Source organism: Enhydra lutris, unplaced genomic scaffold, assembly GCF_002288905.1.
Source record: "Enhydra lutris kenyoni isolate GAN:26980312 unplaced genomic scaffold, ASM228890v2 scaffoldscaffold43, whole genome shotgun sequence".
Lineage (NCBI taxonomy): Eukaryota > Metazoa > Chordata > Mammalia > Carnivora > Mustelidae > Enhydra > Enhydra lutris.
In genome coordinates, this window is record NW_019154127.1 from 461,448 (window position 1) to 533,536 (window position 72,089).

A 72,089-nucleotide genomic window follows, 5' to 3' on the forward strand; every position below is an offset into this window, starting at 1 on the left:
ACGGCAAGCCACAGGGTGAGGAAAAAAGTGACAAGGTCTTCCTAGAACTCATTAAGGAAATAAAGACAATCCAATAGGAAGTGGCAAGACTCAAACAAGACCTCATATATCAGAATTTTGAAACAGTTGATACGTTTATGAAAAGGGGTTTAACATCATGGAACTGCAAATTAAAACCACAGGGAAATATTACATACTACCAGAATGGAAAAACTGAGAATTGATGATGCCAAGAGTTTTGGTAGACATGAAACATGAACTCTCATGTACCAAGAGCAGGAAGGTAAACTCAATAACCGTTTTGTAAAGTTTTTGGGTATTATCTACCAAGGCTGAACCTCTGGATATCCTTTAACCTAGCAATCTCACTCCTAGTTTTCTATCTAATACAAACGTGTGGGTAAGTTCACCAGAAAACATTTGCAGGTATGTTCACAGCAACTTTATTCATAGCAGCCCCAAACTGGAAATAATCCACATGCCGACAAGCAGTAAAAGGGATATATACATTGTGGTTCATTCTTCAGCAATGGAATATGCATATGTTGCTACTCCTAAAAACAGAAATGAATTTTGCAAAAATAATGCAGAGCTAAAGAAGCCAGATACAAGATCATAGACTGTGTAATTCCACTTATATAAAAGTTCACAAAACAGGCAAAACTAATTTTCTGCGTGAGGTTTTAGAACAGTGGTTATCTTTTGGGGAAATGGGTAATTATTGAGAGACAATATCAGGGAGTCATCTGGGGGAATGGAAAAATTCTATACATTGATTTAGATGGTGGTTAAACAGGTACATTTTCACTTTGTTAAAATTTTTATGTTGTCCACTTGTGATTTGTGCCTTTTCTGTTTTTATGTGTTGTTTCAGTAAAAGGTTTATATTTAGATTAAAATTAAAGGACTGATAAAGGCCTGAGGCCATGAGAATAGACCCGGGGGTAGTGGGGGGTGGAAACTACTTGATATTAAGAATGTTTCAGAGGTAAAATCCACAGGCTTTGGTGATTGGTTTTGAGGAAGCTGGAGGTAACAGATGGGGACAAGATATTCTGGAAGAAGGTAGTTGGTTAATGGAGATTGAAGTATCAACAGTGGAGGAATTTGAGGTGAGGACTAAGATGGGGTGATGTGGATAGTATGATAATAAGATGTAAGTACCAAATTAAGAAACTTTGAGAACATGAATATGCCAAGAGATCATTGAAAGTACAGATCTGAAGCTTAGCAGTAGTTTAGGGATGGTGATATTTTTACCATTATCATATGAGATATTTAAGTGATCCATTTTTATGGATTTAATCTTGACTTTATTCTACACTTTAATATATTAAAGTTTATGGGGATGCCTGGGTGGCTCAGTTGGTTAATACTCTGCCTTTAGCTTAGGTCATGATCCTAAGGTCCTGGGATCAAATCCAACATCCAACTCCTTGCTCAGCAGGGAGCCTGCTTCTCCCTCTCCCTGCCACTCCTCCTGCTTGTGCTCTCTCTCTCTGACAAATAAATAAATAAAATATTAAAAAAAATTTTATCTTTCACATTTCTAATTGCTCCTTCCTTATACATAACCTCATATTTTTGAAATGGTTGGGTGGAGGTTTCTTATTTTATCTGACTTCCTGAATAAAAACTCTTTTAATTGTTTTGAATATGATTGTAGGTATTGTCTCCTTATCTTGACAATGTTTATGGTTGTGCAATCCATCCATTCTAAATTTGTTTGGGTTGTACAGTTAAAATCCCTTTTCCTGTGCTTGAGATTTTTTTGACTTTCTTGGATGTGTTTGTTTTTGGTTTTCATCAAATTTGGAAAAATTTCCAGCCATTACATCTTTAATGGTTTTTCTTTCCCTTCCTTTTCTTTAGGATCTCCAATTACATGGATCTTCCGTTGCTGAGGTTGTCCTGCAGTTAAGTGATGTTCTGTTTATTTCCTCTCCCAGTTGTTTATTCCATTTCATTTTGGATTGCTTCTGTTGCTGTGTCCTCAAATTAACTACTTGTTTTTTCTACAGTGTCCAAACTGATGTTAATCCCATCTCACTGATGGAATTTTCATTAAGACATCATGTTTTTTTCCCCTTAGAAGTTGGATTTGGGTAATATTAATAAGCCACATCTCTACTTAAAACGTCTAATTTTTTCTCTATCTTCTTGGACATACAGAATATAGTTACAGTATTGATTTTAATATCCTTGTGTATTAATTCTACATTTGTATCCCTATCAGTTCTGGATATTTTTCTTTTGATTGGTTTTTCTTTTCATTAGGGTTGTCATATTTTCCTGCTTCTTTGTATACCTGGTAATATTTGATTGGATGTCATTCACTGTGAGTTTTACCTGTTGGGTGATGGATATTTTTTATTCTCATAAATATTCTTGAGTTCCATTGAGATGCAGCTGTGAAAACAGTATGATTGTTTCAAGGCTTGCTTTTAAGCTTTGCTAATTGAGACCGGAGCAGCCTTTAGTTTAGGGCCAATTTTGCCCCATTACTGAAGGAGGAAACTTCTGAATATTCCACCCGATACCCCATGGGTGATGAGATTTTTTTTTCCCATTCTGGCTTGTAGAATCTGAACTATTCCCAGTCTTTATGAGCTCCAGTATTGGCTCCCTCTGCTCCTTTTGGGTGGCTCTTACCCTGTCCTCCAGCATTTTCCTCACAGACATGCACTTATTAAACTGAAGACCCAAGGGGGACCCTCTGCAGATTGCTAGAGTCCTCTCTTTATGTAGCTCCCTCTCTTCAGCATTCTGCTCTGTTAATTCCAGACACCTTGGTTTCTCTAGACTAACAGTGTCTGCTCTATCTTCATCTCAACTCAGGTTGACTACCAAGCTCCACCTGGGGTCTCTCATAGGACTCATAGGACTCAGCTTGTGTGTTTCCCCTTGTTCAGCAAGCCCTGACCTATGTTGTCAGAATCCAATGTCTAAAAGCCATTGTTTCGCATTGTTTTCTGATTTTTTTGGCTCTTTCTGGCAGGAGGGTGAATCTTGTCCCTCTTACTCCATCTTGGTCATAAGCAGAAGTCCAGATATCTTTTCCTGCAAACATTTTTTTTTCTCCCTTTCTGCTTTCTTCTAAAAAAAAAGTGTAGAGAGTAACTTGTCTCAACCTTTTCCCATTGACAGTCTCATAAATCTTACCTATTTCTATTTATGAATAGGCAGTAAACAGGCCACACCTGTGTGACTTTCTTCCCTAGGGAACCAAAGAAAGCATGACTTACATTTTTAGTATCTCCTATCATTGAATTCTATCTGTGTGACGGATATTTTTTGAACGAAAGTTTCGTTATAGCCCTCCTTTTTCTTTTTTTAAAAACTGTTCCTCAGCTGTTCCTAATGCCGTCGGATTGAAACACTGAATTTACACGGATGGCTGTTCAGCACCTGTGACCAAGACTACAGATGTTAGCATTGATCAGAGTTGCTTGTGAGTCCTGGCTTACCTACCAAATAACAACATTCCTCGAGCTCTTCCTACCTGGCCAGACACTGTGTTAAGGGTCTTTTTTTTTTTTTTTAAACAAATTTTATTTACTTGACAGTCAGAGATCACAAGTAGGCAGAGGCAGGCAGAGAGAGAGGGGGAAGCAGGCTCCCCGCCAAGCAGAGAGCCCGATGCGGGGCTTGATCCCAGGACCCTGGGATCATGACCTGAGCCGAAGGCAGAGGCTTAACCCACTGAGCCACCCAGGCACTCCTGTGTTAAGGGTCTTTACATGTACTGGCTCACCAAATTTTCAGAAGAACCTTATCTAATACCGAAATTGATAATATTGTGATAGTATGACGATTAGCCCCAGAAGTCAGAGTGCCTGAGTTGAATCTTGGCATTACCCCTATATATCTTTGTATTAATGGGTAAGTTTTTAACTTCTCCAAGCTGTGGATTCTTCATCTATGGAGGGGAGTAAGAGTATTTCCCTCACAGGGCTACTTTAAGGACTACAAAAGAAGAAAAACGTGAAGTATCCAGTGTAGGGATTGCTGCATATACGTACTCAAAAAAGGTGACTAATTGCATGATTTTTCTAGGAAACACTGAGAATAAAAGGGATGTAGCTTTGTAACATTCAGACACTTTTGGGAACTTGATAAGGCAGCCATGAGAATGCATCTCCCAGACCTTCTACTGCAAGGTGCAATTGTAATTGACTGAGGGTCACAGCTGCTAAGCTTTGAAATTCAATGACATCTTTGTTCAAGTCCATGCCTTACATGGGTTGCTACCTGTCAGTAAAGGAGTGCAGTGGGGGATACTGAGGCAGTCCCATTCGCACAGCCACAGGACTCCTACGAGTATCAGAGTAGACTCAAGGCCTTCCTGATGGTTTTGCTGACCCTTCATTAGCCTGTACCCCATTCCTAGGATGCTTCCATGCAACCTTCTCCCCCTCTTGCCTTCGCCTGAAGTTGATTTGTATTGGAGTCTTATGGTTCTGCCAGTCTTTTTTGGCTCCCTCCCTACTTCCTTTCATACAGGCACTCCTCCTAATCAAATGTTTAATCTCATCTCAGTGTCTGCTTTCTGGAGGACCTGGACTAACACACTTGAGTTCTTATTTCGTTTACCCCGGTAATTATGCTAATCACATCTTGCAGAGAGTTTTTCCTGGTGCCAATCTTGGAGAAATGATGATTACCACTGTTCTGAGAAGTTTATGTCTCCATTTCTCCAGAGGTTCCTTTTTCACTTCATCTGATTTCCCATCATATTTTAACACTGAGAGCCCCCTGCCCCTTCTCTGATTTCCTTCCTGCCAGTGATGTTTAGTAGACCAGTCTTTATCTGCCCCTTTTTCTCTCTCTTCTCCTGGAAAACTTGAGTTGCCATCTCTCAACAATATCATTCAGTAGGGTCTGTTTCACATATCTTTGCACTGTCTCAATATTTATTGTAGTCCCACTATGGAGGATGTGCTTGTAGATACCTTTTATAGTCCGGAATGGAAGGCATCTTTATACAACTAAGGGCATTATGCATAACAGAATTTTACCTTTTTGGGGGGAATCCTTCTTATAATTATACATTCTACATTAGCTTCTGTGAATTTAAAGACTAATTTCGTATAATATTGGGCAAATAACTTCTCTGACTCACAAATTCTTTATCATGAAATAGCGGCGGGCATACATGCCTCTTTTGGTTGTTGTGAAGATTACATGAGATAGTATTGATATTTAGCCCTGTGCTCAGCATTCATCAAATGTGGATTTGTTCCTCTACCTAGGTGACACAGAATCTAAGGTAGCTCTTGGTTGTGTCGAGAAGAATTAAATCAAAAACATTCACAGATGAGAAGGAGGCACAGAGAAGTTGGCACAGCAAAGTGCCAAGACAAGATTTGAACTCAGATCTTCTGTCCCCAGAGCCTGCCCTAATTACAGATCATTAATTATAAAATAAGACAAAAATTATCTTTAGTTCTGTCTTAGGTCAGTCTCCGCAGAAGCAGACTTTGAAACAAGGATTCATGTGCACCTGATTTACTTATTATTTATTATTTCTTCCTTAGGGAAGCCAGGAAGGAAATGGAGGAAGAAGGATAGAGAAGGGGAGGAAAAACGAGGCCCTACAGAAAGTAGGCTCCACCTGATCCCACAGGGGAACTTGAAGCAAGGGAGTTGGCTTTTATACCTCTGTGCCCATCAACTAAACACCACCTGGGGCAGATGGATTCACAGCCATTTCTGGATCAGTATACCAAATGAAGTCGTCTAGAGAAGGACTGCAGGTGCTAGTCATGGGGAGCAAAAGCACATGAAAGGTAGAGAGGGGCACAAAAATGTCAAAGGGGTCTGAAGGGCCAGACTGGATTATGGACATTGTCCACTATTCCCCCAACTTACTCCCCGTCAAGCTGTTCCCATGGTTTTCGTTTCACTTTAGAAGATGCTCATCTCAAAGCCCACATACCTCCTCTCTTCTGAAACCTACCATTATGCTAGTTAGTAACTAAGATTTAAATTTAAATTTAACTTAGGCAAAGAGCTCTTGTGTAGTTTCACACTGATAAATGATTTGTATTTGCATTACATTAAGAACAAAACCATAAAATCGGTGGTGCCCATCTTTTTCTTCATGCTCTCTAGGCCCTTCTCAGAATCAGCAAGTTGGGGCTGGGCAAGACCTGATCTCTGCTTTTCCATTGCTTTTAATGTGGTTAGCTTTCTTGAATATTTTTGGCTTCCATAATAATAAAGCTAAAACTTACATAACTTATACTATGTGTTGTTCTAAAGGCTGTCTGCATATTAGCTCATGTAATGTTTACAACGATGCTAGGAATGAATATTAGCATAACCCCCATTTATGGTTGAAGAAACAAGCCAAAATGGGAAAGTAGTAGAACTGGGATTCAGACAGTCTGGCTCTAGAGCCCATGCTTGTCCCCACTATACTGAAGTGCCTCTCCAAGAGGACAAAATTCCTTCCCAAACCAGCCTATGTTAATTTGTGTTCCATCTACTGTCTTATCAATGATTCCCTGTCAACTTGAATTGGACTAAAGTACTCAATTCCAATAAAAACACTTAGCCTCTGGACCTGGTGATTCCGATAGCAGCTTCTAATCTAGGCCATCCCTGGCTTGTCCCATAGTCCCTCCCAGGAGGCCTCCAGAGAGGCCATGTTTGATCATTACAGGTAAAAGTGCTTTAAAAAAAAATTCCCTACAAATCATACTGCAAGAGAGAGTTGACAGACAAATTTTCTAGAAATTTGTGATTAAGTATCACAAATCATACTTCATGAAAAATAAAGGGTATCGCTGCACATTGTGCGATATGAAGGTTTGAACATGCATATAATTCAATGCAATGGGACAATATTGAGCTCCATGGATTCAAGTTTATTTATCTGTATTTATTTGTGGGATCCTCAGGGAAACTGTTTCAGGTAGAGGAAAGGGTTTTTGGTTAAGGAGCCCAAAGCACTGTGTGGCAACCTTTACCAGCTTTAGGCCCCCAAATTCAGCTTCCTCATTTTAGAAATCAGATACTCTGTTTTATCTGCCTTAGAAGGTAGTGTATCAAATGAAACAAAATCTATGAAAATGGCCTGTAAATGATCAAGTATGAAATGCACACATAGCTTTAGCATATTAATGATGATTAAGATAGTTGTATCTGAACCTTTCCTGCTGCTTGTGCTTTTCTATTTGCTGTCCTTAATTTTTCTACTAATACTGATTAATTTATAATTTCTGAGGATCGTCTTTTGCTTTTTTTTGGGGGGGTTAAGATTTTATTTATTTGAGAGAAAGAGAGAGAGTGCACATCTGTGAGTAGGAGTGGGGAGGGGCGGGCGTAGACTCCCACTGAGTGTGGAGCTCCACTGCAGGGGGGCCGTGGGGGGCTGGGTCCAGGACCTGAGATCATGACCTGAGCTGCAGTCAGAGGCTTAAGGGACTGAGCCACCCAGGCATTCCAGCGAGGATCTTATTTTCAATCTCATACTTAGAGATGGGTTTATAGTGAAAATCTTAATGAATAGATAACACTTTCCAAAAGCTGCACTAGCTCTTCACAATAATTCCGAATTAGTCTCAGTTGGTGTCCTACTGCTTAGCGTTCTTGCCTTTCTATTGCCCTTCTTGGCCCCATCTTAAGACCCTTTAAATTCTTAAGACTTCATGGTTCCTATTCTAGATACCCCCTCCCATTTCCCCACGAAGACATATTTGAACCTTATCTGCTGTATTTTTATAAACTTATTCTCTCTAGAGTGATTGTGATTGTCCTTGAGTGTGGCTTACTGTATTCGCCCTTTGACAGAACTTTAATTCTACAGAGAACTTCTGAATATACAAAACTTTCATCCCCAAAAATTAATCTCCAAGGGATTTCAGGCACCAAGTAAAGAAGTAAGAAAGGCGAAGCCTGATTTATCTGGATACGATAACAGAAACATGGACTTTTGTCTATTAAATAGACTGATGGAAATGTCTATGATTATTTTTGCTCCTTTCTACGGCACATCATGTGGTGCTTGCAAATGGCTTTATGCTTGACTTCTCATTGCTGAGGACAAAGAATCAAATTATGTTAGAGCTTGTTTTTAGAAACCCAAGGGGCACATGTAGCTAATTAGAGATATGCCCTCGGTTTCCTTTTCTTGTTTATCCTGAGGGATATATAAAAAAAACATTCCCAATGGTATTTCTTCTGGAAATCTTATATAGCCAGGAGGCAATTTTCTAGTGTTCTAATCAATTTAAATTGATGCTTTCAGAATTCTAAGCTTAATATTAATTCTAAAGCCACCTTTTATTGAGGTAAAATTTTCAAATTATTAGTACAAAGAAGATTTTTTTTTTACTAACTGGAATTCAACATCTCTTCATTCCTATTGCTTCCCCTAAGCCCAACGTGGGTTGGTTGGGATAGATGCGGATTTAACATATATTTCTTTATTTTGGCTGCTTTAAGTGGGTCTGCCTCTTTTAGTTCATGTAATCTATTCATTATGATGCAGATTTCTGATTATTTAGTTATAAAATGCACAATAACAGAGGAAGAATTTAAATGATCAGAATAATTCCATGCAATTTCTTATGCCCTCCTAGTGTTTTTGCAGAGCTTAAATCCATGAAATTGTTTTGAAAGATTTTAACTCCCCCCCCCATTTGACAGCTGCCCCATGTTTCAGAGAGCCATTTCTTGGAATTTTATCCGAGTATTTTTACTAGTTTCTCTGCATCTCTGTTTTCTTATTTGTGACCTAGTTATATCTAAGAGGAGATGGCAATCCTGAAGTCAGTAATACTATTCTTCAAATTTCATAAATAAGATCTATTTTTTGCCCTTCTACTCTCAACACTGTTATGCTGCTACGGACTGCCATTCATTTGCCAGCTTCCAGGGTCACGTGTCCAGGTTGTGTATGTTCATAACAGTCCGTTTATTCCCACATAACCTAGGACGCATGCCTGTAGGGGTCCTTAGCGCATGCGTTTAAACACAATGATACCGGGGGACCAGTCAAAGCCTTGAGGTGCAGAAGGGGTATCGGTTGAGAATGCATTTGGCTTCATGTAATAGAAACCGAACTCCTGAAGCTTAACCAAATAGGGTTTACTTCCTCTGGGACAATTAGAAAGTAAACCTCACAACCAGGGCTGGTCAGCTGCTCAGGGTAGGCATCAAGGACCTGAGCTTCCTTTTAGTTTCCTGTTCTTCTATCCTTAGCCTGTGGTTTTCATCCTCAAGGTTGAAAGAAAAGAGCTGCACCTCCAGTCTTTTTTTTTTTTTAATATTTTATTTATTTATTTGACAGAGATCACAAGTAGGCAGAGAGGCAGGAAGAGAGAGAGAGGGGGAAGCAGGCTCCCTGCTGAGCAGAGAGCCTGATGTGGGGCTCTATCCCAGGACCCTGGGATCATGACCTGAGCCGAAGGCAGAGGCTTTAACCCACTGAGCCACCCAGGCGCCCCTGCACCTCCAGTCTTTTCATGGGGAGAGCAGAGGGTAAAAGTGCATACCAGCTGATCTGCTCTTCTGCTATCACGCAAGTAAAAGCTTTCCTGGACGTTCAATAAAGTGCATGTTTACTTATATCTGGTTGAACAGAGCTAGGTCACATGGTTAATGGAGTCTGGGGTGGTGTTTTTAAGTGTTATTGAGCACAATTAGAATTCTGTTAGAAAGGAAGAAGGAAGAAGGGGGATTGGGTAGACAACTAGCAATGTCTGCCAAAAAGGGATTTAGGAAAAGGGAAGTGAGTGGGAATAAACTGTCCCTGGTCTAAAGGTCAGTCCTGAAATCACCAATAATTAATATACAGAGTGTTTCTGTGAAGTAGCCAGCACCTGGACCAAGCCATGCTGGGCTTTGCCTTGTGAAATGTCCCACATTCTGAACTGGCAGATGCAGGAAGCTGAGCTGCTGATGCATCAATGTCAATCCATCCTTTGGATGCACGCTCGCCCTAAGCTGCAGAGACAGGAAGAAGACCGCCAAGATCATTTATTAGTTCGCTGTGAGAATATTGCCAGCAAGCGTACCAAATGTTCACCAACCAATCTCAGTGTATGTGAATGTATGTGAAGCCAAGTCATTAGAAAGAAACCAAAGAGGGATGTGAGTGGGGTGACCTTAATGGTAGTCTCGTGGAACCAAACCACAGTAGACTGTGGCTTCTCTCCTCACGATGTACTCAGGAATAAATAGTACTCGGGAAGAAAACACTGTATCCTTGGCCAGTGCACCCTCCCCTCTGGGCAGCATGAGAGATGTGCCTCTATTTATGCCTCTAGTTCTCCCTTTTCTTGGCTTCAGATTTTAAGGAACTCCCCCGCGCCTGATATGTGTTCATATATTCATTCTGGCTACCTGCAAGTCTTGGCCTGGTGAATCAGTCAGGGAACTGGCAAGAAACATATGGGACCACTTATAAAGGGGAAGACATGTAACCCACTAAGGGATAGTGGGATAATGGTGCACCCTGGGGCTATCCAGGGTGGGGAGGTATAGCTCTCACTCCTAGAATGATGCTGCTTTTTCTATAGCTCTAGGAGAAGTTTGCCTGGCAAGAACTGAGGTCTTGGTAGAGGACTATGGCTACAGCCAACCTATTGCCTGGCAGAGAAACAGCTATGTTCCTATTGATGCCTCCCACTATCCAAATACAACCAGAAGCGAGGCAGCAGGGGAACCCATGGATTCTGTGCCTAGAGATCTTTGTCCTGCAACACAGAGCAGGGTAGAGAAGGCTAGAGAGGGAATTTGGAGTGGCCAATAGTGAAAACCCAGTGATTTTGTGACACTATACTTATCTGTCCTCTGATCCAATAGGTCTCCTTTTATGGCTCTCAGATCTTAGAGGTCAGCCATCATTCTACTCCATTTCCAAAGTGCTTCCTACCTAAAGCAGCCCAGCCTGGGGAACAAGTTGGTGTGATGCGGGTGGTGGGGTGGGTGGATCCTCACGGCTGTGCTCATTTTCTCTTCCCTAGGCTTTCAGTACTTTTTTCTCTCACTGTGGTCACTTCAGTCCAACCCCCATTTAGCTCAGTCCTGATTGATCAGGTTTCCTTTTTAATCTGGTTGCTAGGAAGCTACAGAAAATTCAGTGGCTTATCTTTATCAAGGATATATACACATTTCTCCCACTGGAGCATGAGTACAACTAGCTCAGGGCTTCTCAACCTTGGCATTACTGACACTTCGGGACAGAGGATTCTTTGTTGTGAATGGGGAATGAAGTGCGCTTATTCACTAAGTTTTTTTTATCCACGGGGACTGTCTTGTACATTGTAGGGTGTTTAACAGCATCTCTGGCCTCTATCTCCTAGATATCAGTAGCATCTCCTCCCTTCCTTATCAACACCAATATTTCCTAGGGGGGTAAAACTGGCCTCTGTTGAGAACACTGCTCTAGGTGAATAAAATGATATAGGCCAGAGGTGAGTTAAAATACAGCCCCTCTACCAACTGTGTCACTTTTACTAAATATATATATATATGTGTATATATATATATATATATATATGTGCATATATATATACACACACATTTATATATATATATACACACACACATATATATCCTTAATTTTGAGGAAATTTTTATTATTATGGAGTAGAATTTAATACTTGCATGAATTTTAAAGATAAAAGATCAAGAGCCAAGGTTATATAGTCCTTGATGTGAACATCAACAAATACATATAACAAAGCTATCGGGCTGGATTTTTCTCTGTTCTTTGCAGGCATGTGACCTTGGCTGAAGGCTCTCTATGTGCTGTTTCTGACTTAGCAACATGCACAAACACCATTGGCTCCACAGGAAAGCATTTGCATCAAACATTTAGTAACTTCAGTAATCTCATTCATTCATTCATTCATTATATAATAAGTACACTGTCCAGCATGACCTTCCGAGAGAATAACATTTTCTCTACTTCATTATATAAATATATGCCACAGAGTGAGGGAAATTTGGGGCACCATCAGTCTGTAATGGTGGGAAATTTTAAGTGTCAGGTCGGGGAGCTTGAAACAGGCTTAAGATGAAAGTCTTTTCTATATATTTTCCCTTATTGAGCTGAACTTCCCTCTAAGCCCTGATCATTGGTTGTGATTCTTCTTACAAATTAGGGGATGAAAAAGAAACTCCCTTTCTTGACGAGGAGGGTGACACAAATTTCACAGCCACTGTTAGTCCACTCTGACCTCTGATTGGCTTTTGGAGGCACAAGAATTTTTCCGTGCTGGGATTCTTCATTGAACCACTTTGGTTGTCATTAAATCTGGTGTCTGGGCAGCACCACTTTCACCAGTTTGGGTCTTGCCCCACAGAGCTCTTCTCCAATACGGTCTTCTTTTTTCTCCTTCATCTGCCTTTTTTGGTTGTTTTGATCTTAGACTTTGTGCACATCTCCAGCCAGAGGTTACATCCCTTTCCTCTTTGTTTCAGATGTCAGGTCAACATGAGGGCATGCTCGTCTATGCTGCTCCAGGATGTCCTCCTTGTTTTCTAATAAAATATGTTCATTTTCCATGAAAATCTCCCCATCAGGGACAGGGGAGGTATAGTTTCAATCACAATCCCTTTGGAGGGAAGAAATGTCAACTGGCTGTTTTTCAAGTTGGTGACACCAATATTTATTTATCTTGGTAATCATCTGCAGTTTAAAGCCTATTTTTTGATCCCCTCCCCTAAACGTTGTTGCCTGGATAGTACATGAGTTTTTAAAGACTAAAGGAGCTAAAGCAACAGAGATGGAGTGAATGAAGTTCTCTGGAATTAGCTTCTAAAAAGAATCATATGAGTTGGGGTACCTGGGTGGATCAGTGGGTTAAAGCCTCTGCCTTTGGCTCAGGTCATGATCCCAGGCTCCTGGGATCGAGCCCCGCATCGGGCTCTCTGCTAGCCGGGGAGCCTGCTTCCCCTTCTCTCTCTGCCTGCCTCTCTGCCTACTTGTGACTTCCATCTGTCAAATAAAAAAAAAAGTTTTAGAAAGAATCGTATGACTTAGAGACCTCTACGCACTCCCGTCAGCCCATGGAGCAAAGGCCAAACTCTAAGAACAGTGTATGATGCCCATTCTGACCTGGTTTTATTTCATTTAATTTATTTAATTTAATTTTTAGCCTGTCCCTACTACACACTATAAGCTTTAGCTCAGTACTTCTCAAGAGTGGTTTAAAGACCACCTGTGTCACTATTAAAAATGCAGACCCGTGAAATCAGAATCTTTGGGGCAGGACCCAGGCATTTGTATTTTACAAGCACCCAGAGATTCTCACACTAAAATTGGAGAGTCATTCCTAGCTGTCTTGGTCTCCTCACCACATTTGTAAAACTTTTCAAATAATGAAGCAAATCAGAGGTTGTGCTAGAAAATATCACCACTGTCATTCAAAGGAGGAAGAGTTCCTCCCAAAGTGGAAGATCTGTTCTTCATCTAGAAAAAAAAACTGTACAAGTGTGGGAGGAAAGAACAACATAATTTCATTGGCTTAGGTAGAAGGAGAGTGAAGACTTAAAAACTCTCACATGTGGAAGAACCCAAATCCTTTTATGGTCTGTGTTCTTTCCTCATTTCTCAGCATTTCTTTGTACCCCACTGTGAACTCTGGCAGTCTGGAATGCCATCTGCCTCCTACCTCTGGACTAAGAGCATGTTGCACGCTGCAGAGCCCTATTCTTCCCAGTTAAGATCCAATGCAATGCCGTCCCCTGCCCTGATTTGAAGTCACAGTCAATCACTTGACTCCTTGCACTTGTCACTTTCTCACGTATTCTGGATGAAACTCCGCTGTCCCTAACCTGTGAGTACACATTCAGTCACATTAGTTATAATACCTGACTTTATCATCTTGGTAACTTTTTTTTGTCCTGGGAGCTCCAGGGCTGTCCTCCTCTGTTCAAGAATGAGTCCCCACACCCTTGTGCTGCGGCTGTTCAGCCCCCAATTTGTCTCCATCTCCTCTCTCTCTTCGCTTGAACTCAAAGCCAACAGCAAAATCCCTTTGCACAGACAATTCCAACTCCAATCAGGTTGGCTGGCACAGTCTCAGTTCTCTCTCCAGATTGATAAGCTTGGGCTTTGCCTCGTGTGTATCTTTTCGCAGAGACAGTGCTTTGCACTCCAGAGGTGCTAAATGGCTTGGGACATAGTTTTAAAACTGACAATTGGATAAACACCAGAATAAGCATCGGAGGAGGAAAGCCTGACCAGGGCTCGAGCTGACCTGGCTGACACCACTGGGCGCTGGACCTGGCTCCAAGTTTCCTGGCAGCCACGGCCTAAAGGGGAACACCTGTTAGGCGGATGCCCTTATTTTCTTTGTCAGACAGCAGAAGTAGGGCTGCCAGATGCTTTCTACAAAATCCTGAACGCATTCGATAACGTCCTACCAGCAAGCTCAAATACCACCTTGTGAACCTGGGCGCCCAGCCACCATTAAGGGATGGTAGAGGAGGGACCTCCTGTTGTCTGTGGGACTCTGTCTGGGCTCTTGGCAGCTTCGTTCAATTCCGAGCGTCCTGGCAATGCTTGGGTCCAGAAGGCCGTCAGCCTTCTCCTTTCTGTGCAACCTTGGGAAGGAGGAGGAGGTGGTCCTCGGTGGCTTTTCCGTGCAGGCGGCCGGCTGTGCTAGCAAAGGGGAGCCGAGCGCCGGCCCCTCCGCTGCCGCCGCCGTCCCTGGGAGGTTTGCTCCGGGCCCGCGCAGTTCCTGCCCACGACCTCTCCCGTCGGCCTCGGGAGAGTGCAGCCGCTGCAGCCGCCGCAGCAGCTGGAATCCCGCGGGCCGCAGCCCGCTGATTGAGGCCTCGAGTGAGGGCGGGGTCTCCGGCGGGGGCGGGGCTTAGCGCCGCGGGGTTGGAGGGGCGGGGCTTCGCTAGGCGGACCCACGGGGCGGGGCCTCCGGCAGGCGGGGTTTAGACACCGGGAGGTGGCGGCGGCCGCCGCGGCGGCGGAGGGGAGGGGAAAAGAGGGAGGGGAAGGGAGGGAGAGGGAGGGGAAGGGAGGGAGAGGGAGGGGAAGGGAGGGGAGGGGACGGGAGGGGAAGGGAGGGGAGGGGACGGGAGGGGAAGGGAAGGGGGCGGCCGGCCGCTGGGAGGGAGTGAGTCACCTGACCGCTGCCCGCGCCGCCCGCTGGGCTAGCTCGCCGCAGTCAGTCGGGCCGCGCGGCGCCTCGGCTCTGGTGAGTGGCTCGGCGTTCCTCGCGTCCTTCCCGGGAGGGTCCGCGCGGCGGCGCGCGGTCCGGGCTGCCCGCCTGTGAGGGGCCGCCCGCGGGCCGGGCCGGCGACGCGGGCGGCGGCCTTCTGGGCGGGGGGCGGCGGCGGCCCCTCTTCCTGGAAGTGGCCTCGGCGGCCGGAAGGGGCGACCTGCTTGCGCCCGGTGCTGCGAGCGCGCGGCCAGCGCTGTTGTTTACCGGCCCGCGCTGCACTTTCCCCTCGGGCGAGCGCGGTGGGCGCGGTGGGGCGGGGAAGCGCCCGGGGCCGCGGGGCGCCCGGTCCCCCGCCCCCTCTCCGTCGCCCGGGTCCGAGCCCGGCCCTCCGGGACCGTGTGACACATCAGCACCGCCCGCGCGGCCGGCCCCGGCTCCGTGTTGTCCTCCCGCCCCCTCCCACCACGCTCAGCAGCCGACGCGTCCCGCGAGCTGCCTGCGTCCGGTCTGCCCGGCCTGGGTGTCTGCGGCGCGTGGAGTCACGTTAAGAATGGCCGAGGTCGTGGCTGGAGCAGAAATGCCACCTTGCGGGGCTGGGTTGAGCCAAGATGGGTTTGGAGGACCGGACATCGCAGAGCTCCCTTTGTTGGAGTTTTGCCCACACGTTGTAATTAAGACTCCCACAGTGTGGTGAGGGTGGGTGCTGATTGCCGCCGAGGCACCAGCTTTGTGCTTGTCTAAGGGAACACGAGTGCCACTGCTTTCTCATTCTTGCGCGGCGGGTTTATGTCACTGAGTAGTATTGTGCGGAGTGCCTTTGTGCAGCGAGCCTTCTGCGTGAAACTTGGGCTGATTAAGGTATAGTGTAGTAGTAATTGTGAAAGACGTGTGGGGGAAAAATAAGCTGCTGTGCGATGCTTGAAGGAACAAAGGCTGTTTTGTAGGGATGCTTATCTATTTGGAGAACCGTATCAGTGTTGGGACTGTTACCCAGGGTGGATGCCACTACTGGGTCTTTGTTCATATACTTTAACGCTCCTCATATTTGGAGGCTTTGCGTTTAGAGCCGTCCAGAAACATAAGGGGGGGGGACACACCGGACGTGTTGGTGACAGAGCACTTGAGCGCTTCACATGGTCAAGCAGAGAAATGGAAAGAGGTGGGCAAGCTGGCTTCTTCCTGGTCTTGGGTAGTGGTGCAAGGGCTGGGCTGGGTTGGGCTTGAAGGCACTTGCCACTTCTGTCTTTGGCTAAAGAAGCCTGGGGAGAAAAGGACTCTTGGTGAGTCAGCTTGGAGTGGGATGGCTTTGGTTTAGTGACTGCATTGCATGGTGTGTTATTGTTGTTTAATATGGCTGGGTCTGGTGGTTTACCATTGTTCAGTATGTTGGTTGGATAACAAGGTAGGATGATGACTCTAAAAAAGTTGGGTTGCTGAGTCATTCACCCCAGCCTGAGAGGTAATTAAGAACAGCTGGTGCAGATATGCTCATCACATGCCTCCACCATAAAAGGCCAAGGAGCGCTCAAGAGGGGTTGCTTCAGAGGGCTGAAGGGGACCCAGCCAGGGTTGTCTGTTTTGATACAGGTAATGAGTGGGTGAAGAGCAACAGCAGTCTTAGGAAGTGGCCAAGTGGTGCTGAGGTTGTGTTTAAACACAGAGCGGCCTCATGACCTACTGCCTGAGAATGAATTTGTGCTGGAGAGAGCTAAAACTGAGCGAGAAATTTACAGCTAGGGGTAACCTAATAATAGGATTGTCATAAAAATATTTACTACCATTACTGTACTTAGTTTTTTGTTTCCCTCTTGTGGTTTTGTTGTTATGTGGTTTATACATTTCAAAAAGTGAACTAAATTTGTTCTTCATAAAAACTTCTTTATGAGAACACAGGACACTTCCTCTTGGTTTTCATGGCCCTTGGCTCTTCATGCATACAGTAGTAGTTTCTGGTGGAGAGACAAGGGTAAGGGAGAGTATGAATAGAATTGGCAGGTCACATTGGGTCAAGTCTAGAAGGAGCTGTCTAATGAAAAGTAAACCATATATATACAAATTTCATTCTCTTGGTTATGGTGCTAGAGTGTATTTACATCTTAGTTCATTACTTCTTGCTTTAAAAATGACCCAAGCTCACCAGACAGCCCCCTTATTAACAAAGTTTAGGAATGGAAAATGTGGAAGTTGGGGGGGGGTAGGGACTGGCCCTTACCTGTGGTCAAAAGAAGGACCAATTCTTACTGATGGTAATTCACTTAAAACATTTTGTAAATGGAAAAGTGGTTAATTTTGTTGCTCTAAGTTTGAGACTATAGGAGATTAGAAAACATGAATTTTTTAAAATAAGTATTAGGATCTTCAAGGTGAAGTGCCAGATGATTCATTTGGAAGAAAATAATAAAACTTTGATTTTTAAAATTTTAGTTTTATGTAAAACAAGAAAGCTTCAGGATACAGATAAATAGGAGTACATACATGATATAAAATGTGGGTACGGGCTCCTCTTTTACTATTGGGGAACATAAAGAATTTGTTAACCGCAGCCAGTATCATTCTTTTCGCAACTGGAGTATTTTTTCAAACTTCTGATTTCCTCTTAAGAGCTACCATTCTTTCCGAATACTCTTAATATTCATTTAATTTTTATTGCATATGTAGTTTTATTCTTTTTTATGCTGTACTTTAAAGATTTGAAGCTTGAATGTAAATTTATTACATTGTTGATATCAGGAATGGAAATAAAAAAATTCAGAGTTGCTCTTTACGTATGATACCATGTATTTTGAATTTGGAAACAAGCCAGCTGGTTGGTTTGTTAAATATATGCGATCTGAAGTGTAGTAATATGGAAAAGGGTGCAGTGGGAGCACCTGAAGATAATTTACACATTGGATTATGACTTGGATATAACAAATTCTTTTAAAAGTTATTTTGTTCTGTTACTCCTTGAAGTCATTTTTGGGGGACCAAGTTTACATTTGTTTTAGTAAGGATTAATAAGACTACATATTCAGGGGTGCCTGGATGGCTCAGTTGTTAAGCATCTGTCTTAGGCTCAGGTCTTGATCCAGGGTCCTGGGTCAAGCCCCACATCACGCTCCCTGCTCAGCAGGAAGCCAGCCTCTCCTTCTCCCATTCCCCCTGCTTGTGTTCTCTCTCTCTCTGTCAAATAAATAAACAAAATCTTAAAAAAAAAAAAAAAAAGACTACATATTCAGTAAATCACTTGGGAAGTGGAATTTCCCCCCTTAGGAGAATGTGTGTATTTAGAAAATCAATTTCTGAGTATGCTAAGATACAGTTAAATCTTGTAGGTCATGTGCCTTCTACACTCCTGTATTGTGAGAAATAATGTTTAGAATAATGATTGCGAAGTTCTTTAAAATGACCAGTTGTCAGAAGTTCTCTTCACTGTAGAGATCTCTCCAAGACTTAGGTGTTACGAATCAGCTACTAACAATTTTCTAATGTTCTGTTAATGGGAGCATTGCTTTAATCTGAAAACTTGCATTTCTTGAGGGTTCTGTTAAATGGAGGGTTGTATTTGTTTATTTATGTATCTATTTACTTATTTATTTTAAATATTTTATTTATGTATTTGTCAGAGAGCAGAAGGACGGAGAGCTGCAGGCAGAACAGGCAGAGGTGTGAGGCAAGCTCCTGGCTGAGCAAGGAGCCGCATATGGGACTTGATTTCAGGACCCTGGGATCATGACCTGAACTGAAGGTAGACACTTAACTGACTGAGCCACCCAGGTGTCCCGGAGGGTTTGTTTTATGTGGTGGAATAGATGACTTAATGAAACTTTCGATTTAAAAAAAAATATGCCCAATAATCTACCCACACCGAAGGTATGGGTAAACTGAGCACTCTGTCAGAATCCAGGCCCCTTGAAGAGATTAAACATTTCAGAAGTGCAGATGAAATAGACTTATGCCACTGTGAAACCCAGACTTCTGGCTTACTCATGGATAGCATTAACAAAACTGAAGTTGTAGGTTCAGTCAGTGTGCAGCTGACAGAGAAGCAGTAAGCAAAGTGGGTCAAAGTGGGAGATCTGGAGCCAGGCTGCCCCGGATCACGTTCTGGCTCTCGTACTTACCTGCTTTGAAGCCTTGGGCAAGCTGCTTCACCTAGTTGTGCCTCCCTTTCTCATCTTCAAAATGGGGATGATGATGGTGATAGAATGTATATCCTAGAGACTCTTTGGACAATAAATGCATTAATATGTATTAAGTGTTGGCTCCATCTTAATACATGTGAGGTGTTACTATCTGTTCACAATCAGGGAAGTGCTCTGTTACACAGCCACAGTTTGTAGTCTCTTTGAACTGAATCGCAACCATTGCTCATCAGGAAGACTGAAGAGAGCATGTGGATGTGCAACACGTTGCTACTACTGGAAAAACAGCCCCAGTGAACATTCTGATGTTAAGTCAGTAGCAGGAACTCAAACACCCAACTTCTGATGGCAGGGAACACAGGATGTGGCTTTTTTCTAAAAGGATCTAACCATCTCAGCAAAGGCCTGCAGGTGGTCATCACCAGTTAGTTGGAGTTGGCTTTTGAAGAAATAAAAACACTTTCCATTCTGCATCTAGTCAATTCTGTATGTAATAGTTGAGGACTCTGGTGCGGCAGGTTTAGTAACCTGTTCACTCCCTCCTTGCTTATTAATATCAGGGCAGACTCATTTCTTTTTTTTTTTTTTTTTTTAAAGATTTTATTTGTTAGAGAGAGAGAGAGAGCACGTGGGAGCAGAGGCAGACAGAGTGTCAGGCAGAGGCAGAGGGAGAAGCAGGCTCCCTGCCAAGCAAGGAGACCGATGTGGGACTTGATCCCAGGACCCTGGGATCATGACCTGAGCCGAAGGCAGCTGCTTAACCAACTGAGCCACCCAGGTGTCCCAGGGCAGACTCATTTCTTAATTCTTACTCCCAACCAGTTTTTGGGGAACGTTTGGAATGTAAATATACCTGCCAGTTACTTCTAAGTATTGTATTTTCCTGAAATGACATGCTATGCCAAGATAGAAAAATTAGCCATAAGAAACAGTGGATATGTTTATCATATGGCTTCTTACACCTGTAGGTCATTCAGAAAGGTTGTGTCAAGCATTCTAACCATCCTTTAGGCTAGAGTGTGAGTTTCTTTTAATTTATTTACGTATTTATGTATGAATATAATCTCGACATCCAGCGTGGGGCTTGAACTCAACATGAAATCAAGAGTCATGCGCTCTACACCAGAGCCAGCCAGGTGCCCCAGAGTGTGAGTTTCTTGATGTTGAAGATACCTATCTTCTGTTTTATCTCCCATGGAACATTGAATGTGCCTTGGCTGTGTGTGTTGCAGACTTTTGGTTGGTTGCTGCAGTGGTGGTATGGTATGGATTCCTTTTAGTCCTGTGGTTTTCAAACTTGGGAATTTTTTTTTTTAATTTATTTATTTAACAGACAAAGATCACAAGTAGGCAGAGAGGCAGGCAGAGAGGAAGGGAAGCAGGCTCCCTGCTGAGCAGAGAGCCCGACGACGCGGGGCTCGATCCCAGGACCCTGGGATCATGACCTGAGCTGAAGGCAGAGGCTTCAAACCACTGAGCCACCCAGGCGCCCCCAAACTTGGGAATTTTTGAAAGAGTGAAGGTGAGAACATGTGCTGTACCTCTTAAGTTATGTTAAATGTGTAAGTTGAAACTTCTGATCATTTAAAATTTTGCTTTCTGTTTTCATTATTTATAGGAGTATAGAGGGAAGCTGCTGAATTTAAGTCATTCTTTTGGTTCATCTACTGGGACAGAAAGAAAATTCGTCTTGTGACTTCTTTTTTATCTTGTAATTGACTTAGAATTGAATTGAGCAAAATGTAATTTGGATTGTCCAGATGTTAGACCTCTTATGTATCTAATACTTTTCCGTCATATCCTCACTCCTTTAGAACAGATTCTTTGTTGTATTTAGGATCAGGGACAGTTTAGAGAATATTAATGGGGTAATAAAAATTGCCCCAAAGCAAACATAAGGAAGAAATAGGAGTTGACAGGATCTTGGTTGTTAATGACTGTTGTAGGAGCACAGTGCAGGCATGCTGTGAAGTTGGCAGGCTGCTGGTTCCTTTCTCAGCACTGGCACAGTTTAGAAAATGTTACATTAATGCATTTGAACCTATGTGTAAATCATGTTCTTTTAAAAACTAAATAATTTTCTTAATGCTGTGGAAACTTAGGAAGTATTCAAAAGAATATTTTTGTAATAAAGTTATTCCCAGCTTCTATCTGATGAAGTTATTTTCACTTTTTTTGTTACTTAGATTGGATCAGAGTTTCAGTAGACAGTTATAATCCATTTCCCCATTTCCCATTAACATGGAATTATACTTAAAAGTGTTTCATATAATGGAGTGGACAGTTGACATTGACAGTATCCCACCTGCATGGTAACAGACTAAATAGTGCAGCGAGGGAAATGTTTTGCCCCTCTCTCCTGCCTTTTTTTCGCATTGATCTTTTTACTGACTTGCCTGCCTCCAGGATTGCAAGGGGGAAGTGGGTTTTGGCCTCAGAGGTGAACTGTTAGGGTCCTGTGGAAGAAATGGTGATATGCACCCACTCAGCTTCCTATTTACTGGTGTCTTCCTATGCCTAATGCCTTATTCCTCCTTTAAGGTGTGCCACCATCTTTTGGAAGTCAGCTGTATCAGTGAAGGAAATTATCCATCAGAGAGTTTGTTATAAAATATGTCTATAAAAGATTTATTAGTCTTTGAATAAATTTATGAGGTTATAATTATTAGGTTGTCATTTTAGAGTAAGTGGTTTTCAGTAAGATCAGTGATTTCATTAGTGTGTATTTTTCACTTAAATATTATTTTTCAGAAATGTAAAGTGGTTATCATATCTTGGCCCAAGACACTTTTCATTTTCAAAGAACCTAACATTTCCTTATTTATTCAATTTTTCTGAGGAGTATTCCCAGCATGGTTCAGGGTTCTCCTACAGATAGATTTATCACTTAATTAGAAGGTGAATGAAAATATTCACTGACTTTTTAAATCATTTTTTCCACATTAGTGGAAGACTTTTGAAGTAGAAAAGCATTTTGCTTAGCCTGATAGGGTTACATACTTTCATTCCCAGCCTTTATCTAGAGAAATCAAATGAAATGATAGGGATGAGTCTGTAGCTACTCTAACTTGGCCTATTTAATGGTCTCTTTGTGGTAAAGGATTGTCACAAGTTCTGTTCAAACTCTCGATATAGTTCTTTGGGTTTTTAAAAAATGTGTTTTGCCCCTCCTGGCATGTCTGTTGTCATTGGCCTGGTTTGTTGTCTGTTCCAGACCCCAGGAGGGCTGGGACACCTTTTCCTCTCTGGAGCAGGTTGGCGGCAGGGGAACTCAGAGATTTGCTTTCCTGCATTTGCTTCTCAGGCCCTTGCCCTGTTCCTGTACTCCGCTAACTTTGAGCAGCTTTCTTATCTCTGGAGAGTAAAGAATAATTGTGATTGTAAGTTTCAAGGCACTTTGGTCTCTTATCTTTCTGTGCATGGTACTCCTCTCCCTAAACTTAAACACAAACACATAATCAGCTTTTGTTGTGTATAAGTAGTAGGGTTGGTAAATTCATTTCAGCATTTGTGGTATGCCTTTGTATTAGGTATTGGGTTTATGTTTGATTAAGGAAACAAATATTTATGCCTTTTTATGCCAGGAACGTCTATAGATATTGGTAGTATAGAACTTCTTAACAAGTTATTGTCTAGTAGACAAACCATTACTATAGCATGTATTACTTTCCGTAGTAGCAACATGTAGAATGTGCCTGGGAGCCATAGAATGTAGGAACCTAAGTTTTAAGAAATCAGGAAAGCCTTAGGAATGTCAATGATGAATGCATAGTTGAACAGAGGAAACAGTTTGTTTTGATATCTCTTTTGAGAAGTTTAGCATTGAAGAAGAGTAGAGAAGAGGGATTTTAGTGGGGGGAAGTTGGGTCAGGAAGGGTGTGTGTTTGTGTCTGTATGAATTTAAAAAAAATGTCAGTAGGAAAAGTTTGAAGATGCAGTGTGTATCTTTGTTTTGTTCATGGTTAGTTCCTATTATGGCTGCAGGCTGGCTGCTGTAAGTTCAATTGTCGTAAATCAGTGACTAAGTGTCTTGGGAGAGGACTATTTTTTTCCCCCCACGGGATGTCTCTTAAGTAAAACCTGTCTGAAAAGCCTTATAATAGATGCCATCCTGACCTTCTCTCTGTTCATGGGCCAGCGTTTTACATAAGCCCATACCTAAATGAGTCAATATCAAGGGAAATGAGACCATCACGATTAGCTTAAATGGGTCATCATTCGTCTTAGTTGGTACTGGGACCTGCTTCCCCAGAAACACATAGCCTCAGGGAGAAAGTAGATTTGTGAACATAATCAGAGTTTGGTTAGAAAATGAGGTGATGAATGGTATTGGGTGATCAGTGGTACCATCCTTGCCTGCTGCTTAACCCATCACTACAAACAGACACATACTTTTTTTTTTTAAATTTTTTATTTTATTTTTGCTATTGAGTTGTATAAATTACTTACATATTTTGGATATTATATATTTCTTTTTAAAATTTTTTAATAAACATATAATGTATTATTAGCCCCAGGGGTAAAGGTTTGTGAATCTCCAGGTTTACACACTTCACAGCACTCACCATAGCACATACCTTCCCCAATGTCCATAACGCCACCAGCCTTCTCCCTACCCCCCACCCCCGCCAACCCTCAGTTTGTTTTGTGAGATTAAGAGTCTCTTATGGTTGCAGACACATACTTCTGAATAGTAAAAGAAAATGTGGTTGTCTCTGGATTTGGAATTTTAGGTCACTCCCCCCTCCCTTTATCATCTTATATTTCCTACCATGGTCAAGTCTTAACCTTTGCAGTCAGATTAAATAAATTTTATTTAAAAATATTTAAAAATTAAAAACAAAATGCCCATTTTACAAGAAAAAAAAAGAAAAGAAAAAAGAGAAAAAACCCTATGGAAGTAATCTAAATCTATTTCTTTCAATACTCCCAACAGTTCTAAAGTTCTCTGTCATTTCTTAAGGGGGAAAGGAGAATATACAATTAAATTTTGTAGTTTCTGATTGTATCTATACCAAGAGAATCTCTCTCTCTCTTAATCTGCAGGGCATGTTCTCCTGTGATATCTGTGGCTCTCCTGAGTGGTGAGGTTAGAGTGGCTTGAATAGAATGGTTGATTCAAAAGAATGCCCACTTGGATGGGCAGGATTCTTTGGAACCCAAACTCTTGAATTACAAACAGGAGCATCTTGTTCCCTCTACACACACATTCCCCTAGTAGGGGGTAAGGTGATCCTGTGGTCAGTTCATTAGTTATTCTTTTGGGACTTCATGAATAAGGCCACTTTAGGTTTATATAGTGTTCTTCATGGTATGTGAAAGGCAAATAAATAAGTACACAAATAGCATTGTGAATTCACAAAGTAGAAGCTAATTGCTAATAGTTTTTCCTATTTAATAATAACTAAGAGGCTGTGATACAGATGGTTAGTGTTTTGAAATGGTATTAATTTTTTAGAGAGAATTTAGAAAGACTATATATACTGCCAAAATAATTATCTTAGGTAAAAAGCAATAATATTTATCTACTTAGTGTTCCTTAAATAATATTTGCACTGAGAAATATTTCAGCTTTTTTTTTTATAGGCCTCATATTTACTTATTTGACAAAATCTTATAATTATTGTATTTGGGAAAGTGGCTATGAGGGTTTAGGTGGAAAGTCTACAGCTTGGATATCCCCGTTTAGAAATGGTAATTTTGACTTCCAAGTTAATGTATTGAGATACTGTAGCACTATGGTGACTGTCAGGGATTAGTGGATCAGGTTATTTTTAAATAAAGCATTTCAATTTCATACCCTTACTTAATTAAAAAAAATTTCAGATCTGTGATTCATGTAATATTCTAATTGTTCCCCTATAATTGCTGCCTTATTTAATTAAAATTGATAACTTTTTAAAACCCTTTTTTTTTCTTTAACTCACATTTATTATGAGTTGGAATAAGATGATGTTTAAGGAAGGGTTGGGAATTTGAAGGCACTTTTTTTTGTTGTTGTCTCCCCCCCCACCCCCCCGCCAAGTTACTTTACGTACTATATGTGTTAACTGTTAGATCTACAGAGTCATTTTGACCTTGATCTAGCTTTGGGACTTTGACTTCCTCTACGCAATCAGAAGTGAATAATTTGGATCATGGTTATGCTTTTTATAGTTTGAAAACAAAATGACATATGAAGAAATTATAGTATTTCATTTGACTGTAGGACATAAACACTTAATACTCTGTATGAAAAGTAACTTTTAGTGAAATACCTCATAGCATTCTGTCCTTGAATTTTCCATATATAGTTGAGTATAACTATAGACTTTTGACTTTAGTTCAGCATAGTTTAATGTCAGATTCCTTTTAATGATATATGAGATTGTTTATGTAATCCAAGAAGTGTTTTTTTTTTTTTTTAAGATTTTATTTAATTATTAGGGAGAGCACAGAAGGAGAAGGAGAGGGAGAAGCAGACTCCCCACTGAGCAGGGAGCCTAACTTGAGGCTAGATCCAGGACCCCGGGATTATGACCTGAGGCAAAGGCAGATGCTTAACCCACTGAGCCACCTTGGTGCCCCCTAAGAAGTGTTAATCAGAAATTAATTAATCAGTATTGAATAATAAAGGGAAATTTGCTATTTCTTGAATGCCCTTTTAGTCTAACACTGTTCTCATGACACACAGGATACTTGAGGCATTTCCCTCTCTTCCTTATTCTTCCATCCCTTTTCACTTTCACCCACCCTGTCCCCCACCACCCCAAGAAAACCTGCACACATGTGTCACTTAGGTCATGCATGTGAATTGGAATGTACTATTTGGATGTGAGGGTAGAAGACCTCTACAGCCTTTAAGTTACTGACCCCCTCAGGGTTTCAGTTTCTGCATCTGTAACAGAAGTGGGGAAGCAGGTCATACTGGATGAATGTGTTCTTTTAATTAGAAATGCTTTAGTTCTGTGCAACTGGCAATTATCTTGAGCATACTTTCTAGTTTTAAAGATTTCTTTTTACCTTGTTGAGATCTTAAGTTTACTAAATTTTTATTCTTCCAAGATACAGGGGTCTCCGCCTTTTGTAACTTAATTCTTGGGTTTGCAGAACCTTTTAAAATACAGTTTTCTGTTGGTCACTTGCATAATGATGGCAGTAATAATGATAAAATAATAATGATCTTGTGCCAAACACTGTGCTATTAAATGCACCAAACCCTTCGATCCTTAGAGTAAGTGTTTTTCTTATGGGAAACCTGAAGCATGAAGTCAGGTAGCTCACAGAAGAGCACACACCTGGTGGGTAATACCAGCAAAGCTCTAATTGTATTTTAGTACTGCTGTTCTTTCCAGTGTTATTCTGCTGGCAGTGTTAAAATAATCTAAACTGACTTTTCTTCAGCGTTTCATAATTCTGTGTGTTTGTTTAGTTCTTTATCCCTTTTAAAGGCCTTTGTAAGACAAAATAGGTTAGGAGCTACCTACTGAAGTCTAATGGATGCACATTTGCCCTTGTTTAAATAGCTACACCTGACTTGATGCATCCTTCCTCCTTATTTTCTGTACAAAGTTCTCTTTTTCCACATTAAATCATCCTTTATTTTAGAGACCTATATAGTTTCCTGTATTCTTTCGTAATTACTGTGAAGATACCAGGGGAGGCTCCTCTATTGTAGAGTTGCCCATGAATTTCACACATAGTAACAGACCAGTACCACTGATGACTGGAGGAAATATCCATTATAAAGGAGGAAAAAGTATTTGGCATTCTTTGGAATTGCCTCTTTGGGAGCCTTCAAGACAAATGAAATAAATGTCAACTGCATTTTAAAATGAAACTACATTGCTTTGTTTATAGTTGTTATCTATTTTAATATTTTTCTTTTTTTAATTTAAATTCAATTAACCAACATACAGTACATCATTAGTTTTTGATATGATATTCAGTGATTCATAAGTTGCGTGTAATACCCAGTGCTTATCACATCATGTGCCCTTCTTGTTGCCCATCACCAGGTTAGCGCATCCTCCCCACCTACCTCCATAGCCCTCAGTTTGTTTCCCGAGTAAAGAGTCTCATACGGTTTGTCTTTGTCTCATTTCTTCTCCTTCAGTGTTCCCTTCCTTCCCCATTGTCCTCTGCACTATTCCTTGTGTTCCACATATGAGTGAAACCATATGATAACTCTCTTTCTCTGATTGACTTATTTCACTTAGCATAATATCCTCCAGTTCCATCCTTGTCAGTGTAAATGGTAGATACTCATCTTTTCTGAAGACTGAGTAATATTCCATTGTAAATATGAACCACATCTTCTTTATCCATTCATTTTTCTGGTAATAAAGTATCATGTATTTATAGTTAAGAATTTGAATGCAGAAACAAAAATTACCTAAATGTAACCATTGTAAATATCTTGACATACATTCTAACTAGAGGTGGGGGAACCAAGATTTCTGGAGCTGTTAAATGTACAATGCCTGTTAGATATACAAGTAGTAATTTGAGTATGCAGTTAGATACATGAGTATGAAGTTCAAGAGAGCTGTTGAGATTAGACCAAATATAATTATGAGAGTATACCATTAAGTCCATGAGTGATCCTATTGTTACTTTGGGTCTAAATGGGTTCACCTAGGAAATGTGTGCAAAGAAGAGGAGATACCTGAGGACTAAGCCCTGGGCTCTCCATCGTTTAGAGATTTGGAAGAGGAGGACAATCCATCAGTGAAAATTGATAGGTGGCTGCCATGCAAGGTAGGAAATCAGGATTGTGTATCCTGGAAGCCAAGCGAAGAAAGGAATTCAGGGAGAGAATGATCAACCTGTTGAATGTTGCTGAGATGCTGTATAAGAAGACTGAAAATTTGCCATTTAGCAGTGGTTTCCATGGAACGGAGGGGGAAAGGCCTGGTTTTAGTGGGCTCAAGTGAAATTGGGAAGAGAGGGAAGTGAAAATAGGGAGGATGTAAATGGCTCTTTTGAGGACTTCTATGAAGGGGAGTAGAGAATTTTATTGTAGATGGAAGGGCATTGGGAGAAGAGCCATTATAGTATGCTCTGTGTGATAATGGGAATTCTCTGTATTCATCTTTTTTCCTTGGTGAGACTGTAGAAACTTGTCAGTTTTACTCGTCTTCTCAAAGCAACTGCTCTTGATTTCATTTATCAGTTCAACTAAAAGCAAATGCAAAATTTTATTATGTGAGTAGTTTTCTTGGTGGAAATAAGTTTCATCAGATTTTGTAAGGCTCTAGTGGTTTGGCAGTTCAACGGTTCATTTCTTTAGAAGATTTTTAAAGAATCTGTTTCAGTTGGTATTGCTATCAGTATAAAATATTAAACCATATGTATAACATTGTTCCCAAGTAAGAAATCTTGCTATATTTCCTTACCCTCCCACCTCCTAGTTTAGTCAAAATAATGTAAAATGTTAATTAAAGGTTGATTTTCTTGTCAGATTTCTTTTCTATTTGGAAAATCTTCAAAAAATTTAAGTCTCACAACCAAGTTATCAACAATTTAGACTTAACTATGTTTTAATATTTTTGTTTACTATTTAAATATCTTTTAAGTTTATGTTCTTAGTCAAAGTATTACATGTTTTTGGTTTAAAAAATACGGAAAGATTTATCATGAAGCAACCCTATCTGTTGTACCCCATCCCACCCCTAATTCTGCTTTGTGGATAATATTCATCTTTACCCATTTCTGCTGTGCAATTTTTTTGGTAGCTACCTGTGTATCTCTAAGACGTTTAGACCTCAGTTTATGGACCTAATATATTATCTGTTGACTTCCTTTTACTCTGGATATTAATTTTGTTGCTTCCACCATCACCCCACCTATATTTATAATCTATTATTTCATTTCTGTTCTTGGTCACCTCTACAACCCCAGAATTTGTTTTATTTTTTAATTTGGTCTCACTCATCTAAGGAAGTACCTTTTTTTTTTTTTGAAGTATCTTTTGACTCAACATTGTAAGTCATATAGAAAGACTAGTTTTCCTTTCAGTTCTTTCTGATTCCATCTCCCAGCCTGTTCATTTTACTTTCATTTTGTCAAGATTAACAATGTCTATATCCCATTTTATAACCATAATTAAGTCTTCCGCTATTTGTCATTCGAACATTGAAAACCAGTTAAGTGTCCATATTCTCATGCAGAGGCCCTGGAAAGCTAAGTAGTATGCTGTTACACTTCTTTAACTAGAGTTCAGTGTCTCCTTATGCCACTCAAAAAACCTTTCTAGCATCAGATTCAAATAATAACTAACATTTAATCAACTAATAGCTAACATATAATTAATTATACAGTAATTATTGGGCAGTCATTATGTGCCAGGCACTGTTCTAAAAACATTATGTGTATTATTTTATTCGATCCTCCCAATAGAAAGTAGTATTCTTGTCCTTACTTTACCTAAAAATAAAGGAAATGCTGTAAATGTACAGGACAGGAGATGTAAAGTACCTTGCCCAGCTGCCAGGGTTTGTCGTTGAACTACAGAATGCTCTTCTATTCTGTCCGCCCTAGTGATCTCTAGAGCAGAAAGGCGCTATGTTTGTATGGTTCTGACAGTGTCTTTCAGTCTTGGGTGTGCCCTCTGATAACCACTCGGTGCCCTTCTTATCTACAGCCCCTGATTTTGGGATCCTTGGATGCCTTGGGTGAATACTTAGAAAGTGGTGTAGGAATAAAGGGTGCCCTTAGAGGAGGTTTGGGAATTTCACTCTTCTGGGGAATTTTGGGGAATTTTCACTCTTTGCCCCCCGCCCCCTTTGAGTTTCTTATATGAGCCTGAAGTTAACTGGGATAGTAACTACCACACCTCCTTTTCTGCCAATCAGTTGCTCATCTTAGAAAACTTACAGTTAACATAATATTTAATGGTGAATTATCAAAAACTTACCTTATAAGGGAATAAGGCAAGAATGCCAGCTCTCAGCGCTGTCACTCTTCAGTCATTGCAGTAAGGGAAGAAGAATAACTATAAAGATGAGAAAGAAGTAAAACTGTCTCTGTTTGCAGATGACATGATTATGGTACATAGAGACTCGTAAGGAATCTTCAAAACAACTGTTAAGACCTGATACGTGAATTAAGTAGGATTGCAGAATTCAAGGTCAATATTTAAAAAACTGATTTTATGTTTATAGTGTAGCAGCAGAAAACCAGAAAATGAAGTTTAATAAACAGATTCATTTATAGTAACTACAAAAAAGCCCCATAAACTAGTTAGGAGTAACTATAACAAAAGATATGCAAGACCTCTTTACTGAAAACACCGGAATAATGCTGAAAGAAGATCTAAGTAAATGGGGAGATTTGCCATGTTTGTGCATGAGAAGACTCAATTTAGATTTTGGTTCTCCCCATATTGGTATATAGAGTCACTGCAATCCTAATAAAAATTCTGCTGGCTTTAACAGTTCAGTAAGAAAACAGCCCACTAAACATGAGCAGATAAATTGAACAGATTTTCACAAAAGAAGATAGACAAATGGCCAATAAGCACATAAAAAGATGCTCAACATCAGTGGCCATCAGGAAAGGCAAATTAAAACCACACTGAGATGCCACGGTACATTTATTAGGGTAGCTAAGATTAAAAAAACTGAATACCAAGGATTGCTGAGAATGTGGAGCAACTGGACTTGTGCACTGCTGGGAGCAGTTCAAAATGATACACTTGCTTTGGAAAACTGCTCAGCAATTTCTGAAAAGTTAAACATAAACCTACCATATCACTCAGCTCTTCTACTCCTAAGGTATTTATTTACCCAAGAGAAATGAAGTATATGTCCATCTGGACGTTCACAGAAGCTTTATTACAGTAGTCCCAAACTGGAAGCAATGCAGTTACGTCCATTTTTGTTAGACTAGTCCATCAGTAGTTAACTAGATAAAGAGTGATACAGTCATACGATGGAATATTATTCAGCAATAGAGAAACATCTGATGTATGCAGTATGAATGTCACTAAGCTGAATGAAAGAAATCTGAAGCAGAGGACATAATGTGTGATTCTATTTATATAAAAATCATAGAAAATTCATGCTAATCTACAGTGCAATCAAATCTTTTGTTACCTGGAGCTAGGAGGACTGGAAAGGAGAGAGCAGAATGGGGCATATGGAATTTGGAGTGATGAAATTAATCTTTTTTTTTAAATTTCTTATCTTTATTGGTGGTAGTTTAATGCCCATATGCACGTGTCAAAACTCACTGAACCGGGACGCCTGGGTGGCTCAGTTGGTTAAGCAGCTGCCTTCGGCTCAGGTCATGATCCCAGCGTCCTGGGATCGAGTCCCACATCGGGCTCCTTACTCATCAGGGAGCCTGCTTCTCCCTCTGCCTCTGCCTGCCATTCTGTCTGCCTGTGCTTGCTCTCTCTCCCTCTCTCTCTCTCTGACAAATAAATAAAATCTTTAAAAAAAACAACAACAAAAAAAAACTCACTGAACCGTACACTTTAAATATTGCAGTTCTATGTAAATCATACCTCAATGTTGGTACAGAAAGTAGTGACTGACAAGTACATGATAAAGAATGTTTTCAGTAAATTAGCTTTATTGGTGTGGGCCAATTCTAATTGCTAGTTCATATTTTCATAAGATGATCTATTTCACTTGAGATATAACAGTCTTATTAAGGATCAAGTAGCCCCCAAATAAGCAAATAAAAGACTGCTTTGTTTTCTTAAATTCTTTTCAGTTAAAAAGGTATAATTGTGGAGTCTGTTATTCTTGTTTTGGTTCTCGAGCTCGGGTTTCCTATGTTAATTCTTTTTTTCTTCCTTTATTCCTTTCCAAGGTATTTTAAATGTACTATCCAGAATTATCAAAGTTGAATTTGTTGACTTGGGAAGTAAAAAACCTTTTGTTTCTGACCTCTTAGTTGGTGAGTCTGTGGGGGTCTTCACACTTCTCTAACCGTTCAGATGTCTCCCCTCTATGTTTAACTTTAGCTCTATCACTTCAGATATGGAATTAGACCAAGTAAATACAATAAAAGATCCATGATTAAATGCATAATTTTTAATATGAGGAAGAGTAAGTGGAGAAAAGTCCAACTTTCCCTTTGTGGAAGCAGGGATGGAACCACGAGCTGCACAAATTTTAGTGATTTGCTCACCTTCTCCATTCTCCACATCTCATTTTAAAAAAGCTGCGGCAGGGGTGCCTGGGTGGCTCAGTGACTTAAAAAAGCTGTGGCATCTTTAGTCACATAGTTAACATCGATTTCCAGGTCATTTTCCCATATGTTATTGTAAAAGTCCTCTAAAAACAACATCCATGTTTTGGAGCTTTTATAAGGTCTTCTGCTACTTACTCAAATTTTTGTTTTGTTTTCTATTTTCACTCAGTTTTTTTTGATCTACACATTTATATATCTCATCTATTCATACTTAGGATTTTTTCATAAGAGGAATGGATTTAGAAAATGGGGTTATCAGATATGTTTAAGCAAGTATGATGTTTAAGATCTGCAAAAACGTAAAGAAAATAGCAATTCTTGGAAACTGAGTTACTCTTCCTGGCAGATGACTCAGCTCTGAGAATATAGGAAAGAATGTAGACTTAAATTATTGTCTCTGATTTAAATTCCCACAGACTTTTTTTTTTTTTTTTTTTTATTAATGTATAATGTATTCTTTGCCCCAGGGGTACAGGTCTTCCCACAGACTTTTTGATATTAAGCTTCTTTCAAGGTTGGAAATGGTAATAAGAAAAGCCCTTCTTTTTAAAAAGACACTTTTCTGTGGGCATCTCTACCTTACATTAAAAGCAAACTTATTTATGTATTTATTTATGCATTAATATATAAATATATAAAGGCTTCAAAAGGAAAGACAAAGAACTAAAGGTGTACACACACAATATTGTTTGGTCTTTGCCATCTACTTGAACAGTAGAAGACAAGGTGCACCTAACTGTAGAAGAACACTCAAACGCTAGGTATCTTGGGTAGATTGTAACAGAAACTGGCTTAGGGGAGCTTGAAGCTTAGGAGGGAGCTGAGAAGGATGGTGTGCTAAGAGGAAGTTTCCTGTCTTCTGAGCCTTTGGAGACCCTGACCTGAAACTGAGTGAGGTAAAGGTCATTGATAGAGTGTGATGGAGTTGGTGGTGGGCAGAAGCAATAAGGAGAAAGAGGTAGAAATTACAAATGGCCACTGGAGAGAAGGGGAGGGTGGTTCTAAGGAATTCTTCCTTAGATGAAGATGTATGCAGATGAAGAGTATTGTTTTTTCTATAAAGGCCAACTCAGTTGCCCATTTTGCCGTATGGGATGTCCAACTGATGCCCAACCACATCAACCCCCACACCCCCCACACACGCACCCTCAGCTAACAACTGTTTTGGAAATCATCGTTCTCATTAATTGAATATTATGGTTAAATGAGAATTGACTAGGAAGTAGTTTTTGTTTGAAGAGTTATTGCAAATAAATACCTTTAGGAATGTTCACATTCCTGTGTAAATTGATTATAACGATCATTGTCATAGTTTTTGCCCCAAGGCATCATTTTCATTTTGAACATGTTGTAGGTTATGTTCTTGAATGTAGAGACTGTCTTTTACTTATGTTTTCATGGCACTAAATCTGTTGGGTAGCTCGGGTATACTCTTGTTGAAAGGACATTCGTCATTGTTCAGTGAAGATAAAGGATGTTTGGATGATAGTTTTTGTTTTTGTTTTTCCTTGTAAGTGATTCCTTGGTTATTTTGTGTGCCCTTCCACACTGATAATTAAAAACAAGAAACCAAAGTTCTATGGTACGTGAGGGAAACAAAATTCCAGCTCTTGCATGTGTGGAACTTCATCCTCATACAGTTAGTTTCTGAATTTTTGTTGTGAAGCATCGTACTTGGTTCATGATCAGATAACCACTTTAGGCTTTTAAAAGTTTTTTTAAAAGTAGGTTATCTTTTAAATTATGAAAATGGGATGAAACCATAGCATCTTGTTTATTTATCATTTTGAAAGCAAAAACATCAACTAGTGACTTTTAAAACTTGAATTGTGTATGTTGAGCAGAGAGCAGAAGTTATTTCTAAATCGAAGTACAGGAAGCTTTAAAATGCTTGTTCATCCTTTATCAGCATTACTGAATGAATCAGCAAGCTACAAAGGTCAACAAACCTTTATTTTGAATTATAGCAGTAGTGTATATTTCCAGGAATAGAGAAAAATTCATGTGTAATGTAAGAATCTAAGTTTGGTGTTAATAAATTAACAGTTATAAATCTGGAAGGTTCCTTGGGTGGTGGTGTATTTTACCTTTTAGGTTTGAGAATTGTTACAAGGTCACACTGACAGATGCTAGAAGGTTGTGTGCCAGTCTTTAGTCATCATGTTATTGGGTGAAAAAATAGATTACTGACCACTTAGGTGGTTTTCAGAATTAGGAAAATTGATTTTCAGATTAACTTTCTGTAGTACCCCATATTGATGAGGCCAGGGTCGTGATGTCTTTGTTCATGCAAGTCAGCTGTACTGGCTTTGTTTATAGTTGCCAAGTCTTGTTCTTCTTTGGCCAGTTGTCTTGCAGATATGTTTCTGGCTCCCAGAGGTGGGCTCTCTTTTGCTGCTCCTGACTGTGAGAAAGCTGGTATCCAAGGACTTTTCTCTGAGTGCTGGGCTTAGTGGCATTGTTCCTATATATACCAGAATAGCTGATTGCAGTGTGTTTGGAAGAAAATGTAGATGCTCTGAGTTTTGGATTTGTAGTAAATATATGAAATCATTCATTCAGAAGCAAGTTCCTGCATGGAATCAGGTACAGTTATGTTATGTGCTTGAGTTATGGCAGAAAACAAGTCAGACAAGATTTTGACGTTTAAGCTGAGACCTAAAAGGTGGGGAGTTAGCCAGCTGAGGAGTAGGAGAAGTGCAGGTTGCAGGCACAGTGTGTTCAAAGGCCCTGAGGTAGAGAGGAGCTTGATTCCCTGGGGCAAGAAAATAGCAAGAGAGACAAAACTTGAGATAAGGCTGGATTATTACAGGTCTGGAGGATAGGCTAAGGATTTAGAACTGATCATAAGAAATTTGGAAGACAACGTTGGGTTTTGGCAAGGGAGAAATCACTTTGATGTGGGAGAGCACATTGGAGGGGATCTACAGGGGATTGAGGGGGATGAAGCTTTTGTTATTATTAATATCATTAAGAACAGCTGATATTTCGTATTTGTTTGCTATAGGCCAGGTACTATGCTAAACCATTTACCCTTATTGTCCATATAAACCTCATGACAATCCAGTGAGGTGCTCTTGTTATCCTTATTTTACAGGTGAGGAAACCAAGACCTGGCAAGGTTAAAGCAGCTTGCCCGAAGCTCATACAGCTAGATAATGGCAGAGATGGAATTTGAACCTAGTGTGTGAAGTTAGCCACTGGACTGTGTTTTCCATGCATGAGATGGTGGTCCCTTGGTGGTTCTTGAAATCGAGTGGATCACAACTGGAATTTATTTACTTATTTAATAGAGCAGAGTAGATATTAGGATACTTTGCACTAGTAAGGATAAAATATTAATAGGTGAAACTTAGTTTCACTTTTTATTTAGTGTATTTGTACATGTGTGAGCTTAGAAGCCATTACAAAAGGTAGGCAGCACCTGTCTAGACTAGAACCAGTGATGGCTTGGACTAGAATTGTGGCAATGCAGATGGAGAGAAGTGGGTTTCAGTGTTTAGAAGCAGAGGTGGCAGGTCTCAATCAGAGATTGCCTACAGGGGCCGAAGGAGGTGTTAGGATGCGCCCAGGTTCTGCAGGGAGCAGGATCAGTTATGGCGTGCGTGCGTATGCTTCATCCGCTTACGTGAGACACTTTGGGTTCTTTGGAGAGGCTGTTTGTGGTACTACCAGGGTCTCTGGCTCCTCTCTCCTTGGCTTATCTCCCAAATCTGTATCTCACAGCAAATCTCTAAGTTGGCTGAAAACTTCTGACGTGATCTGTCACCCCAAACTGCCTAAACAGGAGGGCTGAGCCAAGAATAAATTCTTTCTGGGATTTGAGGTGAGTAGTGAGGGCACAGATGTGTGCTGACAGCAGCTTTAAAGTGAAGGTGTTGGAACTGTTTTTGCTGTGGTTTCCTTGAGCACCAGCGTACCTTGAGGTTGCAGTGTTGAAGAGTCCAGAGTCCTCTTTGTTGAAGTTCAGGTCCAGTTCATTTGCTCCTGGTGCTCTGGGAGGCCCATTTCCCTGTTTTCTTGCACAACCTTTTAGTAATACTGTGGGGAGCCAGTACTGCAGTGACTTTCTATACTGTGTGTTCAGCAGCTACTAACGGGAGACAAATATGGAGTAGTCGGGTACTTGGTATGAATCCTCATTCTTCGTCTTACTGGTTTTTTGACCACAGCCAAGATACTTCTTACTGAGCCTCAGGTTCCTTATCTGTAAGGTTGGGATGATATAAGAGCATCAGTGTCATAGGGCTATGTTGAAGAGTAGGTAAGGTAAGCTGTGTCAGCATCTCAGGCCTGTGCCTGGTACAGAATGATAGCTCAATGAATATTTGCTGTTAGTGTTTTTAGTATAGTTTCTTGAGAGACTTAAGCATACTTATGAGCGACGTCTAGTGGGAAAAAGCTGGCATAGAGAGAGAGTTTGGACAAATGTGAGAAGAGGGTGTTAGGGGAAGGTACTGGATTGAAGAAGCAAGGGTGCTTTGAGGTTGAGAGTGGACACTGGGGACTGTTTTCAGTAGGAGAGGGGGCCTGTGGAGGTGGTGGTGGGGGATAATAATTTCTGAGGTTGGATCCTTGTTATGGTTGTCTACTGGGAAAGACACTTACTGAAGACAAAAGTGTCTACTTGGAAAGCTGTTGTGGAGAATGGAATATCAGGGCACACGAAAGAATTGATAAACAGTGCTGAGACCATGAATTTATAGTGACACCAGCCTGTGTGTTTTTATGATTTTTGCCTGGCTGTGCAGCGGTCGGCAGAATGACAAGATGTAAAAGTAAGATTAGTCTAGTTACAAGGGTTGGCAAGGCAGATGCCAGAAACGAATAAAGAGGCTGGGGACTTGGGTGCAGGGACAGAGAAAGGCAAGCTGTTCAGTCTGGCTTGGCTGGGGGAGGTGTACATATTCTTAGAGAAAGTGGAGGGCGGTGGTCTGTGTGGTACCACACACTTGGGGCACATGATCTCTTTGATAGTTCTTCCTTACGATTCCTAACTCTAATTCCTTGTTTTGGTAAGTGAAATACTAACATCAGTTGCAAAAGGGAATTTACTACTCTTTTGAATGGGCACAATCCAAAAGTTAAGTTAGTTCTATTGCCTGTTTTGTAGTTGCCATGATTTTATGTGGTGTGCTGAATCAGTGAGTGATCAGTTGTAAGCCTTAACCTAGGGTAGAGTTTAGCCACATAACGAGACATTTTGTTTTCATTGACTACTTCTGAAGAACTTAACGTTTTAGCTATATTGAGTACTTCAAAGATAAACATGTAAGTAAGGTAGAATTTATAGATGCATTTCATGTGTTTGTGCCTAAAACAGCCTGTCTGTGAGGTAGAAGTCACCCGTGATCTGGGCTTGGTGTGCCTGAACTTTAGTAGTCCTCTTGTCTCCTCTCATTTTTGCTTGGAGTATAACGAATCTGGAAATAATAACGTTTATTCAGTCACTGAACTTTTGAGGACCTTCTTGTTTTAGGCAGGGCAGTAGTTCAGAAAAACAAAAGTGAATGACAGGTGATACCTGTGAGGAGTTTCTCAGTCTAATCATGCCATAAAGAGGTATGCATACACTCCTTGGGTGTGCTCACCACTGGCCGTTGGGCTCTGGAGGAAGATACTAGAACCTCTCTTTTAATTTCTTACTTTCAGTCTCTGTTATATAATAGATAATGTGTAAGAATAGTACATGATTGAACTGTGTAGACATACATATATTGTAGCTATCTTTTTTGCTAGTAGTTTGTATATGATAAAAATGGTGGTTATGATATGTCATAATATTTAAAATATGGTATATTTTAAAATACACATTTTTGATAACTTATCTTTGAACATTTTCAGAAAACTAAGAGTTTCTGTGTATGGTAAATCATGTTCTTAATGATGAAATAGTTGTACTCGTTTCCTCTATTTTGTAGTGTAAAGTATGACTTGTTCTATAAAAAGACTCGTTAAGATCTGGCTTGACAGATTTGAGTCTTTTTCTCAAGTCATTTCTTCCTTATGTTGGAGGAACTTTACCTTATGTAGAGTGTGTCTCTTGTTATAAAGCACCAAAGCCTCCTACCAGCTGTCAAATATTGGAGAAGGGTGCATGGAGAACGGTGGAATGCCATACGCCTGTTCTACTGCCAGTCCCATCCCAAGGGTGACCTCTGGGGAACTAGGCACACACGCCCATTCATGTCATAAAGCAACAGGTTTGGGATACCACCCAGAAACTTCCCGGACCAGTGAGTCTGTTTGCTCATTGGAGGTGTTTTCTCAGGGTGAAATGACTTACTTTTAGAGAACAAAAAGTTCTTCCCTCCCTCATCCTGAGATCCTTTTCCCTAAAATTAGAAAAACTAATTAAAAATGGTGGTGAAGAACCTATTTTAAATGAAATAAAGGAATAAATATCTCTAGGTTCTCTAGGGGATTTTGTTTTCATTTTTGTTTTTGTGATGAGTAATTTAATTTATTTTTGACACTGTCATTTTTAAAAATACTTCTAACAAGACTTTATTCAAGTGAAATCTTGCCTCTGTTTTTGCAGGTTTGATGACGACGAGAAGCATGCTTTCACTGAACTTCCCGACACCATTTGTTATGCAGAATGTCTCTGAGTGAGATCGCGGTTTTTGCCTATGAATCTTCGGTGCACAGCACCAATGTCTTGCTCAGCCTCAATGACCAGCGGAAGAAGGACGTGCTGTGTGATGTCACTGTCCTTGTGGAGGGCCAGCGGTTCCGTGCCCACCGATCTGTGTTGGCGGCGTGCAGCAGCTACCTCCACTCGAGAATCGTAGGACAGGCCGATGCAGAGCTTAACATTACTCTACCAGAAGAGGTGGGAGAGAGGTCCTTGGTTCTGGAAGCTACCTGATTTTAATTTAACTGAACCTAATTAAATCTCTTTATGGTTTATAAATTTAAAAATAAAACAGAGTCCTTCTTGTCATGAGGCTGAGGAGCAGTTCCCAGGTTCTGTAGCAACTCATTTCTTTAACTTTTTTCATGGAAATTACAACATTTTTACATGTAGAATTGTTAGTTTTGGATGTTAGTTAACAATATTTATTGAGCAATTGAATAACTTGACCTACTGTTATATTCCTTTTTTTTTTTTTTTTTTTTTTTTTTTGGAGAAAGAGCATATGTGTAAGTAAGTGTGGAGCAAAGGAGAGGGAGAAAGAGAATCTAAAGCAGGCTCCATGCGCAGTGTGGAGCCTGAGGCAGGGATTGATCTCACAATCCTAAAATCATGAGCTGAGCCAAAATCAAGAGTTGGTCGCTTAACTGACTGAGCCACCCAGGTGGCCCTATGTTATTTTCTGATACAGTGACCAAAGCAGGGCACAGCCAGTGGATTAGACATTGGGAGAGATCATGCTTAGAGTCATGGACACACTGTCTCACATTCTCTCCCTTTCCCTGTAATGGGAAACTGAGTGGGTTTAGGGTTCTAGAAATCATTTTTGACATGGCCTCATGGAAAGTAGGTACTCCATAAGTGTTCTACTGCCCCCCTTCTTCTTTCTTGAGATTGTTTCTATGCATTGGTAAACAAAAGGTGATTTTGTGTCATAATTGTAGAGCTTGGTTTTACACATGTCTTTCCCAGCAACCTGTTGTGGAGCTCAAGCATGTAAATGTTTCTGTCCTTGTTATGTCCTGCCTCCAAGAGACCTCTCACAGGTCTGCGAAGTGCTGGTTACACTTACTCTTACTCGAATAGAATAGCTTGCTTTTATTTAGTGAGTGAATGCAGCTAGAAGAATGTTGAGCCTTGTGACATTGGGACACAAAATAGCAGCTGTTAGGAGGAGTTTGGAGGAAGTATATAGAACTTTTTTGTTTATGACAGGTCTGTGTGGGCAACTCTCTGATGGATACTAAGCCTACATACAGTTTAGCTTACGCTTGTCACCCGTGCTTCCATGAAATTGTTGTTACAGTTTGGGGAATCAACAGATTGTCACTTCTGTGGCAGAGATCAGTGAATAAGGCAATAACCAAGAAAATGATAAAGGCCAACTATAGGTTAGCCTTTGTTTTTAGAAAGGAGCAACACATATCATAATGGCTGTGTTTACTGTCTTTACCTCATATGAGTAAAATTGTAATTCATGTGTCTTTAAGAGTGTAAGCTATAAAGTGGAGGGTATGGTTCAAGTGAATGGCGTATGTTAAGCATGCTTTTCCAGACTCCTAATTAGCTTTATATTTTCTAGAAGAATATTTTTACTTACAAATTAAAAGACCTGTTTTATATTGATCCAAGTAAGTTATTCATCTCTCTATTCCCCTTCTACTTTTCTTTATCTACTAGACTGCTTTCAAGTGATGCGTTTGTTTTTATTTTGTATGTTAACAGGTGACAGTTAAAGGATTTGAACCTTTGATTCAGTTTGCCTACACTGCCAAGCTGATTTTAAGTAAGGACAATGTGGATGAAGTGTGCAAGTGTGTGGAATTTTTAGGTGTACGTGACATTGAGGAGTCCTGCTTTCAGTTTCTCAAATTTAAATTTTTGGACTCCACTGCTGACCAGCAAGAATGCCTAAGAAAAAAATGCATCCCATCACACTGTCAAAAAGCAGACCTTAAATTTTCACTTTTGGACCAGAGGGATTTAGAAATAGACGAAGTGGAGGAATTTTTGGAAAATAAGAATGTCCAGACTTCTCAGTGGAAATTGCATAGGTATCAAGCAAATGCAAAAGTATCATCTCCTCTGCAAGACAGTGCCAGTCAAACCTGTGAATCCATGTGCTTAGAAAAGGATGCTGCTCTGGCTTTGCCATCTTTATGCCCCAAATACAGAAAATTCCAAAAAGCTTTCGGCACTGACCGAGTCCGTACTGTGGAATCCAGTGTCAAGGACGTTCATGCTTCTGTTCAGCCGAATGAGACACCTGAAAATGAGTGTCTGGGAAGAATCCAGGACTGTGCAGATCTGCAGGTGATTTTAAAATGTGAAGAAAGTAAATTAGCAACAGAACATGAAGAAACCAAGAAGGAAGATCCTGCTTCTCATTGCCCGTCAGAAAAATCGGAAGTGACTCCTTTCCCCCACAGTTCTTCTGCAGACCCTCATGGGCTCTATTCTCTGTCTCTTTTACACACATACGACCAATATGGTGACTTGAATTTTGCTGGGATGCAAAACACAGCAGTGTTAACAGAAAAGCCTTTGTCAGGTACAGAGGTTAAAGAGGAGAAAACATTTGGTGAAAGTCAGGATTTACATTTGAAATCTGACTCTGGCCCCAGAGAAGACAGTAGCCTTGCCTCTAGCGATCGGAGTAGTGTGGAACGAGAAGTGGCAGAACACCTAGCAAAAGGCTTCTGGAGTGACATTTGCAGCACAGACTCTTCTTGCCAAATGCAGTTATCACCTGCTGTGGCCAAAGATGGCTCAGAACAGATCTACTCGCAGAAACGGTCTGAGTGTCCCTGGTTAGGTATCAGGATTAGTGAGAGCCCAGAGCCGGGTCAGAGGACTTTTACAACGTTGAGTTCTGTCAACTGCCCTTTTATAAGTACTCTGAGTACCGAAGGCTGTTCAAGCAATTTGGAAATTGGAAATGTTGAGTATGTTTCAGAACCCCAGCAGGAACCTTACCCCTATGCTTGTGTGATTAGCTTGGGAGATGACTCTGAGACCGATACTGAAGGTGACAGCGAACCCTGTTCAGCCAGAGAACAAGAATGTGAGGTGAGGGGAAAATGTGTGTGTTGTTAAGTCCTTGTTTTACCAGTATTAATCAGGATTCACTCTGTGTCAGCTCCTGTTGTGCCACTAGAGAAATATGAGCAGGCTCAGGGAGGGGCTTGGAAACCCATAGACCATGTGATCAGTACCAAAAGAGTGTGACCACTCTTTTGTGGTGAAGAACAGGACTTCTCTGTTCATATATTTCAAGCAGGTATATTTATGTTTGCCTTGGAGTGGATTCACACATTGGCTGTTTAATTGTTTAAATCAAATACTGTGTCCCAAGAGGGGGAAAAAAAAGAGTCTGTGACTGTTACTTGGTAACTCCTGGAAAAATGCAACATATATTCCTATCTTATTCATTGCCACAGGATCCCTGGACTAGTCACTTAGCAGTGACTAAGTAGTGACTAGGTGTAGCAATGTGGCTTCTAATGTTGAGTTTTCTTTGCCTTAGTTTTTCAGAGCCATTAGTTTTTTTCCTTATTTTCCTTAGCCATTTCAGCCGTTAATTTAATGTCTTAATAATTTGGCATGAGTTACATGTAGCTGGTATGGTATTAACCTTACCAAGCATGATCTGTGTAGTTTGTGTACAAATGTTTGTATTTGATAGCTGATTTTTGTAAAACATTACCATAATTCCAGTGATAATAAATGCTTGTTGGTTCTTTATCATTTTCTTTAGTTTCTAGCTGTTGGATGAAATGGGTTTAAAAGAGGGACAGATGTTCTCCCCCTCCACCCACCACTGGCTTGGCTTTGAAGGGAGGTTATAGGTGATTTAATTTAAGAAATAACATGTACGCATGAGATATTTCTATAGATCTATTTATGGCATTTATAAACCCAGTGTTTGGAACTATGAAAATAATATTAAAAAATAAAACATTTAAGAAATCTAAAACATTTTGTATAACTAGTTTCTCTAAGTTTGAAAGACAAATTAGGTAGATTTCCAGAGAAACTTGATCAGTGTTTTGTAAGCATTTTTGATAATATCATTAAATTGTCACACAGTTTATTTAAAAAAAAATTTCTCCTTTTTTTAAGTATGTTGAAAATGACTTTAAAATATTCATAAGGTTTTTCTAACCATTTCTATACTGGAAAGTGAAATGTGTAGATTTTTAAGTTGAATTATATGAAACTACTATTCTCTTGACAGAAAACTTAATTTTCTGAAATGCCTTAGAAATTACTAGTGTAATTATACCAGTGTTCAATCAGTGCTACCCAGTAATATAAGTCAAAGTATAAAATAGATTTTTTTTTTGTTTGGTTAAACACATTAAAAACGCTTTAAAAAGAAGTTTAAAGATATTTTTGTGTTATTAAAATACCCTAGTAAAAGAACTTACATTCTCTTTATTTTAAATACATGAATATTTGTGTTAATATTTTTATTTGCTAAAAAAATATGCTTCTCAATTTTCTTGTTTTCTGAATGCTCTTAAATAATCTAGAAATATCAAATTATCAGTCATTTTTAATAAGGGATTATATAGAAATTGGGAATAGAAGTCTATTTTTTTTTAAGTTTAAATAAAATTCCCTGGAAAATATAGATGTGTATCTTCCTCTTCCTAGATTTAAGTGTAACTCCATAGTGTGGCAACAATTACTCATGTTTATTTTACATTCTAGGTAAAACTGCCATTTAATGCACAACGAATAATTTCACTCTCTCGAAATGATTTTCAATCCTTGTTGAAAATGCACAAGCTGACTCCAGAACAACTGGAATGTATCCATGATATTCGAAGAAGAAGTAAAAACAGAATTGCTGCACAGCGCTGTCGCAAGAGGAAACTTGACTGCATACAGAATCTTGAATCAGAAATTGAGAAGCTGGTAAGGATACAAGTTTCTTGCTGCTTAAATTCTACCAAATTCATTCATTCATTCTTTTTTATAGAGGAAATCGCTGTTTCAATTCCCAAGTCAGCTATAATGCTCAGTTATACGTTAATTTTAAAATTTACCAATTACCATTTTAAGAAAATAAATTATATGACATTTTCAGAAAGTTTAAGAAATGAGAAAATGAGAGTTTTCATAGACTGTTTTACTTATGTGAGTATTCTACCTTTTTAGGGTGTTATGCTATAATATGTAAATTGAGAACTATTTCTGGGTGGGTTTTTAATGATATACAAATTAAGGGTAATTTTACTGACTGCTTAATTATTTTTTAAAAGATTTTATTTATTTATTTGAGAGAGAGAGTGCATGCATGAGCACAAGATAACATGAGGGGGGCTGCCCACAGAGGCAGAGGGAAAAGAAGGCGCCCCACCAAGCAGGAAGCTCAGTGATGTGGGGCTTGATCCCAGAACCCTGGGATCATGACCTGAGCCGAAAGCAGATGATTAACCAGCTGAGCCACCTAGGTGCCCCACAGTCTTCCTAATTTTTAGTGTCTGGGTAAAGATTAAAGAAATGATGAAACACTTTAATCTCTTTGTGCGGTGTTTGGTGTCTATAAAAGCTAATGTTCTAGTTGTTGTTCATTTAAATGAACTGTAAACATGAATAACTTGTTTTGGTTGCTATCAGAACAAATAAAACAACTTGGATCTTTCATCTAAGGGAAAAAACTCATAGGCTGGTATGGATAGAAATTTTAAGATCTAATGAGACTCTAAGTAGAAGAACGCTTACTTTACTGAATCTTGTTATTTACTCCACCATCAAAATAAATTAATTGAAAAATGGATTCGTTTGCACCCAAGTTTCTCTGTTCTAATGGTTGACGGAAGGAAGCGTTGCAGGAAAGAAAGTAACTGTGGCGTAGAAAGCAGGGAACCGGCCCCTAGAAGTGGTAAAAACATTCTTCGAATATTTGGTTTTGAGTCTTTGTTAATTATTGGTGAAAGTTTAAAATTGTGATTGTAGCAAGTCTTCAAGCACAAACATTCTGGCTATGAATAACAATAGTGCAGCAACATTTTAGTAAAAAGAAACAATCTGTCCAGGAGATGCATCCTTATTTTATGCTGTACCTGATTATTATGATAATGTTGTGATTTCCTCCATTGAATCCATCTTTGCCCTCATCACAGAAAACAAAACAAAATAAAAACCAGTCTGTGCCTTTATATACCTTCAGAAGAGAAGAAAAATTAAAACTTACTCATACATTGTGGTCAGCACCTGTTTACCTGTTACAGTAATTTGGATACTGGCTGTAAGAAACAAACCATCTGAAGCATGAATGAATGACTTAATGAATGCATTTGTTGTAAGGATAGAGGCGTGTCTCATATAGAGACCAAAGAATGGAGCAGGCCTTGTAAGTAGCATAGAACGAGCAAGTGGAAAAGTGCCAGGAACCCGGTCTTCTCTTTCAGCTTATCTCTCTGCACCTGCTCACGTGGCACTCCATGGGTGGCTCTCTGTGCCACTAAGTGCACATGGGATGAATGGTTGCAGTGTGACTTCCGTATAGTTCACTCTCCTCCAGGGTCTAGTGCACATGGAGATGACAGTTTTAGTTCTAAATTCCCAAGGAGGTGAGCATCTAATTGGCTTATTTCAGCTCAGGTGTCCTCTTCTGTGATAAGAGAGCAGGAACAGATAGCTGCGACGTGGCTGCTGAGAGCCCCCCTTGGACAGGCAGAGTAGATAGTCTGCCAGGGATCTGCTCACCCAGGTGTGCACTGGTCTGAGCTCAGCCCAGTTTCGTTCTTCTCCCCAGTATCACCAGAGAAGACATGCTAGCTTTTTTTTTTTTGAGCAGAGTGACTTGCCTTGTGCTTTAGCTTCCTTAAACTCTGCCCAGTCCTTCATGCTGCTCACGGTTCTAGTAATTTATCCAGGCACACTCCAGTTGCAAAGGGTAAGGGGCACTTGTAAAGTTCAATCTTGCCACAGATCTCTCTCTCTGGTGAAAATAGGCAGAAAGTGTGTTACTTATTAGCTTATAGGACTAAGAAAGCTGGCCCTTTTCCTAGAAGTAAAATAATTTGAGCCTTAAGATATTTTATTACATTAAGAAGTTTACTTAGAATTTAGACCCTGGTTATTGGGTGATGTTATGGGTCTTGGTTTTTGGTAAAGAGAGCTGGGTCTATAGTAGTTAACAGCCACACTTCTACCGCAAGTTTGTGTTTACTAGTATGGAGAGCTGAGAATGTGGGGGACCGTGACAGATCTGTTCGTTTGTTTTTAAATGATACTCTTCGGAAATATGGCCAGTAGACAAGCAGTATTTCCCAGTATTTATAGTCTGGGTGGTATTTTAGCAAACCTATTTAAGGGAAAATACTTGTTTTGTAACTAAACAGCCATGTTACTATAGCCACTAACTGATTAGGTTAACATATAAATAAATGCCCAGTAACTGGTCTGGTAATATTCATGTGAAGGGTCCCATATTTCAGTAAGCTTCAGTCTTCGGCTTTTGGCTATAAATTTTCTGTGGTTTGTCCTAAGAGTCATAGCTTAATAGACTGGATGGATCAACACATTTAAGAAGTGTTTCAGTTACAGTAAGAACAGTGATTCTAAAAAGTCCTCAGGATGGGTCCACAGAATAATGATCATGTATAAAAAACACTCTAATAGTCTGAGTGTGCTGGGGAAGCGAAAGGGTGATGTTAGTTCGAATTCAGTAAATTAATGAGCTGTATTTCTCAACAAGAAGTCCTGTCAGAATCTAACTGGAACCCTTGAAGAAAAAGAAAGATGTGTATTTATGTAACTCTAACATTTATTTAAAATTTGATAGTGTATTAGAGGTTAGGTGTTGATTTGGCATTGCATTCACAATAAGGATTTTGAATATGTATAATCTACAAACCAACCAATAACATGGCTTTTTTTTTTTTTTAAACCAATATACAAAGTTCAAGAATCATTCAACTTCTGTTTATATATTTGGCTTACAAAGCTCTTATCTTTATAGGATTCTTTACAAGGTCCATGTTTCTTTTTTTTTCTGGAACACTAATTCCAAAGTTAGCAAATAATAAGTTTCTATACCATTTTGGCCTCAAGGAAAGGTAACCCTGAAATCAAAGGAACTTAGCTTTTTTTTTTTTTAAAGATTTTATTTATTTATTTGACAGAGATCACAAGTAGGCAGAGAGGCAGGCAGAGAGAGAGAGGGGGAAGCAGGCTCCCTGCAGAGCAGAGAGCTCTATGCGATGCTGGGCTAGATCCCAAGACCCTGGGATCATGACCTGAGCTGAAGGCAGAGGCTTTAACCCACTGAGCCACCCAGGCACCCAAAGGAACTCAGCATTTATTTATTTATTTATTTAGTTAGTTAGTTAGTTAGTTATTTGAGAGAGAGAAAGAGAAATCACAAGTAGGCAAAGAGGCAGGTAGAGAGAGAGGGGGAAGCAGGCTTCCCACCGAGCAAAGAGCCCGATGGGGGACTCCATCCCAGGACCCTGAGATCTTGACCTGAGCTGAAGGCAGAGGCTAAACCACTGAGCCACTTAGGCACCCCAAGGAATTTAGATTTAAAAAAAAAAAGATATCAAAGTGTGTTTCTCTTAGATGGCATCAAATATTGATTGATATCAGAATCAGAATCTTCAGAAAAGCACTTGAATTAAGACATCATTTTGTTTCATTGCCGTTGTCCATTGTGATGGTATAGGAGTACAGAGACCTCATCTGTCCTTAATGTTTGCATCTTATGGGGAAGATTACGTTATTTTATTAAAAATAAACCTGTTTTAGCACAGATTAATAATAAACTACATGCTACTGGCTGCTCTACCCACATGCACACTGCCCTCTCCAGACTCACCCACTGGGCCCTTCTGGATTTGCCCATTGCCGTTCTGTGATACCTTTGAGCAGCACACCTTGAAATGTGGTTTGTGGACCATTGGCATCAGAGTTATCTGGGGATGTCCTTTCAAAAATGCACTTTCCTAAAAAAAAGATGAATAGGAAAATAAAATGCATGTTCCTTAATCCCACCCCAGAGCTGTGAGAGGGGCCCAGAAGTATGTATTTTATAAGTGTTTCCAGGGAAAATCTTTATGCCCATTTAAATTTGAGAGCCTGTTGCACTGGGACACAGAGTTCAGATGGAGGCTATGGAGTCAAATGGCTGGAAATTTTGTCTGACAACTTTGGTAGCTTTGTGGCCTGGGGATATTATTTTACCTCTAATACCAACCTTCCCTCATTGGTGATATGGGGAAAAGGATAGCATCTCCCGCAGGATCGGTGCAAAGATCACTTGCCATTAGGGATGGGAAGATTTTTGTATTACTCAGCACATGTCCAGGGCTCAACAAATCTTGTAGTATTTTTAAATAAAAGTAGTTCTCTTTTCTTTCTCTGAGCATCTGCCAAGCATATTAAATGTTGTGCTGGGTACCAGGAAATCAAAGATAAACGAGAGGTAGTCCTTGCCAATAAAATGCGTGTACTCTCAGAGGGAGCCAGGTTTATGTGTTCTCATGTTTTCTTTAGATTTCGTCTTCCTCCCTTGCCTTCTGAAAATTTCAAGCTTTCAGGAAAGTGAAATGAATAGTGTAATAAGCATCCTCATGTCAATTCAACAGTTACTGACATTTTGTCACATTTGCTTCTGTGTTGGTCTTTCTGGGCAGATGTATGTCCCTGCTCTGGTTAGGCTGGTCTGTCTGTCTGTCTGTGTCTCTCCCTGTCAGTCCGTTTTGGTCTCTTTCTAAGCACAGTTGATCTTGGTCTCACTGTCTTTTCTCTCTTGGTCTCTGTTGCTCTTCTTTTATTTTCTGAATCATTTAAAAGCCACCACATTATGACATTTCACCCCTAAATGCTAACACATGTATCTCCTAAAAAATAGACATTCTTACATATCTTTACCAGTATTTTTATCCCACCTGAGAAAAAATAAATCCTCAATATTATATTTACTCCCTATTCAGATTACGCACATTGTTCCCCAGATATATTTCATATATACACTTTTTTCCCCAAACTAGGGTCCAGTCATCACAGAACACATCTGGTTATGCCTTTTAGTCTCTAAATCTAGAGCGCTCCCCATCCCCCTTTTAAAATCACTTTTAAAAGTAACTTTTTGAGGAGTCCCAGCCAAATTTCCTAAAATGTCCCACTTTTAATAATTGATTGTTTTGGGGTGCCTGGGTGGCTCAGTGGTTTAAGCCTCTGCCTTCAGCTCAGGTCATGATCTCAGGGTCCTGGGATCAAGCCCTGCATCGGGCTTTCTGTTCAGCAGGGAGCCTGCTTCCCCTCTCTCTCTCTGCCTGCCTCTCTGCCGACTTGTGATCTCTCTCTGTCAAATAAATAAAATCTTAAAAAAAAAAATTGATTGTTTTTAACAATTAGTTTTAGCTCATTCTTCCATTTTCACATAAACTGCGAAAGTTTACGATGTTGAAGTGAAGTGAAATGTGAATTTGTGTTGTGTCCTTTCTGTTGTGTTGTGTGGTGGGGCACGTGCTGGCAGGGTGGCCCACTTGCATAGGTGGGGATTTTCCAGGTTATGTTTTTTCCTCTGTAATTGTTCAGTAATCTGTGAGGTATTACTTAGGCCGTTTAGGAGCATCCTGTTCCCCACTACTCCTACATTTTTTGTTTTCTAGTATATGTTGGTGACCTTTACCATGGATGTTGCAAAATAGTGACTTTTCCAGTTCTGTCCTTTGTTCCACTTACACTCATGCTTAATTGATACTCCTCTTTTCTTTTTACTTATTTATTTATTTTTTGGTATTCCTCTTATTTATTTTTATTTTTAATTTTTTGAAAAGATTTTTACTCATTTATTTTATAGAGTTAGAGCACGGAGGGAGAGGGAGAGGGAGAAGCAGGCTCCCCGCTGAGCAGAGTCTGATGTGGGGCTCGATCCCAGGACTCTGGGATCATGACCTGAGCCAAAGGTAGATGCTTAACTGACTGAGCCACCCAGGCGTTCTGGTATTCCTCTTTTAAAAATAACTTTTCTTTCCTCCTGTTTTCCCTCCTCCTACCACACTCTTTTAGTATCACTATGGACTCAGGGATTAATTTTTTCCTAATTTAATTTCTTACAATCCATAGTGGTCATTAGCCTTTTTGATGTTGATATTTTCCCAAACTTGGCCAAAGAGAGCCCCCTGCCCCAAGCCAGCTGCTATGTCCTTTTGACATGACCCCATTAGTGGTTCTGTGCCCCCTGGAGTAATATGTCACAGGCTCACCTTAGATTTCTTGTGTCCCAAGATTTGGAATAATTTCTTCAAAATTCCCTGATTCCTTTTAGCAGGTATTAAACTTAAGAAAGCATGCTTTTTGCTGGAGTGTGTTGATCTGGGAAATGTGTGTGTGTGTATGTTTGTGTGTAAAATCATGTGTACATTCAGTATGTTTATCATGCTTTGATAAATAAAAGTAAAAAATATAATAGAAATCACAAGTTCATGTAGATATTTTCAGTAAAAATTTCGTAGTATAGAGCTTTTCTCTTTGCTTCTATGTTTGTCTTTTGTCTCTTTCCATTACAGGGAAAATCTTGGCTCCCGGTTATATTAATATGTTTTCTCTTTGCTTTATTCAAATATATTTATAATATATGACTACATATATATAAGTATAAAGCAAACAGGAAAGATTTTGTTAAAGTAATAGTAAATATAATTATATGTGTTAGTATAAAGCAAATAGTAAATGTATCATAACTATATTAGTTATAATTATATGTTAAAATATATAATTATATATTATATGTAATAGTCACAAAATTACAGCATCAGTATTACTATTAACAATAAGCAGATGGAGTAAAATTTAAGATTTGTTTGCCCTTTTTTGTCCTTAAATATATTCCATACTATTGAAATTGAAGTAATTTTTTGTCTGTGCTAGCAATTTGATATATGATAAAATTAATTTGTTTCTGTTTGTATTTATTACATGATTTGCTCTTCACAGTTTTTGTGTAATTTTCAAATATATAAAGAGGGGGAGAGAGAGAGAGAATCTCAAGCAGACTCTGTACTGAGCTTAGAGCCAGCTGTGGGGCTTGATCCCATGACCCTGAGATCATGACCTGACCTGAAGTCAAAGGTCACACACCCAACTGACTGAGCCCCCAGGTGCCCCGAGGTTGTCATTCCTTTTACAGCTCCATATATTCAGCTGTGACTGTAGCATAGTGTCCATACCAGTTTCTTATTGGTGGACATTTGGGACACTGCAATGAATAACTTTGTACATTTGTGTGTGTGTGTGTGTGTGTGTGTGTGTGTGTTTAAGGAGATGTGTCCTTAGGGATAGATTCCTAGAAGTAGGATTGTTGGATCAAGGGTAAATACATATGTAATTTTGTTAGATATGAATAAATTCTGCTCAGTAGCGGTTGTAGTATTTTGCCTTCCCACCAGCTAGCTGCATCTGTGTATCTGTCTGCCCACAGCCTCAGCAAGGAGTTTTTCCTCAGCTTTGGGTTTTTTTCATTCTGATCATGAGAATTGGTATCGCATGGTGGCTTTTATTTTTGTTCTCTTATAAGTGAAATTGAGCATTTGTATTTATACTTTTAAGGGCCACTTGTATATTTCTCCTGTTTATGTAGAGGCTTTACATCATAAGGAACCATTAATCACCATTGCCTAGTAGTGAGTACTCTTTAACCTAAAAAATTGTCACGGTCAGCTAGTCCTTTTTGGTGCCAAAGTCTTTTATCCCTTATCTTTATTGGATGAGTTATATTTAAAATACATTTTTTAAACTTCCTGTGTTTGAGTGAATATTGCATACTAGCTATTGAAAATGTGGATTTGAATGTAAATTTGTTGTGATAAAATGCAGAATGGCACCAGGATGCCAGTTTTATTTTTCTTATAGATCTGCGTTTAAAGCCACAGTACCTCAGACTTGTGCTTTATATGATTGTATTACAGGAAAATTAAAATATATAAATAGGTAGAAAAATAAACATATATAGTGGAAGTAGGTAGAAAAATTAAAATATATGGTATAAATAGGTAAAATATATTATAGAAATAGGTGTATTGTACAAATAGAAATATAGGTGTATATAGGAGAATTAAAATATATTGTAGAAATGGGTAGAGTAGGTAAAAAATATAGATGCTGGTAGAACATGTTTGGGAGGTAGCTTTAATAAGATACCATGATGCAATTAAGTTGAATTATTTTCATTTAATGAATGTTACCAAAGTAAATTTGTGTTTTAGAATTAGAATGAAATGGAAAAATCAGCTAACTGCCTGGAAACTTACCTGTGTGGGAGTTTAAGTGCAGGGGAAAATCTGGGAGCATTTAATCATGGTAGAGTTCCAGGGTTGTACCTGTTGGTTTTAGTTGTAAGCAAGTCATTCCGTATGGGACACACAAAGAGTGTCATCATGTCACCCATTATTTAGTGGGGTAGGAGTAGGGAGAATATTTAAGGTCATATCAGTGTTTATCTGAAGATAATAGGAGTTATAAAGTATTTGTCATCTTTCTAGTATCTGTAGGTTTAAAGTAGCTGTTCTGATTTCTGGGAGAAAGCTTAGAACTCATGATTTTGCTTAGCCATGTTTAATTTAAAAGACCAATCAGCAGTTAACACTTCATCCTGGGTGGCTCAGTCAGTTAAACATCCGCCTTTAGCTCAGGTTGTGATCCCAGGGTCCTGGGATTGAGCCCCACATCAGGCTTCCTGCTTGGTAGGGGGTCTGGTTCTCCCTCTCTCTCTCTGCCTGCCACTCTCCCTGCTTGTAATCTCTCTCCGATAAATAAAATCTTTAAAAAAAAAACAAACAAACGAGAAACATTTCATCTGTTTCTGTTTAGAGCGGAGACTCATTCAACTTCGATAGAGGAGTCCATGGCTGAGTATTGTGACTCAGGAAAAATACTTCTTATTTTCCTCTAGAAGCTTTGTTTCCATCCTCATTTGGTTTGGCTTTTAGGAGACCATAAAAGGAAGTGGGTACTGATCACATTAAATATATTCCTTCTTGGGTAGGTAGAGTGGTAGGCTCTGTTCTTGCCCTCTCGGTACCTGTGGATTCATTTTATCAGAAGCCTACAACTGACAAACTTTCTGTAACCAAAAATATACTGTCAAACACTGATTTTGGTTTTATTTATTTATTCATTTATATTTAAAAATATATATATATTCTTGACCTGTACGTGTCTTTTCAAAACAGAACAATTCTATAAAAATATGAACAAACTGGAGAATACTTGGTGATATTAAATTGAGTACTTTGGGGTGGTGGGTGGCTCAGTTGGTTAAGCACCTGACTTTGGCTCAGGTCATGATAACAGGGTCTTGGGATCCAGCACCATGTCAGGCTCTCTGCTTAGTGGGGAGTCGGCTTGTCTCTCTCCCTCTACCTCTACTTGTGCTCTCTCTCTAATAAGTAAATAAAATAAATTTAAAAAATACAGTTTAGTACTTTATATTCAAAACATTAGATGGCCTTGAAATATTTAAAAACTATCAATAATTAGATTCGTGTATAATTTTTTAAGAAAAACTTTTACGTAAAACCGTAGCAGCACTTTTATATAAAGTAAATTTCTTTTTACCCTTTTAGCTGTTTTTGTTCCAGAATAGAATCCATTTAAAGGATGGTCATTGTTGATTATCACTCTGAAATAAATGGTCTGATGTTAGCTTCCAACCTCTGCTCTCCAGGTCCTGCCAGTGAGCAGAAAGCCAAGAGAGTGTCATTAAGTTGCATAGGAGAAACCTTTGACCTATCAACATTTATTTACTCTTAATTTATAAGATTAAAGATTATTTGGTTTCCTAGCTCATACAGGTAAGAAGCAATTCAGTGGTTGGTAGAATAGGAAGGACAAGGTGGGACCTTGTTGGAAAGAGACAGCATCAGCAAGTGATGGTGGACAGGAAGGCAGGAACCAGGAAAACTTTTGAAACATTCTGTGGTTGGATCGTTCCTGTAGGGATAAAAAAAAAAATTAGTAATAATAACAGCACCAAAAATAGTAATTAAAAAGCATAAAATTCCTCCCCAAACTCCTCACATTTAAGTAATTCACTCACTAGCTTTCTCACTCTGAGCACATTAAACTCAGTGTCCCATCCATGAAATGGGTTCACTAGTACTTAAATCAACAGAGTCATTGCATGAATGACAGTTGAGATTGCATATCTGAAAGCATTGAGCACAATATCTGGCATGAACTAAATGCTCCATGATTTGAGTTGCAGTAGTTATGATGACTGTACTTGTACTTTTGGTTATATTCCGTCTCAAATGTCAGGCCCACATTTGTTTACAATCTGCAAATCCAGAAAGCTCTGAAGACCTGGCAAGTTTGTCATAAAGTATTTGATCAGAAAAAACTGATGTAGGCCGACATCGGGCTGTGTCCTTCTTTCTCCCACGTTGTGCATAATTTTATATTTTAATGTGTTTTATTTAGAAATGTGAAGATGTTTGACAGTGGGGGTACTGCCCCAGACCCTGCTAGAGGGATTATGTGTGCATCCACGTTGTCTTCCTAAAATCTGAAATATTCTGAATCCTGTGATACATCTGGGCCTCAGAATTTTGGATGAGGGATCGTGGGCCTCTGAGGTACTTAGTAGATTTTTGGATTGAGTTGAAAGTAAAAATTCTATGTGATCTTATTTAACGAGAAGACAGCAGTAGATACGAAATGTTTGGTTACCTTAGAAATGTTGATTGAACTACTAAACACGAGTCATTGTCTTCTCCTTCCCCCTCCCAGCAAAACGAAAAGGAGAGCTTGTTGAAAGAGAGAGATCACATTTTGTCCACGCTGGGCGAGACGAAGCAGAACCTCACTGGACTGTGCCAGCAGGTCTGTAAGGAAGCAGCGCTAAGTCAAGAACAGATCCAGATACTTGCGAAGTACTCAGCTTCAGATTGCCCGCTCTCACTTTTAATTTCTGAAAAGGAAAAAAGTACTCCCGATGGTGAATGTGTGTTACCGTCCCTTTTGAGTTTACCCGAGGGGCCCCCGGCAGGGCCACCCGCCTGCGAACCAAGCGCTTGCCATCCCAGTGCACAGAGCGGCGGGTCGGCGGGCTGTGCGCCCGGCCAGGAGCCCCGGGCCGCCGCCAGCACTGCGCCTGAGCAGGCCGGGCTCGGAGAACCGTGCCAGCCTGGGGGAGGCATCTCTGATTTCTGCCAGCAGATGACGGATAAATGTACTACTGATGAGTAAACTTGCATTCACGTCCTTCACACCACTCATTTTCTACTGCAGTTTCGTTGTCTTAAATGCATAATACAGCTTCTGTCTCTTAATGATATTGTTTTTTGCCCCTGGTAGTTTGCTGTTAAGAGAATTCCTCTGCAGTCAATCCTGATTTTTCTCTGATTTCCATGAGATGCAGAAATTACATGCCCCCTGGATCCTGAAAAACCACTTGTGAAAAAGCAGTAAGGCTTTAAAAGCTCATGTTATTAAGAATAATAACTGTGAGTAGTAACTTCCCAGCACGCAAAATCAATTTGAGAATGAAAGCAGCGTATCAGTCAACAGTCTTACAGCCTGAAACGTCTGCAGGGTTCCTACTGAAGAAGGAGCCCACAAAAGTGTTGTAATCTGACTTTTCTGCACTACACTGGGTTTAACAGAAGATGCCTCCCCGAGTCATGCTGGTGGAGCTCAGTTCTGCCTCGAAGTCAACTAACTGAGAAAAACTCAAGTAGAATCGCAGTGTGAGAACGACACTGTCTTTCCTGAATCCTGGAGCTCTGCTCTTCTCCCACTGAAGCCAGGGATTGGTCGGCCTACACCGCGACTGCTGACCCCCTGGAGTAGGTAGGAGACCGCAGCATGTGGGTGGCCTGAGGCAGAGGCTCCTGCTCTCCCTCAGTGTCAGCCTCAGAAATTCTGGCCGTGTCAACAGGAGAGGTGTTGTGCTCCCTCCTTTCTTCTTCTCTGCAGTCTCTACCACATGTAGGTCCGTGACGGACATCCTGACGTTCTCCTTTTCGAAGAAATAGGACTTGGGATGCAGTGGCGTGAAGGATGCGTTGGCAGCGTTGTTGTAGCCTCCCTAGACTCCCGGAGAGCTTTCCAGAATCCAAGGCTGTTGGTCTTCCCAGCAGAGGTCACCCATGCGTCTTTCCACCGCGGGGAGGGACGACTGCTGACATTGGTTGGAGCAGCAGTTTGTTCTTCCTCCGGTTTCTGAAGTCCTGTGGTTTGCTTGTATAAAGCGCTATTGTAGATACAAATGTATCTGCAAACAAAGGTTTGTGAAATAGGATGAAACTCAGTCTTGTTCCATTGTGGGTTTGAATTTGGGAACCAGATGTAATCTTCCCCAAATCTGGTATGTAAGGGCACACCGATCGTTTTGACTTGGGCATTTTGTAATCGGTCCTTGCGTTCATTTTGTCCTGTTTGAAAATAAAGTTTGTATACTCTCAGCACGTACCCCGTAACATTTTCCAGTGGTTCTTGGCCGTTCTGATGTTACAGGCTTGAGAGGCAGAGAGACCTATAGATTATGAACCTTCTCAACAACTTTTTCTAAAAATTGCATATATTCACGTAGGCAGAAGCATTTGCAGAGCGGAGTTTTAAAGGGTACACAGGAATAACTGACCGTGTTGGGCTGGAAAGTACTGAATTTCCCCGGGATCAGATACCCGAGAGGCTTTAATAAACGCTTGCATTCTGAGTCTAGTGAAGGACCTGGGTAGCTGACCCAGGAGACGAGCATCCATCCTGCAGGAGGGAGTCTGAAGCAAGTAGACCTTTGTCCTGACAGCTTATGGGGACCAGACTTACTACTTCCGAGTAATTTTGTCAAATGTTTATCCTTTTCAGTGGGGAGGTGGGTGGTTGGGGAGATACTGCTAGTATATTTTCAGTGGTTGTCTGTTATCTCTGTTACTGACTTAGTTGTAAGAGAAAACTAGTTGGGCTTGCTTATTTTCTAGAGGCTTTTATAAGTACCCTTAAGAACTTGTCAGGGAGAGTAATTCTATGATAATGCATCCCATGCTACAAAGACGTGTGTGTGTATACCCTATCTATATTATATCCCCATGTAGCTATTTCTTTGATACTTGTAATTTTAAATTTTACCTTCAAAATATAAAATAATATAAAAACTTTTCTGGTTTACAAAATGTAAAATCTTATACAAACCAGTGGAATCCTTGATTTCCTACCTCAGTGTACACTCAGCTGTTTGTCATATCAGTTTGTGTATGTGCAAATGTCACATAACCTTTTGCTTTAACTGCTACTGTAAATAACTGCTTTGAAAGGTTACTTAATATTTTATGGTACAACCCAGTTGTCTCCAGAATTTAAATATGATTTTTAAGACACTTGGTTTAAATTTCTCTCTGCATATAAACAGTTCAGCATTAGGGGTTTATTTTCATGATATTCTGATTATTGGCCAACTGTAATATTTTGTAAAACATAGCATTACTTTTAATAACCAGCATGTAATACAAGTAACTACACTACCTCATACCTACATGATTTTCAAATTGTAATACAGAGGGACAGAGAGAGAAAAAGATTTTATCTTTGTTTTTCGGCCATAAGGTGGGGAAGTTTTCTATATATTGCATAGCATTACACATTTATGCCTATTTTAACATTAACTTCTAAAGAAGTTTTTTCTAAGAAAGTTTGTTTTGATTTTTTTTTTTAAAGGCTGCCGAAGAGGACAAATGACAGGATTATGTATATACAGTGTATATCTTTTCCTTCATGCAGAATTTCGGAAAGATTGTTTTCAGTTTGTATATGGCATATTTACGTGATCATTGTTCCTTATTTTATTAATTGGCCTTCTCAGTGCTTGATGATTTTCAAGACAGTTATGTCTGGCTCAGTAAAGTAACATTACCTTAAAATTGCTTTCATTGTTTGAATTCTACAGCTATAGCAAATAATCTGTTAAATTGTTACATCCAGATCAAATACGGTTATAAATTAAATCTTGGTTCTCCATCTGTAAATTTAATAACATAATTTACTGTAGCTTAATGCTTAACCAGTTTTAAATAAGGAGTTAAATATATTTGATGCAGTAGACGATACAGGTTGCATGTGGACACTTAGCCACATTAACAACTTGGGGAAAAAAATCAAACAAATGGCAATGCTATAATGAATTCTCAGGTGAACTTTTTTCAGTTTTGAAACATCTATTTTGAATCTGTAAATATTTTAAGTGTTTTATTAGGCATGTAATAAACTATTCTTTGAGATCTATTGGGCAGTTTGAAAATTTAAAGCCATAATGGTAAAAGTTGGCATTCTGATGGTGAAATAAACGGAAATAATAACATCTATTGATTTTTTTGTATCTTTCACAATATAATTTTCTAATAATGCAATAAAACCATTAAATTTATATATCCATATCCTGTTAAGGTCATGATTCATTAAAAGACAACTTTTACAGTATTTAATTTACATTCTTCCTCAGTGTGCTTACCCAAATGTAGCAAAACCATAAATGTTAGATATTGGTTGATAAATTGACAGATAATAAAATTATCTAAAATTGCCTCTAATTGAATACAGTTGTACATTCCATTTCCATTTTCTCACCTTCCGTGTGAATTTACTAATTTTATGCTTTTGGTCCAAATCAGTATGACTTACAGAATTTGTATGAGATAATCTTTCATTGTTTTTTATGCTTGAAAAAAAATATTCCCAGCACTCAGATAGTTAAGGAAACACAGATTTTAGCCTGATTACTGATTTACTTAATCTCCATCTTCAGATAGAGTTGTAGGGTTTTTTAAAGGGTTGTTAGGGCTTTTAAGGGGGTACTATATTAGTCCTTAATTTTATCTATCATCCATCTATCTATGTATCTATCTATCTATCTATCTATCACCTATTAAGTAGGCTTCATGCCCAGCATGGATCCCAGTGTGGGGCTTGAACTCATGACCCTGAGCTCAAGACCTGAGCTGAGAGCAAAAGTCATTTGCTTAATCAACCAAGGCACCCAGGAGCCCGATCCTCTTAATTTTTAAAGATTTATCTGCTGAGTCACCTCTACTAGGTTCCATTCAACTTCTTTTTTTTTTTTTTTTTTAAAGATTTTATTTATTTATTTGACAGAGAGAGATCACAAGTAGACGGAGAGGCAGGCAGAGAGAGAAAGAGAGGGAAGCAGGCACCCTGCTGAGCTGGGAGCCTGATGCGGGACTCGATCCCAGGATCCTGAGATCATGACCTGAGCTGAAGGCAGCGGCTTAATCCACCAAGCCACCCAGGTGCCCCTCCATTCAACTTCTAATCAGACCTTGTAATCAAGCTTTGAGCAGCTGCTCAGAGCTATTGGCAGTCTAGAGCATGGTCTGGACCATTTGAAAAATAAAAAGATGGTAGGTGAAGTCCACATTGCTGATGGAGGCCGGGTTGTAAGACAGCTTTATAGCCGCTTTGCCCAGTGAATTTGCTGAAAGCAAACTCTGGAATTAGGCCTGAGAAAGCTGCCTCCGAGGGATAGTTTCTTCTTTATGTGGACTTAAGCTCTGCAGTGCCAACTGTAGACAAGCCACGTGCACCCAACACTAGTCCCTCCACCATTCCTTCCTTGGGCCTGAACACAAAATGTCACTTGGGGCAGTGGATGTAGTGCTGGTGACACTGGCCTGGCACTGCTGGTCAAAGCTAGAACCTTGCTAGCACTCTCTGCTGCATTGGACTCTAGCTGCCTTGAAACAGCTGGAAGAAGCACATGTTCTTCCCAGGTTTGCCTAAAAGCCTGGCGTAGAGTGCTTTCCGGCCTGGAAACTGCAGCAGTGGTGCCTGGAGGTTGCGTGCTGGGCTGAGGGCCTGCTGTTGGTATTCGGACATCCACAGGCCTGCTGCTTCCAGCTTGATTTAACCGATGCCACATTGCACTCACTTTCTAAGGCTCCTGCAGTCCACCAAAGGGCGCCTTATTGGGAATATTCCTTCCAATTGAATTTGAGTTCGCAGGTAGTAGATTTTAGAAAGTGGGCATTGACAGACCAGCATTGGGGGGAAACTGATACAAGGAATCTCTCCATCTGCTTTCCATATCTCAGAAACCTCTGAGTGTGGACCATAGCTTTTGGGCATGCTATGCACTGTGTTCTGGGAGTAGAACTTTGCCTGGGATAACTGCTCTAGTGGCTGGAGATTGGCCGACTTTCAAAACAGATGGTACAGGGGCACCTGGGTGGCTCAGTGGGTTAAGCCTCTGCTTTCAGCTCAGGTCATGATCTCAGGGTCCTGGGATCGAGTCCCACGTTGGGCTCTCTGCTCCACAGGGAGTCTGTTTCCTCCTCTCTCTCTCTGCCTGCCTCTCTGTCCACCTGTGATCTCTGTCTGTCAAATAAAATCTTTAAAAAAAAAAAAAAAAAACAGGTGGTACAAATGCTGTGGTGATCTTGTGTGTCTCATTATTAACTCTGAGTCACTTTAGACTCTGGGCATTGGGCCCGTAAACTTCTGAGTCCCTGAAGGAATGACACTTTCTATGACGGGCGACACACTCCTTTACTGAGGTCTTCATGCCTTTTGCTTAAAGGCTTACTCAGCCTTTTCAAAGGCCCAAGGAGGGCTGTTCAGACTCCACAGAAAGTCCCATTTGGTGAGTAAAGCACCAGGAGCTCCATGACCCTCCAGATCCAAAATGCTCACAGAATGGTCTAAAACCTCTCACCCAGGCCACCTGGTCTACTGTGAACACCCACTGGCCAATATGAGACTCCACCTGTCACCAAATTCAAAATTCCCTGGCCTCCACGCTACAGCACCCGTCCACATGATTCTGGATCACATATCCTATTCTGATGTTGATGGCTCCACGTCTCTAATACTGCTGCCCACAGGCCTCCAGAGGATCATTCCTTATTCTCCTCCTGAATTATGAAAAATTAGAGAAATAAAATGAAGGGATAGTGGATGGAAACCCAAAATAAAACCTCAGGGTACTGATCAAGAATAGCTGAAGGAAAAGCTTAGAGGGCCTAGAGGAAGTCCAGGATGGGGCCAGTTTGCCAGGTCAGTTCGTCTCCTGTTGTTAGCAAGCGCACCACCCACAGACTTCCTCACTCATCAGCATGGATGTGTGTGTGTGTGTTGGGGAGGGGGGGATGGCAACCACTGTAGTTTTGAGAAGAATGACCATGCCGAGCCAAGAGCAAACAGTTATTCTTCCCAAAATTATCAACGAGCTAGGTCACCACCTAGATTTTAGAATGCCTAGGATGCCTAAAGAGGTTAAGGGTCAATGTCCTCCCAGAAATCAGAAATCGGAGGTTAAGGGAACCATGGTTGGGGTGGGGGGGATCATGTGGAAGCAGTGAGGCTGGGGATTTTGAAAAATTTACAAGCAGAGAAGCAGCAAGATACCCGGACAGAGAAGCCAGACCCACCGGACGTCCGGGACCCTCCATCTGTCCTCCTGCCCTCCCGTTCGGCCTCTGTGGGGACCTAGGTTCAGGTTTACAAACAAAATGTGACCTGGTGCTTAACCCCAAACACCTCTTTTTCCTCCCTCCTCACCTCTGTTTTCTATCCTGCTCTTGAAGTATAAATGAAAAGACAATGGAAAAGATTTAAAAAATTGAGCACAGCACATTCCTTTTTCCTTTAAACATAGTTGTCTTTTCAGCAGACATGGTCCTCTTTCTCCCTTCTGGGTTCACACTTAATCACTGTCCTGAAGGCCAGCTGTTTCCCAAAGAGCCAATTTCCTTCTTTCAGGAGGCGACACCTAAATGATTTTCTAGATACCATCTTGATACGCAGGTTTCTGACGTGATATTAATCTCTTGCAAGGAGATCCTGTTAATACCCAGAGCACTAGTAAATATGGAAATATCCACTGTAACGTAATCTTTATAAAGTAACACCTCTTCGGTCCACTTTGGAAACTTACTGTCTTTTTGCTTTGGACCGTTAATCACCAAGAATTGTCCTTTGTAAAATAACTATACTTATGTTTGCTTGCTTTGATTTAAATGATAACCTTAATGAACAGGACCACTACCAGTACCTTTAAAATAAATTTTTTTCTGAATAAAATACTTTTAAATGCCCTGTTCAGACCTCATTTGAGCTTCATATGTCATTTTTAGAAGACCTCACTTATAGCGCTTTGCATCTGACATTTGAGCGGTCTGTGGTAGAAAATCTAATCTTCCTGAAAGTCTTCCATACTAATCCTAGAACTTTGGGTATCTGCTCAAACAGTTCTGTTTCAGCTGGACAGATAAATAAGATAACACCTGGGAGGGGAACTTATGGTGGAATCAAGGATGGGGTGTGGAATTTGTAAGAATGAGGAGTGGAGCGCATATAAATTAAGGAGACCAAGTTGCTAAGATAAGATAGGAGAATTTGGCTCATATCAGCACTTAATAGATTGACCTTCTGTTCACTAGGGTCTGGGAGAGCAGACAGCTGCAAACATACTTTGAATAGGGTAAAGATGAAGCATGCACTTAATGACTAAAGGAATTGCACAAATGTAGGCAATGACTCAGGGCACAAATCCAGGCCCTTTCACAAAGTGCTGTGGAGATGGATAGAAAGAGCACAGACCTGGAGTTAAGAGAGACCTAGTTTTGAAGCCTGGCTTTGATACTTAATCACCATAGAACCATGGGAAATTGATTTCTTCTAGACATAGTTTCTTATCTGTGTATCTTCTATATTGGGTCTTCTGGCCCTTGTGATCAAAGTAAGATTGACCCAAACTTCCATTAACCCTTTGTGAAAATCCAAATCAACTCTCCAACACACATTTATTAAATGCTGTCCTTAAATTGGAGAGGGAGCTGGATTTCTGGAGTGTGAGTGTGGGGATTAGTGGAAGACTGGCTTAGAGTCAGTTTCATAGTAACACAGTCTGAGATGCCTACTTCCATCAAATTAGTTCAAACTATCAGTTGTGTGCTGGGTTTGATACCTTGTTGATGGAGCCATTAAACTCAATGACTTCCTTTAGTTCCACCAAAGTCAATTAATTAATATGCCTACAGCTCTAGACTTTTATGAATAGAGTTGGCTTTAATTAAAATTTGGGAAATATTGTATTTATATAACAGTAATGCAAATGGCTGCAAAGAAAACACTATGCCTTGTCTTAACACCTTCCCCTCCACTGGGAAATTTTCATACGCTGCCCAAACTCATGTTGTGTCTCAGCCTCATGCCATCCCACTGGCTCCTCTCTTCCCTTCTGCTCCTTGGTTGTCTGAGAGACACACATTCTTCTCTTTTGAACTTGGGGAGCAGTTCAGTTGACCCCAGCCTTGGTCTCTGAGGACGGCTTTCTACTATCTTCACTTACAAACCCATGCAAGGGTTCAGCAGAACAGAGGGCATTCATGAAGAAGGACCTGGCTTGTCCAGAAGGCTGCTCATCCATTCATTCAACAAAACTAAGCTCCAGGAGGAACCACTAAACACTGCTCTGGTTCCCGGGATCCATTAGAGAAGGAGAGGGACCAAAATCTCTGCCCTCACTGAGTTTATGTTCTAGTTAGGGTAAATGGTCAAGAAACAAAATTATAAAGCATCTAGTATATTTGATGATGAGAGAAGGCACAAGAAAAACAAGCGTGGGAGGATAGGGGATGGAAGTGTTAACTAGGGTGACAGTGGAACGCCATCTGAGGAAAAGGACATTTGAGTTAAAACTAAAGGAGGTGAAGCAAGTTATGAATTATTCCTGGCTTAAGTTGTAAGCAGAAATGGAGAAAGTACCAATCTTGTACGGTTGTAGGATCAAATGAGACCATGTATGGAAAAGTTGCTATTGGAAGACCAGTTAGTACACAGCTAGCATGTAGTAAGTTTTAGTTTTCTTATTATATAGAATGGTACCATTCAACACAGTGTCTTCTAGCCACAGGAGGCTATTTTAACTTAAATTATTTAAAACAATATTAAAAATTCTTCATTTTACGTAAGCCACATTTCGAGTTCTCGATAGCCACATGTGGCTAGTGGCTGCCATTTTGCACAGACATAGAACATTTCCATCCTTATAGAAAGTTCTGTTGTATAGTGTTAAATAGAAGGTCTAACACTGATAAATCAAAGAAAATATAACAGGACAGTAATGGGACTTTGTTGTCTTAGACTTTCAGCTCAAGCCTCTAGACTCAGGACATAGGAGACAAATAGGACCACGGACTAGAGAGACGTCAGCATGGACACATCACACAGGACTTACTAAAGGTCGCCCCATTTGCCAGCTTAGATAAGAGAAAGTTTATGATTCATTGAGAGATAAGATTCTTTCAAGTGAATTCATGGGAGTAGAGAGTGCTGGGGGAGCAGACGGGAAGCTTCTATTCCTAAAGTCAAGAGGAGGGGCACCAAGAACGCCTCACCTAGAGATGGGATTGTCTGCCGGAAGGGGAGGCTGACTTCTCACTCTTGGATGGGTGCATCTAGTCTGCAGAACCTTGTATGTTCCCTCTCTGCCGCTCTCAGAGGCAAGTTAAGAGAGGGTTCTTGGGTGAATCTGAGGTGAGTTCTTAGGAATCTGAGAGGGGAAAGTCTGCTGGTGGGAAGGCTGGTAGAGCTGCCTGTAGGATCAGGCTGAGGAGAGACAGAAGCTGGGGCATAGCCTGCACTGTCACCTGTGGCCACCACACCGGAGCCCGCAGTGGGGCCAGGTGTGTGTCACAGGGGGTTGGGAGGCTACAACCATATAAGGGACAGCCTTTATGACAAGGGACGAAGTCCATATGCAGTGAGGGGCAAGTGTCTGGGTGGAACGGTGTCTGTCAGCTGTCAGTCTGATGCGGCCTCACCCACGTCCCTGGGGAGGATCTCTGAGGAGGCCCCGGCTGGGTCCCCCGATTGGTTATCTGCCTTGACAAAAGGGTCAGCAGTCAAGCAGGAAGCATCAACAGGAGCAGCTGAGGAGGGGAATGAAGAGGCTGGCCCTGAAGGAAGAGGCTATGTGCCTTCCCCCAGGGCGGGGCCCAGAGCTGAAGATCAGCCAGAGCCTGAGGGGCCGGGCTGCTGGACCCAGGGTGCGCACCTTTGCCACTGCGGTATTGCTCGTGGGTTCCTGACATTTGCAGCCCTGCAGGCTGAGGGTTCCCAGATCTGTGGGAACACAAGAAGCACACTGCCGGCTTTTTGTGTGAAACGACTGGATTTTCACAAACAATATACGTTTCAAACAGATTCTGTCCCGGGTTTTGGGATACCTGAAAATAAAACTGTTCTTAGACTCCACAACGATGGAAACATTCTGAGATGTGCGCCAGCCACCACCAGGGGGTAGGGAAGAGACATGGACAGGGTATCAGAAGTGGCGGAGGAAAAAAATCAAACTGTTACTGGATCATGTGTCTTCCCAGTTGGGCCCATTTCATGTGGCGGTGACAGCTCTAACTGCCAGGTTTCGTTTCCCTTCAGGGTCCAGATAAGAGAAAGTTATGGCTCTGAGGCATCTGCTAGTGAAACGTGCACATTTTCTTCTTTATTTCCTATTTACGGTGTTGTGGTCTGGCTTTTCTCTCCCTGTCTTTCATGAAACTGGTTTCTAAAATTCACTTTGCAGTCAAGCACCCTCCCATGCTCTTCCTCTAGGTCCTTACCCTCGAGCAGGGCACCTGGGCATCTCCGAGGTATGGCAGCAGATTCTTCTGGCACTCCTCCTGTTGAAAGGGGGGATCTCTGTCTCCTCTCTTTGAATCTAGCTATGAGTGCTTTGACCAATAGATCACAAAAGGCCATGCAGTTTCTACTTAAAAAAATAAATTGGGATAAGTCGGGGGTGGCGGGTGGGGAGACGAACCATGAGAGCCTGTGGACTCTAAGAAACAAACTGAGGGTTTTGGAGGGGAGGGTTTTGGGGGAATGTGTGAGCCTGGTGGTGGGTATTAAGGGGGGCACGTATTGCATGGAGCGCTGGGTGTGGTGCATAAACAATGAATCTTAGCACACCGAAAAAAATAAAATTAAGATGTTAAAAAAAAAAAATGTCCAGAACAACTGTTCTTGGACCCCTCAGCCACCATGAAAGAGCCCAACTACTCCAAGGCCATCAGGCAGTGAGAAAGCCCAAGGCACATGGGAAGGCCATGTGTGGGCTCTCCCATCAGCAGTACCAGCTAATAAGCCCCAGCCTCAAGTCATGTCAAGCTCGGTGCCAGATATGTGAGTCAAGAAACCTCCACATGATTTCAGCCCCCCGTTATGCAAGCCGTGCCCAGCTGTTTGAGTCTCTCCATCTGAGGTCTCTGATCTCGTGGAACAGAGATAAACCATCCTTGTCCTGGATTCACAGAATCCATGAGTGTAAAGAAAAATTATAGGGGTACCTGGGCAGTTAAGTGGCTGCATTCAGCTCAGGTCATGATCTCAGCTCCTGGGGTCGAGCCCTGCATCGGGCTCCCTGCTCAGTGAAGAGCCTGCTTCTCCTTCTCCCTCTGCCTGCCGCTCTGCCCACTTGTGCCCTCTCTGTCAAATAAATACATCTTTAAAAAAAAAGAAAAGAAAAATTACAGTTATGGCACTGAATTTTGAGGATGATTTGTTACATAGCATTTGATAGCCAGGACCCTAGAACATCTGGACCATAGACTGCCTTCTCTCCATTTGCATGTCTAATCATCACTGCAAACTTAATATAGCCCAAAGAGACCTTCGAATACTCTTTTCTGATCCGAACCCTGCTCTCCTGGTTATTTCTGTCTCAGTAAATTATACTGTTGCTCATGGCAAAATCCTTGGACTCATCCCTTATTTCTCCCTTAGCTTTATTTTTTACATCCAATCTGCCAGCAATGCCTGGTGGTTTGACCACAAAACACAGCTCTAATCCCATTGAGGGGTCTCCTTGCCTGATGCCAAGATATCATCTCTCCACTGTGTGCCTGAGATGCCTTCTAACTCTTCTTTTGATTTTCCTCTCGTCCTTTTGCTTTCTATTCTACACAAAGGAAAGAGAGTGACTTTTATGACATGGGAGCAGGTCACATCTCTCTTTGCCTAAAATGTTTCAGTGGTTTCCCTTTTTGAAAAAAAATAAATAAAATAGAAACTCTTTTCGATGGCTTTCTATCTTTTCTACCCTACCCATTACATTTCATATCACTCCCCTCTTTTGTTATTCTCTTTCAGTCAGAGGTCCTCCCCAATCCTTCGATGTGCCAAAGTTTTCCTTTGTCCTTTATGGAGCACTTGAAAAGGAGTTGGCTAAGAACTTGGTTTGGAACCCTTTGGTGACCACTCACCTCCAGCCTGCAAAGGCGGTTGACAAGGCTGAGAGGAGCTCTTGAGAAGAGATAGAGAATCGCATTAGGAAGCAGCGCTCATGGGACTGAAACTCTAAGCTGAAGCTTAGGAAGAGGTGCTATGAGAAGGTTGTTAGAGAAGCCTTGGACGTAAACCACCTAGAGTCTGGGGGACACAAAGGACTGGTACCAACTCATGAAAATAAAAAACAAGATGAGAGGTGGATGGAACAGCTTTGGCAGCAGGATAGAGAGCTACATTTGAGAGGAATTGGAATTGAGACTGGTGTGGGTCAGAGCTGTAGGAGTATGGAACCCAAACAAGGCAATTTGCCTGGGCTTATTTGCAAAGGGATCCTCTGTAAGAGGGCTTCAGCCGGGCAGCAAGACAGCTTTGAAAAGAAGCTGAGATTGACTCTCAGGTACAGCAGCTGAAGAGGAACTGCAAGGAACCAACCAACCAACCAACCAACCAACCAACCAACCAACATGTGGAGATTGAAACGATGAGCAGGAAGTGGGGAAAGAGGCTTGGGGAAGAGCTTTCTGTGCCTTCTCATGTGAAGAGGCAATTGCACGTGCAAAAGCTGAGGGACAAGAGTGGGGCTGGTTTACTTGTATAACTGGAAGATGTTTAGGATGGTTGAATGGTAGGTGTGAGAGGGGCAGGGTGATGATGGCTCCAGATGGAGGAGTGGCATGAGATGAGCTGGGAGAAGTGACAGAAGGGTCCAGATTTTCTTAAGTATGTTGTGAAGTTTGGAATGCATCTTAACGACAGTGGGAAACTTTGAAAGTTGCAATCTGACCAGTCTTGTGTTTGGCTTTGTGTTTGGCTTTCAAAGTCGGCTTTGGCTCTAGTGAGGAGAATGGCTTATGGCATGGAAGAATGGAATTAGGGAGGTCAGTGAGAGACTGTGGTGACAGACAGGAGACTGGACTTTGTTGCCATGTCAGCAGGAATGCAAAAGAGTGGCCAGATTCACAAAACATTTAAGAAAGAGGTGGTGGATTTGAGGTGGGAAGATGGACTGGAAAAGAAAAAGAATCATGGACAACGAATCCCAGATTTCTTTCTTGAATAATGGAGTAGAAGATGTTGGTATTCTATGAGGTGGTGAGTACAAGATCAAAGCAAAGGTTTGAGGGACAGGTGCATATTCAGTGATGAATGCACAACAGGTGAAGGACAAAGTGTGCGAGCTGACATATAGGAGTTGAGCTCAGGAGGCAGAGCTGTGTCAAAGCTTCACACTTATGCCATTAACATATGGTCCATGTTTGAAGCCATGTGTGTGGAGTGTGTATTGTGAACAGAGAAGACGGTCTAGGGCAGATCCCAAAGGAATCTGCCCTAGAAAAGGAAAGAACCCACAGAGGAACACCAAAGGGAAGGGAATATCAGAAGACAGGAATAACATGGAAGAAGTGTGTTAGGAAGAAAAGTGGTATTAAGAAGGACAGGACAGGGGCACCTGGGTGGCTCAGTGGGTTAAGCCTCTGCCTTTGGCTCAGGTCATGGTCTCAGGGTCCTGGGATTGAGCCCCACATCGGGCTCTCTCTCAGCAGGGAGCCTGCTTCTCCCTTTCTCTCTCTCTCTGCCTGCCTCTCTGCCTACTTGTGATCTCTGTCTGTCAAATAAATAAATAAAATCTCAAAAAAAAAAAAAAAAAAAAAGAAGGACTAGGACATTTCCACTGATGATGAAATGTTCAGACTGAGCTTGACCATGACCAAGTCTAGGGGGACTGGGGAACTTGATAAGTGGGAGGCAGAAAAGCAAAAACAGCATCTATGGGAAATACTTGTTTTGCTGTAACCAACAAATGCATGAAAAGATCTTCAAGTACAATAACAAGAAGCTGAAATAAAACTAAGGTTTTACAGTCAAAGATTTAAAAGATGATCCAAACTTAATGTCAACAAGTATGTGAAGAATGAGTACTATCATTTGAGAGGTAAATTGGTGCAAACTAACTAATGGTCGTTTGACAACACCTAAAGATTTATTCACAAGATTGTTCCAGATATTATGGTTTAGTTGGAGAAATGTGGCTAGAACAGAATGGTAGGGTGACAAAGGCTTAGGGTAGGGGACTCCCTCTATATTATAATGGGTTTGTTTTTCTCAATTTATTTTTTTTATTATAGTAAAATAAATACAACATAAAATTTATAATTTTAACCATTTTCAGGTGTACAATTCGGTGGCATTAAGTGCATTTCAAATGTTATGCAACCATCACCATTATCTATTTCCAGAAATTTTCATTATCCAAACTGAAACTTTCTAAATAATAACTAAATACTAAATAATAACAATTCTCCCCTCTTCCCAGCCACCATAACCACTATTTTACTTTTTGTCTTTATGATTTAACCACTCATATAAGTGGTATCATATAATATTTATCCGTTTGTGTGTAGTTTATTTCACTTAGCATAATGTTTTTATGGTACATCCACATTGTAGCATGTCTCAGAACTTCCTCTTCAAGGCCGAATAATATTCTACTGTATCTATATACTACATTTTGTTTATCCATTCATCTGTTTCAATATTTTTTGTTTGTTTTGAGTATAGCTGACACACAGTGTTACCTTAGTTTTAGGTGTACAGCTTAGCAATTTGACAAGTTTATACATTATGCTGTATTCACCACAGTATAGCTACCATATGTCCTATTATGTGGCTGTTATAATATCAATGACTATATTCTCAATGACGTTTTAAAGTAATGGTCGTTCTAGTATTAATTACTTTAAAAATTATGGAGTATTGTATTAACCATTATGAGTAAAGAGAACAAGGAAACACATTTGTTGTCTTTAATATGGAATTATACGTAAAATAAAAATTAATTTGGTTTTAAGAAGGGGAATGTGAGATACAGATGAATGCAATTAAATGAATATATATTAAATATGTATACTATAAATATATATTTTATAATATAATACATATTAAATTTAATGACTATATAAGGTGAGTTACTGAGTTAAAATAAGGAGAAAAAGTTATGCATGTTTCTCCATTGACTTTTGTATGACTATGTATTCTCATCTATTAACTCCTGCATAATTTCAAGAGAGAGATTAATGTCTACTTTTAGGCACTACCACTGAGGAAAACCTAGAGAAGTTTCTGTAGGAAGACTGCTGCACTGATGGGCTTCTCCATCTCCATGGAAACAACTCCTTATCACGAGATCATGACACTGGAAGGAAGAATACAGCTGAATGGTTCCAAGCAATGACCATGATATACATAGGATTGGACTTTCCATTTCAGGGGATTGAGGGAGCTTGGGTGTGGTTTTAGGCAGTTGATGGAATGTCTACCAATTGCATCATCTCTGGAGAAAGAACTGAAAAATGAACTATTGGTCTGGTTTAGTAATTAGCTGAAATTTCTAGAAGCTTCCCCATGTAGGAGCTGAGTAAGTTGAATATTTGTGAGCCCAAGTCACAGAAAAACAAGTTATTGCAGAAAAACTGGGTTGTGTGTGCAAATACCATGACTTCCTTTTGAAATACGATTCTGAATCTAGATTTTTGCCTGGAAGTCCAAGATAAGTAGAAATTTGAAAAATACTGCAGTCCTTTCTTTTGAGAGGTTAACCTGTTTAAAGAACCTGTTAAAAAACACAGTAGTTTCTTTTATGAGGAAGCTGTGTGCTTTTTTATGAGGCTTTATAATAAAAATGCTTTTCAGTAGTAGGGAAGACTTTAGAAGTAGGAAAAGTGAATAATATCTAGATATAGTAACTTAGAACCAATTGTGTCTCTTCCTGTGCTGCTTTTTTTGTTTGGAAGACAGAGAAAATTTGAAACCCACTTCTGACTATATAGAACTTTATAGAAGCAATGTGTTTTTTAACATGATTTCTGTTAAATTATTTATTTTTAATTCATCTGTAGCTTATATGTGAATTTATCTTATATAATAGTCCAATAAAGTAGATAGATATAAGATATGTGAAATTAACAGCTTTTCTATTTATCAGCAATAATCAGCCAGAAAATATCCAGATAAAAGGTTTACCTTATATAATGATAAAAACAAAATAGCCATTTATAGAAGTAATTCTGGTGAGAAATTGCTGAAACTTACTTAAAATAAGTTGAAAAGCTATTTTTGAGAGATGTCATGGAAAATTTAAATAAATGGAGAGTGATACTGCATTTCTGAGTGGGGAGAAGGGTGTATTAGTCAGCTTGGGCTTCCATAACAAAACACCACAGACTGGAGTCAAGATGGCGGAGAAGTAGCAGGCTGAGACTACTTCAGGTAGCGGGAGATCAGCTAGATAGCTTATCTAAAGATTGCGAACACCTACAAATCCAACGGGAGATCGAAGAGAAGAAGAACAGCAACTCTAGAAACAGAAAATCAACCACTTTCTGAAAGGTAGGACGGGCGGAGAAGTGAATCCAAAGCGACGGGAAGATAGACCGCGGGGGGAGGGGCCGGCTACCGGCAAGCGGCGGAGCAACGGAGCACAAAATCGGGACTTTTAAAAGTCTGTTCTGCTGAGGGACATCGCTCCAGAGGCTTAACCGGGGTGAAGCCCACGCAGGGTCAGCGTGGCCTCAGGTCCCGCAGGGTCACAGAAGGATCGGGGGTGTCTGAGTGTCGCAGAGCTTACAGGTATTAGAACAGGGAAGCCGGCTACAGAGACAGAGCCGAGGAGTAAGCTCTAAGCTCGGGGTTACCTTGAACCGGTCGCAGGCTCGGTCAGCTCGGAGCGCGGCCAGAGGCAGGGTGACG

The 72,089-nt window shown here is 40.5% G+C and overlaps 1 protein-coding gene across 3 annotated transcripts; it reads left to right on the top strand.

Moving 5' to 3' along the window:
* The first annotated feature begins 15,079 nt into the window (after positions 1 to 15,079).
* LOC111155784 (BTB domain and CNC homolog 1) lies at positions 15,080 to 58,401 on the top strand. 3 transcript variants are annotated; one of them, XM_022516183.1, is made up of 5 exons: positions 15,080 to 15,173; positions 38,991 to 39,284; positions 40,812 to 42,155; positions 43,803 to 44,009; positions 54,837 to 58,401. In XM_022516183.1, exons 2-5 carry the CDS (start codon positions 39,051 to 39,053, stop codon positions 55,293 to 55,295), a joined length of 2,244 nt encoding a protein of 747 aa, XP_022371891.1. In that variant the 5' UTR covers positions 15,080 to 15,173; positions 38,991 to 39,050; the 3' UTR covers positions 55,296 to 58,401. The 3 variants fall into 3 exon arrangements, with proteins under 3 accessions (XP_022371891.1, XP_022371890.1, XP_022371892.1); XM_022516182.1 differs by lacking the exon at positions 15,080 to 15,173 and adding an exon at positions 20,730 to 20,786; XM_022516184.1 differs by lacking the exon at positions 15,080 to 15,173 and adding an exon at positions 37,993 to 38,011.
* The last annotated feature ends 13,688 nt before the right edge of the window (positions 58,402 to 72,089 follow it).

Excerpts from the sequence above, each read along its gene's own strand:
- LOC111155784 (XM_022516183.1), top strand. The coding sequence starts at position 39,051 with ATGTCTCTGAGTGAGATCGCGGTTTTTGCCTATGAATCTTCGGTGCAC. Across the intron at positions 42,156-43,802 it reads CCAGAGAACAAGAATGTGAG|GTAAAACTGCCATTTAATGC; the intron begins GTGAGGGGAAAA and ends TTTACATTCTAG. Across the intron at positions 44,010-54,836 it reads AATCAGAAATTGAGAAGCTG|CAAAACGAAAAGGAGAGCTT; the intron begins GTAAGGATACAA and ends TCCCCCTCCCAG.